A 59681-nucleotide genomic window follows, 5' to 3' on the forward strand; every position below is an offset into this window, starting at 1 on the left:
CACATCCAGAACCCTGCCGTGAGAGGGCTGGTGGGCGTCTCTCTGCTCCCCGGGATGCTGCAGGGTGCTCAGAGCACCCAGAGCCGCTGCGTTCCCCCGGCTTGCAATGACATCTAGTGGAGCTGCCTCGGGAGACGGCTCAGTCCCAGCTGGCTGATGGGCTCCTTCAGCATTCCCCGTGCTCAACTTTCCCCTCCGACCTCCTCCTCCCGGAGCCAGCACCGATTTCCAAACCCTGGCCCGGCTTTCCATGAGCCAGAGCCATCGCCTCTTCCCCAGCACCACCAAGTCCCCTCCAGCCTGTGCTGAGATTGAGGCAAGGATGAAGAGCTGGGGGTTCTCATCAGCATCCTCTACATCAGGCTCCAGCCCCGGAGCATCACAAAGGAGTTGTTTCAGGGTGTCAAATGGTGACAAATAAACCACCCCAAGACACAGCCACACAAGTGCTGGGGCTTCCTTTGAAGGAAGAACACCGATAGATGGGGACCAGAACAAAGGCAAAGGTGGTTACTGGTACCAGGCACCCAGGTGTCTGACAGTGGCCTCAATGCCTCTGCAAGAGCAGAGGTGATGCCCCAGGGCTGAGTCCAGCTTTGGGGATGGAGGAGCCAGCACCAGGGAGAGGAGAGGACCACAACGGTGGTGGGAGATGAAAGCAGCACCCGAGAACGGTGTTGTCTGATAGAGAGGTTTATTTAGGGCACGTGAGCAGAGGCAGCAGAGCAGGGATGCAGCACACACACCGAGAGAGCAGCTTGGAGTTAAACCCACATCAAAATCCCATGAACAGACATCAATTCCCAAAGACAAGACCCCCTCCATGCCAAGGTCCCAGGGTACCATTAAGCCTCTTGGAAGAGGCTTCCACGAAGGAGAAAGTGCTTTAAAGGCAGCTCTGGCCAAACTGAACCATCCTGTAACACTTGAAAACAGAGCAGCCACAAGAGGGTGGCTTGGGCATCACATCACAGCACGGTCCAGAGGAGAGGACGCAGCCCTGCTCCCGTGACTCAAGGACAGGAGTGGCCCTGGGCCCCCCCGTCCTCTGGTTCTGCTCCCAGCCCGCAGGAGCAGGCAGGGAAATCCGTTGTGCAACCCCAAACCTCTCCTATTGCACCTGGATTTACCAGAGACAGGCCCTGGGGGGCTGCACAAGTTACCACCTCCATCCTCCCTCTCTGCCTACCCCTATAAGAAAGTTAAATTCTGAGCTTTCCCCACCTTTAGTGGGAGGAAGAAATATATATATATATATATATTAAAATACCTTTATTTCATCACTAAAAGCATGCGTAGTGTCTGGCATGCGGAGCATCCTCGGGCAGCCCAAGCACCCTCAGACACTCCAGGTTAAAGCTATAGAAGCTGCAGGAGCCGCATCCTTGCTGCAGGAGCTGCATCCTTGCTGCAGGAAGGATTGGTACCAGCTCTCATCACTGTGACCCAAAGGACTGGGGGGGCCCAGGGCAGGGAAACCTCAGTGCAAGCAGCAGCTTCCCCCCCCACGGGGACATGATGCCCCAGGACCATTGATCCTGAGGCTTCTCTTTGGCATCTTTGACCCCCCACTCAAGCACTCCCCCCAACCCACCCCATTACTTCTTGAAGAACTTCTTGTTGAGGAGGAAGATGAGCAGGTTCACGTTGACCTTGGCCTTATTGAACATCTTCATGACTGCTACACCCTCGTATTGCAGCTGCAGCAGGTCCTGGGGCGGAGGGGACTGTCAGCACCACCACCAGCCCTGCACATCCCACCCGCAGCATCCAGGTCCAGCATCACCCAGGGCCACGGGGACCAGCACGGAGCTGGGTTTGCCCCATGGAAGTGCACGGTGGTGTTGTCCCCATGGGCTCCAAGTCCTCCCCCAGCCCCAGCTGGACGTGGGGACACCATCAAGCAGCGTGAGGTGCTCCCTACCTGGTAGTGCAGCTGGAACCTCTCCATGTCGATCCCCATGAACTTGGCTTTCACCTGGAACCGGCCCGATTCCTCGCAGGGGATGATGTCAAAAACCACGTTCTTGAACCTAAAGGGGCAGAGGCACCGGCTACCGAAAGGGGCTTCGTGGCTTTAACACAAGCAAGGAGCAGGTCACCCACCCAGCACAACCCCTAGGGGCCAGACCCACAGCCCAAACCCCTTCCACCTCCCGCCTCATGCGGTCACGGAACGGTTTGGGTTGGAAGGGACCTTAAAGCTCACCCAGTTCCAACCCCCCTGCCATGGGGCAGGGAAACCTTCCAGGCTATTTTCCTCTCCCTGCCCCCTGCCATGGCATGGAGCAGGGGCTACGTACTGGCTGTGGGGCAGGTCCTCAATCTCCAGCAGCACTCCCTTCTCAAAGAGCCGGGCCGCAGTGTAGCGCAGTGATTGCAGCTTCTTGTTCTTCCCACTGACCCTTGAAGAGAAGAGCCCATGGAGCTGCTCTCCAGGCACGCAGGACCCCCGGGACCCCCAACAGCACCCTCCAGGGCTCACAGCATCCCGAGAGCAGTTAGAAACAGAGGGGAGGTTGGCAAGGAAACGTACCTGGTGCTGGCTGCCAGGTTGTCAAGGCAGGTCTTGATGTACTGGTTGTAATAATCAATCTGCTCCTCGTAAAACAAGGTCTTGGCATCGAGGCCCTGCAGGGTCTGCCTCAGCTTCAGGAGCTCCCCTTTGCGGTGCTGCCGGTAGCGCCTCCGGTTCCGGATGTCCTGGGAGGGGGAAAAACGACGCCAACAGAACTCATTTGGAGCTTTATGGAAGCACCAAGACGCTCAGAGGAGCCAGCCCCATTGCTGGCACTGCTCAACGGGGCCTGGAGCAACCTGCTCTAGTGGCAGGTGCCCATGCTCATCATTGGAGCTGGACGAGGGTCTTTAAGCTCCCTTCCAACCCAACCCATTGCAGCGATTCCATGCCCAGAGCAGGAGCTCAGGTGGCTTTAGAGGCGACCTCCTTGTCCCCCCACCCACCTTGGCCAGGTCATTGATGAGCTCCTGGTACTGATGGGCCGAGTCCAGCAGCCCCAGGCTCTGCAGGCACCGCAGGTTGCGGATGATCTTGCGCTTCTTCTCCTCCAGGGACAGTTGGCTGTTGGCAGCCAGGGACCGGCTGCGCTGCAGCGTGGCCGGGCTCTGCGCATCCCGCAGCGCTCTCCGGTGCATGAGCTGCGCATGGGAGGCTTCCTAGGGATGAGGAGATGGAGAGCGTGGAGCGTGGCTGGAATGGGAGGGGAGGAGATGGAGCAATCACCCCCCCTCCACACACACACACACAGAGGAGTCTCTCCTGGCCCATCTGCTGTCTCTGCAGAGCAGAGCCCAACCAGAGCTGGAGCTTGGACGCCTTTGTGCCGTCTTTGCTCTTGCTCCAGGCACTGTGTTAGCACATCCCACCTCATGCTCCGAGGCCTGTGTCCACAGGATCCCCGGGAGGGAATCTCCTGGCTGGGACTGGATCACATCCACCAGCATCTGCTTGGTGCTGGAGACCAGAGGAAGACGTGAGGCACCCAGCTCCTGACCGCCGTTCTGCTCCACCAGAGCAGCATCCCGAGGGTTTCCTGGCCTCCTCGAGCATCCCAACCCCATGGTGCCCGCAGAGCCCATCCTCACCTCAGCAATAAGCTCCTGGTGTCGCTCTCCTCACTGCTGGCCGCCGGCACCAGCTTCCCGGTGAGGGTGAGGGACATCTCCACCTTGCTGAGCTGGGAGAGCATCTGCTCGGTGCTGGCGTCCATGGGGCTGGCAACGCTCTCCCCTGTGGGGGCAGAGAGAGCCCGAGCTGGCCTCCGAGGAGTGGGCTCCCCCCACGGCCAAAGCAACCCAAGGAGAGCCTGGAGCAGGAAGAAGCCTGGAGGAGGCTCCATCCTCCTTGGCGCTGCACCCACCGAGCAGGACCTGGAGCGTGGGGAGCTCCCCGAGGTCCTCCAGCAGCGCGTGCAGGGGGTCCCCGTGCTGCGGCGCGATGGAGTCCTGGTGCTCGAGCAGGAGCTGGCGGGGAGGGAGCCGAGTCAGCGGGGAACAACTGCACCCCAGGGGGAAGCACCGAGCCGGGAGGTTCAGGGAAGGACAAGGAGAAGCAGCAGAGAAGCTGCAGGACGGGGTTTATTTGCTTGCTTAAAAAGGGGGGGGGGGAAAGGGCCAGGAGGAGCCGCGCTGGTGATGATGGAGCAGAAGACACAGAAGCCTGCATGAAGCAGAGCACTGTGTGCCCTCCTGGTGTCCCAACACACAGAGGACATGGAGCTGTTGGAGCAAGACCAGAGGAGGCCGTGAGGATGAGCAGGGGCTGGAGCAGTTGAGTTCAGGCTGGAGATAAGGCCCCATGGCAGGGGCTTGGGGCTGGAGGAGCTTTGAGGTCTTTTCCGACCCAAACCAGTCTGGGATTCTGTGGTGGAGGATGGGTTTGATGCCCTCACCTTGTGCGTGTTGATGAGCTCCCCCGCTGTGATGTAGATGACGGGTTTGGCCACTGCCACCATCTCCGAGTACTCGTCCATGTTAAACCTCTCCTCCGGCTCCGGGACGCTGCAGGCAGCAGAGATGAACCTTCTGCAGAGAGGGGGACAAGAGGAACCGGCCTCAAGCTGCGCCAGGGCAGGTTTAGATGGAGCAGAGGAACAACTCCTGCCCCAAAGGCTGCTCAGGCACTGGAACAGGCTGCCCCGGGCAGGGCTGGAGGAAGCGATCACCCATTGCCGTGGGGTCGTGGTGGGCAGCGATTGCACCGGATGCGACCTTCAAGGCCGTTTCCAACCCTGGTTGATGCTCTGGTTCTACGATCCCGAGGAGGCTCAGCCCCAGCCCGCCCGCGCCGTGGCGATGCCCACCTGAACCGGTGGTGGGTCTCCTCCAGGTAGCGGTTGAGGCCGCGGAGGTGCGCGCTGTCCCCGCCGAAGGGCTTGCGGGCGGCCGCGTGCTGCAGCACCCTGGCGATGGAGCCCAGGCTGCGGCGCTGCTCGGGCTGCAGGCTCGCCCCGGCGCACAGCTCCACCACGTCGAAGGCGTCGGGGGCCACCACGGCCGGGTTCATGTAGCGGTAATAGAGCAGGTTCCCCACCACCTAAGGGGCAAGGGGAGGGCGGGTGATGGGGAGCAGGCTCATGGCCAAGGCAGGGGTAAGCTGGGCAGGGAAGGGGGCTCCATCCTGGCTCCTGGAGGGAAAGCAGGGCAGGCAAGAGCCCACCATTGGCATGCCCTACTTGGCTCGAGGAAGACGGTGGCTTGAAGGGGTTTTTAAGTCAAGAGGACTTGATCGTTGGCACATTCAATGGGATGCCCCCATGCCGTGCAGACCCCCCCCCAGCCCCGGAGTACCTTGTCAATGTCCTCTGCTGAAGCCTCGGGGAACTTCTCAGCCAAGGATGTCCTCAGGATTTTGGCCATGTAGCGCATGCCATAGCTGAGGAGAGGGCAGGCGGCGTGTGGGGCAGCACCAGCTCGGCCCCCCCTGCCCCATCCCTGCTGCCCATCACCCCCCTTTCGGGTGATGGAGGAGCCCATAGCAGGGCCTGGTGGCTGCAGCATCCCTCAAGCCAGGAGGATGGAGCCAGCACCTACAGGGCCAGGAAGCCCTCCCATCACCCAACGTCCCTTCCCAAGGCCTTCCAGCCAACAGCGCTGCAGGGATGTGCCCAAAGACCCTCGAGGTACATACGGGATCTGGTCTACAGAAGAGGTGATGGCAGAGACAAACTTGTCCGTCATCATGAGGAGGTTGTGGATGGAGACATCCAACCGCCTTTGGACCTCGGGGTAGCTGAGAGCCTGCTCGGGGCTGACCTCATATGGGAGCTTGCTGTGAAGAGAAGCCAAGGTCCCCATCACCATCCCGACACCCATCCTCACCCCATGGGCTGGGCTAGGGACAGAGCCCTCCTTGCCCTGACCTTCTCTGCCCGCTCTGCGACTCGCTCTGGTTGACCCAAGCCTTGTAGATGTCCACAGGGTCGGTGCGGATGCTGAGGGCCTTGTCCTGCAGGACCTGCTGCACCGGGCCCCCCAGGATGTGCCGCAGGGCGTTCTGCCCGCGGGCGTTGCGGTAGAAGCTGACCAGCATCCGGATGACCGCGGCGTTCCCCAGCAGGATGTCGTGGACCTGCTCCACCTTGGAGCTGGGGAGAGGCAGGAGGGATGGGGCGAAGAGGATGGGCTTGGCGGAGCGCACCCACCGGGGGTGTTCTCCAATGCAGGAGGCAGCAGCCAAAGGACATCGCTGCATCCCAACTGCTGCCTCTGGGTCAGCCTTTTCCCGGTCCTGAACCCGGGAGGGGGTATCCCTATGGGCTGCACCCACCTGATCTCCTCCTGCAGCGCCGCCTTGAAGAGCTGGAGCAGCAGGAAAGCCTCCCGGGGGGTGGAGGCGTAGTTGTAGAGCGTGAAGATCACCGACTCCATGAACTTGGTGGACTTGGTCTGGGGCATCTGGAAGAGGAGCCTGGCCAGGTACAGGGGCTGCGTCTGCAGGGATGAGGAACAGCAGCATCACCCCGAAGGCCACGGGCTGCCCGCGCCCCTGGCTCCCATGGGCACCGCAGAGCCCCACCTGCAGCAGGTAGAAGAGGTGCTGATAGGCCTCCAGCTTCTGCCGCTTCTCCTTGCTGAGCGACTTGAGCCCCTTCTGCTTGTCCATGGACATCAGCTCCGAGAGCTGCTCCTTGTTCTTCTTGGTCAGCTTCTTGCAGTGGCAAACGACCTCCTGGAGCCACACGGGAGAGGAGCGGTGGTGACTGCCAAGCTCTCCAGCAAGGAGCCTCAACGCTCCCCATCCCTTTCCCCACCCCGAGCTGGGATGCTAAGGAGGGGAGGACCAGCTCTGGAGCATCAGGTGGCCGAGGTCCTCCCCAACCTGCAGCGTGATCCTGTTCTTGACCAGCAGCCCAATCTTGATGTCCATGAGGTCCAGGTCGCTCTCCAGCTGCCGGTTGGCGCGGATCCTCCTCACCACCTCCTCCTGCAGCCGCAGCACCTCCGCCTCTTCCCAAAAGTCCTGCTGGCTCTGCTCCAGCAAGTGGATGAAGCGCCGGAGGATGCTCAGCGGGGGGCTCCTGGCGTGCACTGGCACAAGGCACAGCACCACCAATGGGTGGGACTGAGCGGGTGGACCCTCAGACCCCCCCCACCCTGCCCAAAGCAGCATCTTCTGGCACAGGCCAAGGTGATGCCACCAAGCCTTTGGGAGCAAAGGCGCTGCAAGAACAGCCCCAGCGCTGCTCTACCTGATGCCAAGGGCTCACCAAGGCTCTGCTTGCCATAGGGACACCGGTGGCCAACTTGCCCCCACCTCCCCTGGCCAACAAGGGGGGAGGCAGAGCCCCCTTCCCAGTTAATTCCCAGAGCAGAGGTGCACAGGAACATACCCAGCATCCTGTAATCCCCGCGGGCCTTGTGGGCTCGCACAAAAGCCTGGATCTTGATCACAGCTTCAACCTGCCAGGACAAACAAGGGGGTGAGGGATGTTCCTCGATGGGGAGCACCCAGCTCCCTGCTCCCAGCCCCAGGAATCTGCTTTCCCCAGCACACCCAGCCCTTCCCCTCTAAAGAACACCTTGATCTCCTTTAGGTTAGCGATGGAACTGGGGCCATCTTTGCCCTCCTCACACATGCAAACCCGCTTGGGCACCTTTCCCTTCCCATCTCTCCCCCGGCAAGGAGGCACCACTTTCCCTCAGCATCATCCCCCTCCATCCATCCCCTGCTCTTATTTGACTCCATCCCATCCCTCACGTTGTGCCTGAAGTAGCGCAGCCGCTCCTGGTACCTCCTCCGAGCCTGCCACATCCTCACGCCCGCCTGGATCTGGGAAAGACACCCCAGCAGTTGGAGCCAGCCCAAGGGGGAGGTCTCATGGAAGGTGTCCCTGCCCGAGGATTTAAGGCTGTTTCCAACCCAAACCACTCCAGGGTTCTTCCAAACCTTTATTGCAGCATCCGCGTTGGCCCGCAGGTAGCGCAGCCGCTCCAGGTAAGCTCTGCGCTGCTTGTACCCTCTCCAGCAGGCCTGGGCATAGACAAGACAAGACAAGCAGTTATGGAGATGGGCGCAAGGCCACCGTGACACCGTCCTCTGCAGCACCTTGGGTGAGCCCTGGCTTTGAAAGCTACGGAGCAGCAACCATCAGAGCAGCTCCCAGTGTCTGCAGGGGGCTATAGGGATGCTGGAGAGGGACCTCCATCAGGGGCTGGAGCCATAGGACAAGGGGTGATGGGTTCAGACCGAACCAGGGGAGGTTTAGGTTGGATCTAAGGCAGAAGCTCTTCCCTGTGAGGGTGGTGGGGAACTGGAATGGGTTGAATGGAGAAGCTGTGGCCGCCCCATCCCTGGCAGTGCTCAAGGCCAGGTTGGACACAGGGGCTTGGAGCATCCTGCTCCAGTGGAAGGGCTGGAACTGGGCGAGCTTTAAGGCCCTTCCCCATGCAAACCATCCTACGGCGCACCAGAGGATGCTGCAAGCAGGCACCCCCACGCGCAGAGCGGGGACACATCCTGGCTCCATCACCTGGATCCTGACGGCAGCCGGATGCTGCTCCCGCAGGATGCTCCGGCGCGCCGCCAGCTCCCGGCGCACCAGGAAGCCGCGGAGCCGAGCCTGCAGCCTCACCACGAAGGCCACGTTGGCTGCCCACAGCCGCTCCCGGGCGCGCTCTGCCGTCACTCGGCTCACCACCGCCTGCGGGGACGCAACGCAGGAGCGTCAGCGCCGGCAGCGCCGCCGGCACCCGCTGAGCCCCAGCCGCCCCGGACCTGGATCTCCTCCCGGCTCAGGTGCGTGGTGTTGATGGCACCGTGGGGCGGGCGCTGCCAACTGCCCTCGAAGCTCTGCAGGCTCAGGTAGAACTCGGCACCATCAGCCAGCCGGTGCTGGATCCAGCACGGCTTCGCGCTCCCTGCACGGCGAGATGGATGGGTGCTGATGGAGGAGCTCCCCACCACGGATGGGTGCTGATGGAGGAGCTCCCCACCACGGATGGGTGCTGATGGAGGAGCTGCTCCCCACCACGGATGGGTGCTGATGGAGGAGCTGCTCCCCACCACGGATGGGTGCTGATGGAGGAGCTCCCCACCACGGATGGGTGCTGATGGAGGAGCTCCCCACCACGGATGGGTGCTGATGGAGGAGCTCCCCACCACGGATGGGTGCTGATGGAGGAGCTCCCCACCACGGATGGGGTCCCCACCACGGATGGGCTGATGGATGGGTGCTGATGGAGGAGCTGCTCCCCACCACGGATGGGTGCTGATGGAGGAGCTGCTCCCCACCACGGATGGGTGCTGATGGAGGCGCTGCTCCCCACCACGGATGGGTGCTGATGGAGGAGCTCCCCCCCACGGATGGGTGCTGATGGAGGAGCTCCCCACCACGGATGGGTGATGCTCCCCACCACGGATGGGTGCTGATGGAGGAGCTCCCCACCATGGATGGGTGCTGATGGAGGAGCTGCTCCCCACCACGGATGGGTGCTGATGGAGGAGCTGCTCCCCACCACGGATGGGTGCTGATGGAGGCGCTGCTCCCCACCACGGATGGGTGCTGATGGAGGAGCTGCTCCCCCCCACGGATGGGTGCTGATGGAGGCGCTGCTCCCCCCCACAGATGGGTGCACCCCAGGGTGATGGATGGGGCTGGTACAATCGCATCTTTTACCTGCTTGCCTCTTGGTGGCCATCAGAGCCGCGAGCTGCTCCTGGTACCCAGCGGCGCAGGCGCCCACCACCCCGCACAGGGCCACGGTGGGGTTGAGCAGCACCCGCAGGGTCTGGGTCGCCTTCCCCTCCTTGATGGCCTGGTTGATGGCAGCGATGCCCAGAGCCACTGCAGGGACAGAGGGGTCCATGTGAGACTCTCCTTCCTTCCTCCTACGGCTGCAGGGGCGCAGCGCCGGGCAGGGCACTCAACTCTTCCTGGCTGCCACCGTGTCCTCGTTGGCCTTGCAGACTCCATCCTGGATCTCTTCCCACCAGAGCTCAGCTCCATCATCCCCTGTGGCCTGCAAGACAGCGAGGGGACCACAGGTGGGCACCCTGGGCCAGCGCCTCAGCAGCCTCACAGGGAAGAGCTTCTGCCCAAGAGCTCATCTCCATCTCCCCTCTATCAAGGTAAAGCCATTCCCTTGTCCTGCCCCTCCATCCCTTGCCTCTGCAGCCCCTTCAGGCACTGGAGCTGCTCAAGGTCTCCCCTTAAGGAGCCTCCTCTTCTCCAGGCTGACCCAGCCCAGCTCTCATCATCAGCAATACGGGCTCCAGTGAGCCCCGGTCCGCACATCAGCACCCATCCAGCACCTTCTGCTCTCCCTATGCTACAGGAGGAGGCTGCTGCTTGGGGGGTACCGCATGGCAAAGGGGATCCCCCTCCCACCTGGGCTTTCATCCTGCGTGCGTGGGCCAGGACGCTGTGGTAGCGTCGGGCAATGGGGAGGCTGATGTGGGGCAGGGCAGCCGCCTGCAGCAGCAGCGCCGACAGCGTCTTCTCGGGGTCCTCCTGCAGCAGCGCCTCGTTGATGAGCTTCACAGCCCTGAGTCCTGCACGGCAGGGATGGATCAGCCCCCCCCCAGCCCGCAGGGTGAGACTCTCTGCTGTCTCATTAGGGCTGGGCTCCCCGTGCAAACCCCCTGCTCGCCCCAACGCGGGCAGCGCTCACGGTCGTTCTCATCCTGCACTGAGGAATTGGTGCTGGTCACGCTGTCCTGGATGCTGGTCCAGCTCAAGAACTCCCCTCCTGCTGCCCGGTGTTGCCTTTTGAGCTGCGCTAAGTCCTCAAAATACCTGCAGGAGACACATAGGGCACCGGCTCGGCGCGTCCCAAGCGGGAATGGTGCCGGGCAGAGCCAGCACCCTGCTTTCCAAAGGGGAGAAGGCAAGGTCTGGGGCAGGGTGGGTGCTGAAACCAGCCCACACCAGCTGCCCATCGCTTCCCGAGGCTCTGCCCCACAGCTCCCACCCCACACACAGCCCTCACCGCTGCGCGTTCGCATCCTCGACACCCGCGAGCCCCAGGGCAGAGCTGACCAGGCTGCTCCAGAGCGCATCGGGGTCCCCAGCATCCAAGGCTCTGTTAACCAATGCCACGGCCGAGAGCATCTCCACAGCCACAAACAGCTCCTCCTGCACCAGCTCACCCTGCACGGGGCAAGGCAGAGATGCTGAGACCCCCATATCCCGGCCTATCAGCGGTACTGATCCCCCCCCACAGCACCAAAGAACGGATGGGACCCGGACACGGATCCATGGGGAGCTCACCCGCGGGTGCTGGCTCTGCAGCAGGGCCAGTTGGTGCTGGTACAGGGGGGCAGCGAGCGGGTACACGTGGGGCAGCTGGGCTGCGGGGTCCATCAGCGCTCCCAAGGTTTCGGCTGGGTTTCCACGACGGATGGCAGCGTTCACCCGGCTGATGGCCCCCAGCACTGCAGGAAGGCACCGGCTCCAAAGGGATGCACCCAGGCAGCGGAACCCCCCCCTCCTCTCCCAAAAAAAGCACCACATCCACCCCAGGCACTCACTGGCTCGCTCCTCCTCGCCCTTCCTGTTTGCTGCCAGGATCCCAGCTTCCAGCTCTTCCCGCTCCAAGAGATCCACGTAGCCCAGCTCCTGCAACAACAGCTTCTGTGTCCCACAGCCCCTGCTGATGGAGCTGCCCCGCTCAGACCCCCTGCAGGAGATGCTCATCCCCATTGCTCCCCCTCCGCCCCACTCCAGGGTACCAGCACCCAAACAGCGCCCCACAGGGCTCCTCCAGCCCCTACCAGCGCCTTCTGCTCCCGGTCCGTGCTGAGCTGCTCCAAGTAGCGCTGGAGGTTGTGGCGCTGGAGGCAGCGCAGGGCCAGGAGCGGGTCCTGCAGCGCACGGTGCAGCGCCAGCGCATCCTGCTGCTCCAGGGCATCGTCCACCTCCTCCAGAGCTCCGTGCACTAGGACGGGACATGGGCACCCGGAGCGAGTCAATCGCCCTCATCCCCCTTGCGCTGCACGCTCTGCAGCCTTCTCTGGCCCCTCTCCAGCACCTCCATGTCCCTCTTGCAGTGAGGGGCCCAGAGCTGAGCACAGCATTGTTAGCAGTGGGTATTAAGAACGCGAATTTCCCCTTGGGAAAGCACCAAAAGACCCAACCCAGGCCCCCAAGACATCTGAAACCTGAGCAGATGGCCTCTTTCTGCTGTGCCCCCCCCCAGCCCAGGCAGGCTCTCCCTGCAGCCCCGGGTACCACAGGTAGGGAAGGCCCAAGCTTTGCTCTCACCATTCACTTTGTTGATGTTCCCTTGGATCTCAGCCTGGGTCAGGTAATGGTCGTAGATGTCCTCTCCCTCGGGGATCACCTGCAGGAGCTGCAGGATGCTCCCCCTGAGCACGCACCCTCCCAATAGCACCCAGAGGCTTCCAACCTGGCCTCGAACGCTGCCAGGGATGGGGCGGCCACAGCAGCTCAGCGCCAACACAAGACGTGCACGGGGACCCCTCCAGCCCATCCCCACCAGCCCTGGCCTCCCCTCCTCACCCTGTTCCTGGCGTTGCTGCCCTTCTCCAGCTTCGCCCGGTGCAGCATCTCCTGGTAGGCGCCCGCCAGCTCCGGGCGCAGGCCGAGCAGCATCGCGCTGGGGTTGCAAAGGGCCCCCATGGTCTGGGCCACCACCCCCTGCTCCACGGCTTGGTTGATGGCCAGCACGGCGGCGTGCACTGGAGAGGGAGGGGGGCAGTGGGACGGTGAGGCAGGGACCATCCCCTGTGGTCCTGAGTGCGTGGGATGAGCTGCGCCACGCGGGATGCTGGGAACCAGCCCCATCCCCAAAGAGCAATCCATGCTCTCCAGTGCCCACAAAGCCTCCACGTCTCAGCACGTGAACCCTTGGGTCCTGTGCCAGCCCATGCATGGGTCAAGGGGAGAGCAATGAGGAGCCTCCACCGTCTCAGGGCACCCCTGTGTTTGCTGCCTGGCCCCGGGCGTGACGTTTGGGGGTCCCCATCACCTGCTGCTTCATCCCCAGAGAGCTCGTTGGCCAGGATGCCCCCGATCTTGCTGAAGGCAGGGAGCTGCAGCCCGTACTTCTCCAGCTCCCGCTTCATGTGGTTGATCTCCTCCTCTGGAACACAGCACAGAGGCATAGGAGAGAGCAGCTTGGCTTGGGGAAGGAGCTCGAGGCTCATCCAAACCAGAGGGGTGCAAAAGAACCCCACGCTGCGGTAGCATCACCGAGGCTGAAGCCCAAGGTCTTCGCTCCCCACATCCCTCCCAGTGCAGGGCCCCAGAGCATCCCTGCAGCGATGCCGTACCTGTGAAGTCCACCTTCCCATACAAATCCTGGATCTGAGGAGCCAGCCCCAGCTTGAAGAGGTACAAGCTGAAAGGCAAAGCACATGCACACTATGACCACTTCCCTCCCTGTGCTTCTGCAGCACCCAAAGGCTCTTTCCCTCATTTTGGGGATGTCACCAAAGGGCTTTTGAACACCAGCATGACCAGTGTGGGGCCAGGGGCACCCACCTGAGCGCATGGATGCAATAGACCACCCGGGGCATGTTCTTCTTGTCATAGATGTCCGTGGTCTCCGGGTGGAACATCTGCCAACAAGACAAGAGGTCGCTCAGGAGGAGATGGCACCGACATGGTCCATGGGGAGGATGGTGACCAAGAGTGGAGGGGCAGAGATGAACCCCCCCCAACAGCAACACGGGCAATGGGGGCCGTTACCGTGGGGAGCCCCACGTGGCTCATCGCATCCCTCCAGTAGTTGATGTTATCCGTGTGCCGGAAGTGGAGCCCGGCTGCCTGGAGGACAGGAAACACAGGATGAGGCTCAGCCCCCCCCCCGTTCTCCCAACCTTGGGGTCCCCGCTCCCCCAAACCCATGAGGTTAAAGCCCAAGGCAAAGCCTGTGGACCCCCCCCAGGAATGAACCCTGCAGCGCCCGGGATGCACCCTAAGGGATGCACCCCCCCAGCCTCACCTTGTAGCGGGTCTGCTCGGGGTCGTAGATCTTCTTCAGAGGGACCACGGTGGGGGCAAAGCAATGGCCCAGCTTGGCCAGGACCACCCCATTGCGCAGGGTCTCTTCGAGCTCCATTGGAGGGGGCAGCTCCTCGCGCAGACAGGCCTCCAGCCAGCTGCAGGGCAGAGATGGGGCACGTCACGGACCCCCTCCAGACCCATTCCAGGCAGGAAAAGCAGCTCCCAAAGGCGACACCCCCACCCCATCCGCATCAACCCCCCCTCCACGGCAGGGAGGGGTCAGCACCCATCTCTTTGCTTGGCTGCTCCCCCTTTGGAGAGCCAGGAAGCACCAGGAGCTGGCAGGATCCTGCAGGATCCCAGACCACCCCCCCCATTCCTTATCTCCCAAGCTCCATCCCAGCCTTCCCCCCCCGCCCCATCGAAACGGGGGGGTCCCCACATCCAGCCCCACCGCTTGGCCTCCTCCAGGTGACACAGGTACTGGTAGGCGATGTTCTGCCTCCTCTTCTCATCCATCTCCTCTGCCGTGAGCCGCTCGCCTGCATGGGGGGCAGACCCCGTTATCCCGGGGGGGGGGGTTGGTCCTTAACCCCCATCCCACCCCAATGAAGATCCCCACAAGGAATTCCACCAAGGCCTCCCCCGCACCCCCCGAGCGGCCCCGCATCCCCACCGGGACCCCCCCTTTGCAGCCCCACAACCGGCCGCTCACATCGCCCCGAGCCCGCTCCCTCCATGGCTACGGCTGCGGAGGCTCCACCCCGCGATTTGAATCTCCCGCCGCTCACGTGACACCGCGCGGGGGACGCCGGGAGTTGGAGTTCAGTAGCGGGTAGCGAGGACCGGGTGTAGTGCGGTAATGGGGACCGGGTGTAGTGCGGTAATGGGGACCGGGTGTAGTGCGGTACCGGTACCAGGGACCGGTTGATGTGTGGTAATGGGGACCGGGTGTAGTGCGGTACCGGTACCAGGGACCGGTTGATGTGTGGTAATGGGGACCGGCTGTAGTGCGGTACTGGTACCAGGGACCGGTTGTAGCGCGGTAATGGGGACCGGGTGTAGTGCGGTACCCGGGACCGGTTGTAGTGCGAATGGGGACCGGCTGTAGTGCAGTATCAGTACCAGGGACTGGTTGTAGTGCGGTAATGGGGACCGGGTGTAGTGCAGTAATGGGGACCAGCTGTAGTGCGGTACCGGTACCAGGGACCGGTTGTAGTGCGGTAATGGGGACCGGTTGTAGTGCGGTAATCGGGACCGGCTGTAGTGCGGTACCAGGGACCGGTTGTAGTGCGGTACTGGGGAGCAAGGATTATGGACACGATGGGGTGGTTGTGCAATCAGTCATCCAGCTCCCAGCATCACCCGCTCACAGCATCACCCTACTCACAGCATCACCCCGCTCACAGCATCACCCAGCTCCAATGACCGTGTTGCCATGGCACTGCACACCGGTGCTAGGGATGAAACCGGAGCCACTGGGGCCATCTCAGAACGTTCCTTCCCCGGGAGAAGCCCAGCTTTGTCCCGGTCCGCCTGTGCCACGCACACCCCTGCTGCTTTCCTGGTGCTCCAAAGCGGCTTTCCAGGCATCCCAGTGGGACCCAGCAGCCCTCGGACCCCCCCATCCATGACTGGAAGGCAGCAGCGAGCGCTGGTGATGCCCCGTGTCCTTCTCCCCTCTCTCGGCGCCTAAAGAGCAAACAGTAAGTGCCTGCCTCCCATAAGGACACCCTGGGAATACCCACCCCGTGCTGCTCTTCCCCAGACATCCCGCTGCATCCCTCCCTTGCAGGCAGGTCTCACTCAGCCCATGGCTTCAGAGGAGGCAGCAAACCCCGAACCACATCCCACAGCCCCTGTGACCCCCAAAAAGAGCCGGAAGAAAGGGAAGGAGAAGCCGGAGGCCGGGGCAGATGCTCAGGAAGGAGGGGAGGAGGTGGTGGAGCCGGAGGCCAGGATCCAGGTGCTGACACGAGCCGGGCACCGGGCGCTGGTGCTGGGCGCTGGGCAGGAGGCAATTGGGTGCTTCAGGAAGGCGTTCGTCCTCTCCAGGAGCATGGGGAGCCCCCAGCTCCGCAGCGCTTGTGCCTTCAACCTGGGGGCTGCCTACGTGGAGACCGGGAAACCCAAAAAGGGCCTCAGGTTCCTCCTCCGGTCCCAGTCCTCACTGGGGGGCCATGGGGAGCCCTCGCCGGACCTTTATTTCAGCATCGAGGCGGCTCGCGAGGGGCTCCAGGACTTCCCAAAGGCTCTGGAGCACTTTGGTCTCGCCGCTGGTGCTGCTGATGGTGATGATGGTGATGATGGTGCGGCCCGGGCCGGCAGCAGAGCCGGGACCCACGTGCGGATGGGCTGCTGCTACCTGGGGATGCGGGAGCCGGCGCTGGCGGCGCGGTGCTTCCTGGATGCTGCGCGGTGCTTTGCGGCGGCCGCCAGCCCCGAGGCCGCGGCCGTGGCTCTGAGCAGGGCCAGCGGCTCCATGCTGCAGAGCCGGGGCTTCGGGGTGGCCGAGATCGCCGCGGTCCTCGCCCAGTGCCGCTCGCTCTGCAGCAGCATCCGTGATGCAGCCCTGCGAGGTAAACGCCACGCTCCATCCCTCGCTCCCGGTGCCCGGAGCAGCACCCGCACCCGGCCTTTCCCCTCTGCTCCGCAGGGAAACTCTACAGCGACATCGGGCTCGGCTATTCCCAGCTCCACATCTTCCCCCTGGCTGCTGAGAGCTTCCAGAGGGCTCTGGCATCCGGACCGGAGCAGGACAGGGCGGCCGCGCTGCTGCAGAACATGGGTGCTGCCCACAACGCGCTGGGCAGCTTCGGCACGGCGCTGGGCTGGCACCGGCAAGCGGCAGCGCTGCACGGTTGGTGGCACCGGGATGCTTTGCTCTTGGCTTTGCTGGATGTGCCCCATTCCAATGGGGTTCCCAATTCCAGGTGTTCTCGGGAACCGGAAGGCGCAGGGGCAGTGCTTTGGGAACCTGGCTTATGCCTGCAGCCGGCTCGGGAACCATGAGGCTGCTGCAGAGAGCTACCTGCACGCCCTGCAAGCCTTCCGGGACTCGGGTAAGGGGGATGCAGGCGAATCATCCCTGCGCTGGTGGCTCGGCAGCATCCCCACGCCGGGTGCGTGCCGGATCCAAAGGGCATCAGTGATGCTCACGCTGCAGGACCACGCTGGACCAGCGCTGATGCTGCTCCTCACCTCCCAGGGGATGTACCGGGGCAGTGGCAAGCGTGCGAGGGGCTGGGAGCTGCCTACTTCCACCTGGGAGACCCCTCCAGAGCCATCGGGCACTACAAGGAGGCCCTGACGTTGCTTTCCCGTTGCCAGGTTAGGACCATGGGGCGGGCTGGATGCTCTCCTGCATCCCGGGGTGACCACCCCAGCCCTGGGTGCTGATCGGGGGGTGCCTCCTCTGCAGGACACCCCCAGAGCCGCCCGTGAGCGGGTCGTGCACAGGCTCACCGATGCCATCCAGCACCGGCTCTGCCTCCACGGCCGCCTCTCCCATAGGGTGAGCATCGCCCCATGGCGCAGGGAGGGTTGGGGCACTGGAGCATCGCAGCCCAGGCAGGGCTTGGTGGACGCACCAGGGGTCGGGGGGCAGAGATGTGAACCCCGCAGGGTCCCCCCCATCCCAGCAGGATGTGTCCCCCCATCCCAGCAGGACCCGGGTCAGCTGCAGCTTCCCCCCAACCGGCCCCACGCCACCAGGACACAGCTTTGGGGGAGCAGGATGTGAGTCAGAAACCTGCTGCATCCCCACATCCCGGGATGTAGCCATGACCCCGGGGCGGGCTCGAGTACCCCATACACCCCGTTAATGCCTCGGTCGCCTCGCTGCCCTCCCCAGCCCCATGGACCAGCGGCCCCATGGATGCCGGGAGCCCTGCACCGGGAGGATGGAGCCCAGCACCGAGAGGATGGAGCCCCGCAGCGGGAGGATGGAGCCCAGCACCAGGAGCAGGGAGCACCGCACCGGGAGCAGGAAGCCCCACAAGGGGAGGATGGAGCCCAGCACCGGGAGGATGGAGCCCCGCACCGGGAGGATGGAGCCCAGCATCAGGAGGATGGAGTCCAGCACCGGGAGGATGGAGCCCAGCACCGGGAGGATGGAGTCCAGCACCGGGAGGATGGAGCCCAGCACCGGCAGCAGGGAGCCCCGCACCGAGAGGATGGAGCCCAGCATCAGGAGGATGGAGCCCAGCACCGGGAGGATGGAGCCCAGCACCGGGAGGATGGAGTCCAGCACCGGGAGGATGGAGCCCAGCACCGGGAGGATGGAGTCCAGCACAGGGAGGATGGAGCCCAGCACCAGCAGCAGGGAGCTCCGCAACGAGAGGATGGAGCCCAGTATCAGGAGGATGGAGCCCTGCACCGGGAGGATGGAGCCCAGCACTGACAGCAGGGAGCTCCGCAATGAGAGGACGGAGTCCAGCACTGGGAGGACGGAGCCCAGCACCAGGAGCAGGGAGCCCAGCACCGGGAGCAGAGAACCCCGCACGGGGAGGATGGAGCCCAGCACCGGGAGGATGGAGTACAGCACCGGGAGGATGGAGTCCAGCACCGGGAGGGTGGAGCCCAGCACCGGGAGGATGGAGCCCAGCACCAGGAGGATGGAGTCCAGCACCGGGAGGATGGAGCCCCGCACCGGCAGCAGGGAGCCCCGCACCGGGAGGATGGAGCCCCGCACCGGGAGGATGGAGCCCCGCACCGGGAGGAAGACGCTGTCGCTCTTCTGCATCCTCTTGTGACGGCGGCAGCACCGGGAGCTCGCACCGGGACCCGGCGCGGTTTCGAACCCGCATCTCCGCTGTCCCCCTTCGGGCACCCGACGGGGCGGGTACGGGGGGACCCGGCTCCGCCCCGGGGCCGTCCCTGCGCCTGCTCCTTGCGGAGCGGAGCCGCTCGGAGCCCTCCGCATGCCGGGCCCGAGGGCGCTGCTGGGGCTGGGGCTGCTGGTGGCGGCCGGGGGGGTCCGGGCGGGCGGGCGCTGCTTGAACCGGGGCTGGGGCTGGGGCTGGAGCCGGGAGCGGGCTCCGTGGTGCGGCTCCCACCGCGCCATGCACGGCCCCAGCGCCGGGCCCGGCCCGCGGGGGCTCCGCTTCCTCGGGTACGGCCGCAGGGATGCGCTGTGGGGAGGGAGGGAAAGGGGGTAAGAGGGCGGTTGGGGGTCCGCAGGGGGGTAACGCCATGGGGGGCTCGGGCAGAGCCATTGGGGTGCATGGGGGGGGGCAGATGGGCGCTGTGGTGCTCGTCCCCTTTGGGGCTCTTCACAAAGCCGAGGGCATCTGAGCCTCCAGAACCGGGGTGCAGGCGGGTTTTGGGGTCCCCATAGGAGCTATAATCCGCTCCCCCCCCCCCCCCCCCCCCCTCCCCGTGCAGGCAGGATGAGGCCCAGGCCATTGACCAGGAGCTGTTCACCGAGTACAAGTTCAGTGTGGACCAGTTGATGGAGTTGGCGGGGCTGAGCTGCGCCACGGCCATCGCCAAGGTGGGTGCACAGGAGCACGGGGATGGGAGGGGGGTCCCTGCATCCTCAGCATCACCCTCCCAGCACCTCCTGCCCCGCTCCAGGTTTATCCCCCCAGCTCCTTCACCACGAGCCGCCCCGCGGTGCTGGTTGTGTGCGGGCCGGGCAACAACGGCGGCGACGGCTTGGTCTGCGCCCGGCACCTGAAGCTGTTTGTGAGTCTCTTGTGCCCTCCCACCCCCCGAACCCATCAGCTTTGGGGTTCCTGCTCCTGGGGCTGTGCCCGGCGCTGGAATTCTGCTCAGATCCCTGTTGTTCCTGCAGGGCTACGAGCCCACCGTCTATTACCCCAAGCGCTCCAGCAAACCCCTCTTTGAGGGCTTGACCACGCAGTGCCAGAAGATGGACATCCCCTTCCTGCCCGAATTCCCGGCCGAGGTGAGGATATGGAATCATGGAAGCAGCCATGGAAAAGCCCTTTCAGCTCATCCCATCCCGACTGCCAAGGCCACCGCTAACCCATGGCACTGAGAGCCTCAGCTACTCCAGCCCTGCCCTGGGCAGCCTGGTCCAAAGCCTGAGCATCCTTTGGGGCAGGAATTGGTCCTCAGCTCCATCTAAACCTGCCCTGGTGCAGCTTGAGGCCGGTTCCTCTTGTCCCACCCCTTGGGAGCAGAGCCCAGCCCCATCCTGGCTCCATCCCCCTGAGCCTTCTTTTCCCCATCTGAACCCCTCAGCCGTTCCCCATCACTTGTGCTCCAGCCCCATAGCCTTCCTATGGCCCCACTCCAGCCCCTCAATGTGTGGTACCCACTGGGCTGCTTTCCACCCTCCCCTCCGCAGCCTGCACTCATCGATGAGCTCTATGGGCTGGTGGTGGACGCGATCTTTGGGTTCAGCTTCAAGGGAGCCGTGCGGGAGCCCTTCGGCAGCATCCTCAGCACCCTGGGGCACATCACGGTGCCCATCGCCAGCATCGACATCCCCTCGGGTGAGTACCCCCCCCCCTCCCCGGAGGGCCCCATTTAGGGTCCTCCTGGCTCCAGCTTGTCCCGGGGGGGGGGGTTCCTCCTTGCAGGCTGGGATGTGGAGAAGGGGAAGGCGGACGGGCTCCGGCCGGACATGCTCATCTCACTCACGGCGCCCAAGAAGGCAGCGCTGCACTTCGAGGGGCGCTTCCACTTCCTCGGGGGCAGGTTCGTGCCCCCAGCGCTGCAGGAGAAATACGCCTTAAACCTGCCCCCGTACCCCGGCACAGAATGCGTCCTGCAGCTCACCTAGAGCGGGGGCTCAGGATGCTCAGCACCCTCAGCGCGTCGCTGGGCTGCAGGCCCTACGCAGCGCCATGGAAGCTCAGTGCAGCTCCGACCTAATCCCGGTGTTGGGAGGGGTAAATGGGATCCCGGATCCCTCCGCACTCTGGGATAGTTTCATGGCAATAAAAGCTTTATTCGTGTGCCCTCGACGGAACGTTTCGGTGCTCTCTGGGGTCTGTCCCCTTGCGTCCCTCGGGGACAGCCCCACGGCAAAGGGGTCCCTGCTTGGAAGTGGGGTGCTCCCTGATGGAAGTCAAGCTCAATCCAGCTCCAAACCAGGCAGTCCCAGCCCAGCATCCCCAGGCAGGGATGAACGCTTGGCCAGGCCGCAAAGAGCCCAGAGCATCCTTGGGCACCAAGGACAGGAATTGGGACCCTTGCAGCCAGATGGAACCAGCCATGGGGCCCTTGTTCACTCCGGGTCCTTCTTCCTCCTCCTCTTCTTCTTCTTCCTGGGGCTGTGGCTGGCCTGGTCTGGCCCATCTGTGTCTTCCAGAGGCATCTCTGCCTCAGCTGGCTCTTCTTTGTCCTGCTGCTGCTGCCGCTTCTTCTTCCCCATCACAACTGGTTCTTCTTCGTTCTCCTTCTTCCTTTTCTTCTTCTCCATCACAATTGGCTTTTCCTTGTTCTCCTTCTGCTGCTTCTTCTCCATCACAATTGATTCTTCTTCATTCTCCTTCTCCTGCTTCTTCCTTTTCTTCTTCTCCACCACAACTGGCTCTTCCTTGTTCTCCTTCTGCTTCTTCTTCTGCATCACAACTGATTCTTCTTCGTTCTCCTTCTCCTGCCTCTTCCTTTTCTTCTTCTCCATCACAATTGGCTCTTCCTTGTTCTCCTGCTTCTTCCTTTTCTCCATCACAATTGGCTCTTCTTTGTCCTCCTGCTGCTGCTGCTTCTTCTTCCTCCTTGCAGCCTTCCCTTCCTCTCCCGCCACCTCCTCTTCTCCGTTTGGCTCCTGGTGCTTCTTCTTCTTCCTCTTTGCAGCCTTTCCTTCGTCTCCCTCCTCCTCCTCGCTCGGCCCCTGCCTCTGCAGCGCCTCGGCACTGGCTCCATCCCTGCACTCTTCCCTTTGCCTCTTCTTTCCCTGCCTCTCGGGGGGCTCCTCGTGTCCGAGCGTGGCCAGGAAGGCTCGTTCCTGCTCCTCCAGGCGCGCCAGCTTGGCGCTCATCGTCAGGCCGTGCCGGGCACCCCTACAACGACCAATGGCACCGGGCTCTGGCACCTCCCTGCCAGTGCCCCCCCACCCCACCCCAAGAGGAGAGGGGTACCCCCAGGACCCACTCACTTGTGTGCTGTGCGCCCCCCGCACACCCGCATCAGCTCCTCATCCGTCAGCCTGTGGGACACAGACAGGGCTCAGGACCCGGGGTCCCCCTCGCAGCATCACCCCCCAGAGCCCCGCAGGGTGGGGATGGAGCCTTGCCTCCTGGCTGAGGACAGGTCCAGCTCTTCCTCCTCCTCCTCCTCCTCCTCGCTGCTCGCGGAGCCTGCGGGCTCCTCGCCGTGCGCTGTGAGCGTGGCCGACTGCAGAGAAGGGGGCACAAGGAAAAGGGGGGTCCTGGAGGAGAGGGGGTGCGCTGGGAAAGGGGGGTGCAGAGCTTGGGCTGCCCCCAAAGCCGTTTACCTTCACGAAGCGGCCGTACAACAAGCTGGGGGTGCCGCTGGCCTTGTGGGGCTTCCTATTGCTGATCCTGACTCCCTGCTTGGAAAGCGCCTTCAGGGAGATGCTGTCCTGCAGGGATAAGAGAGGGAAAGGGCTTGGGAAGGCTTTAACCCGAGGGGTTTCATCCTTAAACCGCATCACCGGGCCTCCCACCTGCCCGGCCTCCACCGCGATGTTGGCGGCCGCCTGGTTGAAGACGTGGTCCCACCAGTGGAAGGAGAAGGGCTCGGATGCGTCGTGTCCCACCTGCGGGAGCGCAGGAGCCGCTGGGGATGCTGCCACCAGCCGGAGCCCCACCGGGGATGGGGGGGGGTGTAAGGGGGGACAGGGACCCGTGACTCACCCCGGCTGTGCCGCACTTCACCTTCACCCGGATGGGCTCGGCAATGCCGTGCTCCTGCCGGCCCAGCCCCTGCCCTGCGGACAACGGCTCATTCACAGAGTGCACTGGATCCATCATGGACCGCACTGGATCCATCACGGACCGCATTGGATCCATCATGGACCGCACTGGATCCATCACGGACCGCACTGGTTCCATCACGGACCACACTGGATCCATCACGGACCGCACTGGACCCATCATGGACCGCATTGGATCCATCATGGACCGCACTGGATCCATCATGGACCACACTGGATCCATCACGGACCGCACTGGATCCAACACGGACCGCACTGGATCCATCACAGACTGCATTGGATCTATCACGGGCCGCACTGGATCCATTATGGATCACACTGGGTCCATCACGGACCACACCGGTTCCATCATGGACCAAATGGGTTCCATCATGGACTGCATGGATCCCATCCCGGACCGCACCAGCTCCATCATGGATCAAATGAGTCCCATCCCGGACCGCACAGGTTCCCTCATGGACCACATGGGTTCCATCCCGGACCGCACCGGTTCCCTCATGGACCACATGGGTTCCATCCCGGACCGCACCGGTTCCCTCATGAACCAAATGGGTTCCATCCCGGACTGCGTGGATCCCATCCCGGACCGCACCAGTTCCATCCCGGACCGCACCGGCTCCCTCATGGACCACATGGGTCCCGTCCCGGACCGCACCGGTTCCCTCATGGACCACATGGGTTCCATCCCGGACCGCACCGGTTCCCTCATGGACCACATGGGTTCCATCCCGGACCGCACCGGTTCCCTCATGGACCACATGGGTTCCATCCCGGACCGCACCGGCTCCATCCCGGACCGCACCGGCTCCGCGGTGGAGACACCGGGTCCGGGGTCCGGGGTTGGCCCCGGCGCTCGGGGCACACGCGCGGTGCCGATGCGGTGGGAGCCGCACCTCGCCTCCAGCCGTGCCGCCGGAGCTGGCGCTCCGCGAACACCAACCCGCGGCCCGGCGGCCCCGGAGCGCTCATGGCGGCGGCACCGGCACCGGGATCGGGATCGGAAACAGGAACCGGGATCGGGATCGGAAACAGGAACCGGGATCGGGCCCCCCACGCTGCCTCCCGCAGGAAGCGCAAACTGCGCATGCGCGGTGGGCGGGACCACGATGGAGGGCGCGGACACGTTACACACATGTACATGCATGTACAAGGCATGTAGAGACATGAACACGCGTATTCACACGTGTACACACATCTACGTGCACATACAGATATAGCACCTTGTACACACGTATTCGCACATGTACACACGTGTATACACACATCTACATGCACATACAGGTATAGCACACATATACACACATGTATACACACATCTACATGCACATACCGATATAGCACACGTACACACGTATTCGTACATGTACACATATGTATACACACATCTACATGCACATACCGGTATAGCACACATGTACACATGTATTCGCACATGTACACACATGTATACACACATCTACATGCACATACCTGTATAGCACACATGTACACATGTATTCGCACATGTACACACATGTATACACACATCTACATGCACATACCTGTATAGCACACATGTACACACATATTCGCACATGTACACACGTGCATACACACATCTACATGCACATACAGGTATAGCACACATATACACACATGTATACACACATCTACATGCACATACAGGTATAGCACACGTACACATGTATTCGCACATGTACACACATGTATACACACCTCTACATGCACATACTGGTATAGCACACATGTACACACGTATTCGTACATGTACACACATGTATACACACATCTACATGCACATACCTGTATAGCACACATGTACACATGTATTCGAACATGTACACACATGTATACACACATCTACATGCACATACCGGTATAGCACACATGTACACACATATACACACATCTACATGCACATACCGATATAGCACACATGTACACATGTATTCGCACATGTACACACGTGTATACACACATCTACAAGCACATACAGGTATAGCACATATATACACACATGTATACACACATCTACATGCACATACAGGTATAGCACACATGTACACATGTATTCGCACATGTACACACGTGTATACACACATCAACATGCACATACCGGTATGGCACACATGTACACATGTATTCGCAGATGAACATACATGTATGCACACATCTACATGCACATACCGGTATAGGAACATGTACACATGTATTTGCACATGTACACACGTGTATGCACACATCTACATGCGCATACTGGTATAGCACACATGTACACATGCATTTGCAAATGTACACACGTGTATACACACATCAACCTGCACATACAGGTAGAGCACACATGTACACATGTGTATACACAAATCTACAAGCATATACAGGTATAGCACACATGTACACACGTATTTGTACATGTACACACATGTATACACACATCTACATGCACATACCGGTATAGCACACATGTACACATGTATTCGCAGATGAAAATACATGAGTACACACATCAACATGCACATACCGGTATAGGACACATGTACACATGTATTCGCACATGTACACACGTGTATACACACCTCTACATGCACATACAGGTATAGCACACATGTACACATGTATTCGCACATGTACACACATGTATACACACATCTACATGCACATACCAGTATAGCACACATGTACACACGTATTCGCACATGTACACACGTGCATACACACATCTACATGCACATACAGGTAGAGCACAAATGCATACACGTGAATACACACATCTACATGCATATACAGGTATAGCACACATGTACACATGTATTCGTACATGTACACACATATATACACACATCTACATGCCCATGCAGGTATAGCACACATGTACACATGTATTTGCACATGTACACACATGTAGACACACATCTACATGCACATACCAGTATAGCACACATGTACACATGTATTTGCACATGTACACACATGTATACACACATCTACATGCACATACCGGTATAGCACACATGTACACATGTATTCGCACATGTACACACATGTATACACACATCTACATGCACATACCGGTATAGCACACTTGTACACACATGTATACACACATCTACATGCACATACCGGTATAGCACACATGTACACATGTATTCGCACATGTACACACATGTATACACACATCAACATGCACATACAGGTAGAGCACAAATGTACACACATGTATACACACATCTACATGCACATACAGGTATAGCACACATGTACACACGTGAATACACACATCTACATGCATATACAGGTATAGCACACATGTACACATGTATTCGTACATGTACACACATGTACACACACATCTACATGCACATACAGGTATAGCACACATGTGTACACACATCTACATGCACGTACAGGTAGAGCACACATGTACACACATGTATACACACATCTACATGCCCATACAGGTATAGCACACATGTACACACATGTACACACATGTATACATACATCTACATGCACATACAGGTATAGCACACATGCACACTCATGTATACACATATGTACATGCACATACATGTACAGCACACATGTACACACGTATTCGCACATGTACACACGTGTATACACACATCTACATGCACATACAGGTATAGCACACATGTACACACGTATTTGCACATGTACACACGTGTATACACACATCTACATGCACTTACTGGTATAGCACACATGTACACATGTATTCGCACATGTACATACACGTATACGCACACCTACATGCACATACAGGTATAGCACACATGTACACACGTATACGCACATGTACACACGTGTATACACACATCAACATGCACATACACGTAGAGCACATATGTACACACATGTATACACACATCTACATGCATATACAGGTATAGCACACATGTACACACGTATTTGTACATGTACACACATGTATACACACATCTACATGCCCATACAGGTATAGCACACACGTACACACATATTCGCACATGTACACACGGGTATACACCATCTACATGCACATACAGGTACAGCACACATATACACACATGTATACACACATCTACATGCACATACAGGTATAGCACACACGTACACACATGCACATGTACACATGTGCATACACCATCTACATGCACATACAGGTACAGCACACATATACACACATGTATACACACATCTACATGCACATACAGGTATAGCACACACGTACACACATATTCGCACATGTACACATGTGCATACACCATCTACATGCACATACAGGTATAGCACACATGTACACACATGTATACACACATCTACATGCACATAAAGGTATAGCACACATGTACACACATGTATACACACATCTACATGCACATACTGGTATAGCACACATGTACACACACATCTACATGCACATACAGGTATAGCACACATGTACACACATGTATACACACATCTACATGCACATACAGGTATAGCACACATGTACACACATGTATACACACATCTACATGCACATAAAGGTTTAGCACACATGTACACACATGTATACACACATCGACATGCACATACAGGTATAGCACACATGTACACACATGTACACACACATCTACATGCACATACAGGTATAGCACACATGTACACACATGTATACACACATCTACATGCACATACCGGTATAGCACACATGTACACATGTATTCGCACATGTACACACATGTATACACGCATCTACATGCACATACCGGTATAGCACACATGCACACACATGTATACACACATCTACATGCACATACCAGTATAGCACACATGTACACATGTATTTGCACATGTACACACATGTATACACACATCTACACGCACATACCTGTATAGCACACGTACACGTGTATTCGCACATGTACATACATGTATACACACATCTACATGCACATACAGGTATAGCACACATGTACACACGTGTATACACACATCTACATGCACATACACGTAGAGCACACTTGTACACACATGTATACACACATCTACATGCACATACAGGTACAGCACACATGTACATATGTATTCACACATGTACACGCACATCTACATGTACATACATGTATAGCACACGTACACACATATGTACGCACACACCTACGTGCACACACACATCTACATGCACATACATGTATGGGCACACATGTACATATCTACATGCACATACATGTATGGGCACACGTACATATATACATCTACATGGACATACATGTATGGGCACACATGTACATATATACATCTACATGCACATACATGTATGGGCACATATGTATATATATACAGCTACATGCACATACATGTATGGGCACACATGTACATATATACATATACATGCACATACATGTATGGGCACACATGTACATAACTACATGCCCGTACATGTATGGGCACACATGTACATATATACATACATCTACATGCCTATACATGTATGGGCACACATGTACATATATACATGCACATACATGTATGGGCACACATGTACATATATACATCTACATGCCCATACATGTATGGGCACACACGTACATATATACATCTACATGCACATACATGTATGGGCACACATGTACATATATACATACATCTACATGCCCATACATGTATGGGCACACACGTACATATATACATCTACATGCCCATACATGTATGGGCACACACGTACATATATACATGCACATACATGTATGGGCACACATGTACATATATACATGCACATACATGTATGGGCACACATGTACATATATACATCTACATGCCCATACATGTATGGGCACACACGTACATATATACATCTACATGCACATACATGTATGGGCACACATGTACATATATATACATATATACATCTACATGCCCATACATGTATGGGCACACACGTACATATATACATCTACATGCCCATACATGTATCGGCACACATGTACATATATACATCTACATGCACATACATGTATGGGCACACATGTACATATATACATACATCTACATGCCCATACATGTATGGGCACACACGTACATATATACATCTACATGCACTTACATGTATGGGCACACAGGTACATATATAGGCACACAGGTACATATATACATCTACATGCACATACATGTATGGGCACACATGTACATATATACATGCACATACATGTATGGGCACACATGTACATATATACATCTACATGCCCATACATGTATGGGCACACACGTACATATATACATCTACATGCACATACATGTATGGGCACACAGGTACATATATAGGCACACACGTACATATATACATCTACATGCACATACATGTATGGGCACACATGTACATATATACATCTACATGCCCATACATGTATGGGCACACATGTACATATATACATCTACATGCACGTACATGTATGGGCACACAGGTACATATATACATACATCTACATGCCCATACATGTATGGGCACACACGTACATATATACATCTACATGCCCATACATGTATGGGCACACACGTACATATATACATCTACATGCACGTACATGTATGGGCACACAGGTACATATATACATACATCTACATGCCCATACATGTATGGGCACACATGCACACATACATTTACACACATGTACAGATGTGTACGCACATATACAAGCATACAGACTCATTTACACAATAACCCCATGGGGAGATGGACCCGGCTGGGACACGGTCACATCCATGGCAGCCGGGGAGCTGGAGGTGGCCCAAGCCCTCTTGGAAGCATGGGTTTCATTGGGAAGCATGGGGTTGGGTTGAAGCTCACCCATCTCCAACCCCTGCCATGGGGCAGGGACCCCTTCCACTAGAGCAGGGTGCTCCAAGCCCCATCCAGCCTGGCCTTGGGACACTGCCGAGGGATGGGGCAGCCGCAGCTCCTCTTAAAGCCATTCCCCCTTCCCGAATTCCCCATTGGAGAAGATGCAGACAGGACCCCCCGCACTGCCTGTGCCACCCTCAGGAGGTTAAAGCCGGGTGCTCACCGGTCTCACTGTGATGCAGACACAGGCAGGAGCATTTCCAGCCCCCAGGCACAGCCCTGCTCTATGGAGCAATGGCTGTTCCACCTACACCAAGCACTGCTAGATCCCATCTCCAGCTGGGGAGCAAGCAGGTTTTACAGGGTTCCTCCTGCTCCTTCTCACTGCCCAATCCTCCCTCCCCACCAGGAACACCCAGGCGAGAGCAAGTATGGCAAAGCAGGGATCAAATCCATCGTGAACAGGGGCATTGGCACCAGCCAGCTGCAAGCAAACACCTCTGCAGGCAGCAGAACCCACTGGCCCCAATGGCCAGGTCACCCATACAGAGCAGAACCACCTTCACCTTGTCCTACACACACTTAATCCAAAGGGAGTTTTCCCAATGGAAAATGGGAAGCTTTGGGCAAAGCTTCTGCAGCATTTCCTAAGCCCTTCAGTGGCCATAAGGTTTCCTGTCCCAGCAGGAAGGGAGCCTGAGGTGGGGAGGCTGCAAGAGAGGGGGGGGACACAAGAAAGTCCTCCGAGTTCCCATGGGGAAGCCCATCAGCTCCAGCTGGCAAGCAAGGAAGATACATGGAGTGCAGGGAGACGGATGGTTGTGCGCATTTATTTGTCTTTGATAAAAATGGGATGTCAATTACACAGCCATGGAGGCTCGGGGGGGGACAGGGACAGGACCACGTCACCCTGCTGCTCCTCGGGCACATTCAAACACACCAAAGTGAGGAGGAGGGGGGGGGAAAGGGAGAGATGGAGGATGGAGCTGAACCGGGCAGAAGGGGAACTTCAGCCGTTTCCCAACGAGGTGCAAAGATTCTGCTCTTTGCCTTTTGGGTTCGGTGGCAAAGAGGTCCAGAAAGGAGCCCATGGAGCACGAGAGCCAAGCTGTGCAAGACCTGACCCCCCTCCGTCACTGTTCTGCTGCGCAGCACTTGCAGCTCGAGCTCAAGACCAGCAAAGCCTGATCCCTGAAGGCGTTTAAGCTCCTTTACACCACCCCACGAGTGGAAAGAGGCCGCATTTCCATGCTGGTGTCCCATCCATTAACCCTTTAGCAGGTCACCTGTGTGCAAGGGCCACGGGCTCAGTGCATCCAATGGAACATTAAGACAAAGAACAGCAGAAACTTGCAGGTAACCTCTTATTTTTTTCCTCTTTTCTTTTGATCCAGGGTGAACGAAACCAAACCCCAAACTTGGCTCAAGATTTAAATATCTGCCTGAAAGGAGGGCTAAGGGCAAGGCAAATCATGTACAGTTAAAATCAAGCTACTCCAAACACAATCATTCCGGTAAGTAACTAGAATATCGCCTCTACCATCTAGAGAAAGAGAGAAGAGTGTCTGAGACAGGGCATATTTAGGAAAAAATACACATCTGAAGTCTCTGTGGCCACGATGAGAACTGGAATCCACATACAAGCCAGTTAAAGAGCATTTCAACATGAAATCTTAACTTAGTAGGAAGGTCAGGGTTAAGCTGTATCTTTTTGTGTTTTAAATACATGGACAGCTGTCAGATATGAAAATGATGGTGGGCTTTCCTGAAAGATCCCCTTGCGCATGTGTATGGATGCATGTGCTGACGCCTGTGGGGCAGCATGGCAAGAGTTTAGGAGGGCTGGGAGCCCAGCAGTCTCTCAATAGCTGCATTGATGTCTCCACCAGTGGCAATAAGAGCCTGGAGGTTGGCCTCACGGTTAATGAAGCCCATGGCATTCAGCTGCTCCAGCTGCTGTTGGAATCGCACTTCAGGGCTCTGCGCCTGCAGAGGGAAAGGACAAAGACCTTCAGACTCAGAGAGCAAAGAGCAGCACCCAGAACGGGCAGCGACGGCCAGGCAGGGAGCACGGGCTCAGCTTCAGGTGCACTGAAATACTTCAGGCTCACTCATAGAATCTCACACTGGTTTGGGTTGGAAGGGACCTTGAATCGCATCCAGTGCCACGGGCAGGGACCCCTTCCACTGGAGCAGCGTGCTCCGAGCCCCTGGGTCCAAGCTGGCCTTGAACACTGCCAGGGATGGGGCAGCCACAGCTTCTCTGGGCACCCTGTACCTCAGCACCCTCACAGGGAAGAGCTTCTGCCTTAGATCCAACCTAAATCTCCCATGTTTCAGTCTGAACCCATCACCCCTTGTCCTGCTGCTACCATCCCTGATGAAGGCCCCTCTCCAGCATCCTTCAGACCCTCGAAGCTGCTCTGAGGTCTCCGTGGAGCTTTTCTCCAGGCTGAACAACGTTCTCAAGCTGTCTCCATACAGGAGCTGCTCCAGCCCCTGCTCATCCTCATGGCCTCCCCTGTATGCTCCAACCATGTCCTTCTGATGGTGGGGACACCAGAATTGCACAGTTCACTGATGTTACCCAGTCTGGCAACACTGGAGGAGGAGGATCCCTGCAACTCTTGGCTCCAAACCTCTCTAAAGGGTTACTGCACCCTGAGCCACCTCGGCACAAAGCACCAGAGAAACCTGCTGGGGACCACATCCCTGGAATGGGGTGGGATGGGGCCAACCTCTACCTCCCCCTGGAGATGGCCACCCCCCAGCAGTGCGTGGCCATGTAGCTGAGCATTACATACTTGAGAGCTTCCTCCGGCCAGCAGCTGGATCATCTGCTGCATGAGCTGCTGCTGGGGGTTCCCAGCCCCGGCTGGAGAGGCACTGGCCGGCGTCGAAGCGGAGGGAACGGGGTTCTCCGGGATTGTGCTTCCTCCTGTGGAGGACGGGGGCATTCGAGGCATGCCGAAGGAGCCGAGGCTGCAGAGGAAGGCAAGGGGCTGCTCAGAAGCAGGCTGGCACTTGGGGGTGTCCCCTGAGGGCTGGGAACAGCCCCCCTCTCTCCAGGCTCTGCCAGGCTGTCCCTTAGGGAGATTTGTTTGTAAGCTGCTCACACGTGGTGCTGGGAGGGAGCAATGGGCCTGAAGGGAGCTACAGAGCCTGAAGAGCCCCATGCTGCCAGGGAGCAGAAGGGCTGCTCACACACCACCCTGCCCCAACCCACCCACCCACCCTCTGCATCTCCTGCTGTACACAGGGAGGAAACTCGTGAGCGCAGCTGCTACCAACTACAGCAAGCAAGAGATGGGAAGTGGTTTCCAAAAGAAAGAATTCCAGAGTGATGTGGGGTGAAGGGACCTTAAAGCTCATCCAGTTCCAACCCCCTGCCACAGGCAGGGACACTTTCCACTAGAGCAGCTTGCTCCAAGGCCCTGTGTCCAACCTGGCCTTGAACACTGCACCCAAACCTTCTCCATTCAAGCCATCCCAGTGTCCCACCACCCTCACAGGGAAGAGCCTCCCCCTAACAGCTCATCTCAGTCTCCCCTCTGGCAGGTTAAAGCCATTCCCCTTGTCCTATCACGACATGCTCCTTGCCAAAAGCCCTTCTCCAGCTTTATCACAGGGTCAAAGACTTGCCACGTGTAGGACAAACAAGCAGGAAGCGCTCATCAGCTGCAACTCAGAGCTCTGCACCCACCATGACAGTGCCCCAGGCAGATCTCCATCAATCAGCAGCTATTCTGCCTGCTGGCAGGGAGCTCTGCCTGCAGAAACCCACTCAGAAGCACTTGTTACCTTGGCACTAGTCCTGGGGCCTCCGTTTGCAGCGTCTGGAGTCCCTGCTGGATCTGGAGGAGCGCCTGCATGGCGCGGGGGTTGGTGAGAATGGAAAGGGAGTCTGGGTTCTGCATCTGGGAACAAAGGCACAAAGACACAGAGGTACCAAACAGCGAGAGCTCGGGCAGCCAGGGAGCCTCCAGCTTCACACCTGAGCAGCAAAGAGCAGAGCTGTGCCTCTCGCCCTGCAGCCAACAGTCAACCTGCGAGCCTGGTTCCTCCTCCAAGTCTCCAGGCTGCAGGGCTCACCTAGAGAGCTCCTTCAGGGTTTAGAGCCAACTTCCTAAAGGAACTGGGTGAAATCAGATTAGAACTGGGGGCACAGGCCTTGGGAATGCAAGGGATTTTGTCTCATTTACCGGAATGAAGCAGCTGCTGGAGCACAATTTGCTGTTTTCCTTTCTGTAACCTCGTTACAGTGAGAGGCTGTCCCCAGGGGGGTTTCATGGAGCTCAACTACCCTCAAGTCCACCTTTAGGTAATGTACACGACTTACTGCAGGCTGCCTTCTCTAAACAAGCTTTTCCTGTGCAAACCCCTTTCCTTCACAGCCCAAGCCACCCCAGCCCACATGCTTCCTAGTGCACTTGACTGAGCAGCCCAGACTCCCCCTTTCCTACAGAGGATGGAGAAGCTCTGGAGCCCTGGGGCTGAGAGCAGCACAGGGCCAGACAGAGGCCTTTACCTGCTGCAGGAAGACAGGGAGCTGAAGGCGGAGCTGTTCTTGAAGCTGTGGATTCCCAGCAAAGAGGGGGACATTTACCATGATCTAGCAAGAGACAGCACACGTAGGTAGGGTCAGAGGGTTGCTGCCACTGGCTGTTAAGCCCTATGTAACTAAGCCACGAAGAACAAGTCAGTCATGCCCCTGACTCCCTCCCTGGGCTTTCAACATGTTCCCCTGCTAAAGGGGACTGAAACAGGGCCAGCTCAGTTCCTGGCAGCTGTGCTGAACAGTGGCCATGGGCAAAGAGAAGGGCCATTCCCATGTCCCTTCGAAAGCCACCTTTTTTGTTAGGGGCTCTGCTAAGACACCAGGGTCAGTACTGTGGAAGCCTTCAAGCAACTGAGAAATACATCAAAACTGTCTGTACTCCCTGAGCTCTCTGCTTGAGGAACCACTCCAACTAGAGAAGCAAGCACAAGCACCGCGAGCACAGCCTGGCTCATGACAGAAGACAACTGCAGTGCTTTTACCTGTGCTGCAAAGTCTGGGTTCTGGGCAAGAGTCTGCATCATGCTCCTCATGTAAGGGGCAGAGATCATGTTCTGCATCAGCTGAGGGTTTTCCGAAATCTGCTGCAGGAGTCCTTGCATCTCTGGGCTGTTAAACATCCCTGCAAGGGGAAAGGGAAGAGAAGACAAAGGAAAACCTCTTATACAAGCTTGAGCACTGCTGCAACGCACACAACAGCAATGTTTTCACTTCATCCCCATGCCAACAGGGACTATGGCTGTGGACAGCCACGGCAGTGCTTTGCTTGCCACTCTCCCATGCTCCTGCGGGCTGCAGGGACATTGGAATTCCCAAAGCAACTTCCTAACAGGGCACAGCAGAAATAACCCAGTTGTGCTTGAAGCTGGGCTGGAATCAGTCATCTGGAGAGCAGCCACAGACAGGCACCTGAATGCCACAGGGAGCTGCCCCCAGCCCGGGAAGCCTGGCTGACTTGCTCAGGCAGTAGCATCCCCTGGCTCCTCTCTTGCCTACGTACCAGCCCCAATGCTAGCAGCATTCAGCCCAAAGGGGTTGGATACAGTCGGTGTGCTCTGGGTGCCTGCTGAGCCAGTGCTGCCTTCGCTGCTGGGCGCCTGGCTCTGGGAAGCAGGAGGTGTAGGGCTCCAGGGGTTAGGTAATGGTTCTCTGTTCTCCGTCCGCAAAGGCTGCGAGCTGGAGCTCTCAGAATTCCCCGTCAAGGAAGAGAAAGGATTGTTGCCAAACTAGGGAAAAAGAAGAAAAGGAGAACCACGATCAGTTAGTCCCAGCAGAGAACGTCAGACTAAACCCACCCGTGCAGGAGCTGGGGAACAGAGCAGCACATTCATCCAGGGCCAGAACTTGCTGAGCTCATGCTGTAATTTGCCTCCTGAGAAATGTGTATCTACAACACACCTCCCTCAGAAAAAGACCAGGCTCAAGGAGTGGCCACAGCCCCCGATTTGGCTCCCAAATGCAAGGCTTCCAAAGACCCCTGTCAAGCCAGCACCGGGCCATACCAGTAGGTAATGTTAGACTGGAGTACATCTGCAGAGCCTTTTGCAGACAGACCTGTGCTCCCTCCTCCTGTGCTTCAAGCCAGCTGGAGCTCAGCCAGCTCCAATCCAAAGGCATCAGGCCTGAGCTAATAAGTAAGCCAGGCTGAGAGCAGAGGGCTGTGCTAACGAAGCTTCCCAGAGGTGATGGCTGGCATCCAGCCTGCCTGCAGACCAAAGGAGCCAGGGCAGGGCTCTGCTCACATACACCAAAGCAGATGACAGGCACTGCACAACGTCCTGCAGTTAGTGGCTGCCTTTATCATGCAGAGCAGCCACAGAATCCCAGATGGGTTGAGGCTGGAAGGGACCTTAAAGCTCACCCAGCCCCAGCCCCCTGCCACGAGCAGGGACACCTTCCATTAGATCAGGTTGCTCCAAGCCATGCCCAGCCTGGCCTTGAACACTGCCAGGGATGGAGCATTTACCACTGCCAACAACCTGTGCCAGGGCCTCAGCAGCCTCACAGTAAAGAACTTCTTCCTTGTATCTAAACCCCACAGCCCATACCTGCTCCCTGGCTGCACTGAACATGGGCTCCTGGATGTCCGTGTACATCCGGCGCAGGGCGTTGTATCCTCCTGGAATGCTCTCGAGGTTGCTCAAAGCACGGTCCTGGTTCCGCATCATCTCCTGCATCATGGCAGGGTTACGAGCCAATTCCATTGTCTGGGAGAAGGAGGAAAATGTGGAAAGCTCAGGCCCAAGTGCAGTGGGGAAGGCTGGAATGGATTAAGAGACTGGGGAGCAGCCCAGGGGTATTCTACTGATCCAGCAACCAAGTGCTGAAAGAGTTAAAGCTGGGCTCCCAGGAGAAAGAGTATAATTAAACCCATTTCACAGCCAGGGAGCAGAGAGATCATTTATCCAAGCAAAGAGAGCCCCGGATCCTGGCTCCTCCCATCCCTGCTCAGCTCTTCCTTCCCAGCCTCAGCTCAGCTGGAGGAGATTGTTTTGTTTCTAAGCACTATCGGAACATCCAAACATTTAACACCCATATGCTCCCACTCAAAGGAGAAGGACTGCATTCAACAGCTGAGAAGGTGGAAGAGACTGGATCCTTCCCGTTACAAGAAACCCAAGACATTCACCCTCTCCAAAGTTCTGATGGGTCTCCCCTGCAGCAGAAACCTCCAGACCCCATCTGAGGTGCTGCTCAGGCAGTTTGGTCCTGCACCTCTGGACCTTCATGTGTGGCTGACACAGTTGAAAGATAACTGAGAAGCAGATGGAAGCCAGGCTCATTGAGCAACAACCCAGAAAGACCTTCTGACAAGGCTTCCTGGGGACAGCAGAGTCCTGTCAGGGGCTGTTTAACACTCAGGCTCTCACACTCATCCCTTACGCTCCCTTTCCGATGAACCTTCCATCTTCCACTCCTCCAGGGAATGGGTTCCCTTTGTTCTGGGACTGTATGGAAACCTTTAGGATTCCAGCCTACAACCAGTGCTCCCTGCTCTGCTACAGGTAGTAAAATACTGACTGTGCAGCTCTGTAGTCTATAGTTTATCCAGAGAAACAGAGAGAAACAAAAAGCTTTTGCAGTAGCTTCACTTGTTCGTGCCTGCTTTTCCTCCCATTCCTGACTGAGAACACAACACTTTCTATGCAGCACATTAGGATGATCCCAATATCCTTATTCTGCCCAACACATGATGGATTCAATAGCCCTGAAAGGAAGATGAGAGTTGCAAGTATGTGGGCTGAGTACTCAGTATTCACATAACTCAAGACCACCATCTGTTTGTGGGGAGCTTACAGCAGGAAGGAAGAGATCTCGAAAATCACTGATCTGGCATCACACACTCCCTTTGGAAGCTGGTCCACAAAGATGCTCTTGAACATGCTTTCCACAGGCCCTGGCACGTGCCTCACCTGCCTCATGAGCTCTGGGTTATTCAACATGTGGCTTATCTCTGGATTCCGCTCCATGAGCTGCTGCATCTGGGGATTGGCCATGATCATCTGCCTCATGAGGTCGGGGTTAGACATCATGTTCTGCACCAAGGGATTCTCCATTATCTGAGAAAGCATCTCCGGGTTGGACATCAGCTGCCGCTGCATCTGCTGCTGAAGCTCCATGAAGTTGGCAGAGCCCATCCCAAGGTTGCCCAAGCCAGTGATGCCACCAAAGCCAGCTGGAGAGGGAACAACACACGGTGAGAAGGGTGAGTCAGTAACTGTCAGCAGCTGCAAGAGGACAAGCACCCACACTGATCTAGAGGTAGTCTATATCCCTGTGGCAGCCAGCTCTGAGGGAGAACACCCCCTAAACATGATTCACGAAGGGCTTTGGCATCACCCATAGCAGGGCAACTGAGGCACGCTGCTGGAAGCAACTCCCGCGACACCTACAGCAAGCAGAGACAGCTACAGGGCTCAAGAACCCCAAGTCCCTGGGGCAGTCCTAGGAACCTCTTCTTTGGTGCCACACCTCACAGCCATCACTTACACAGGATGGATGGAGCACTATTAGGGCCTCCATCTCCAGGACCTCCCATGGTCCCTGAGCCACTGCTCCGCCTGCTGCCACTGCCGCCGTCGGAACCGGCGCTGCTGGATGTGGAAGGCTGAGACGGGGCAGCAGGAGAAGAAGGGGTTGCACTGGGGGCAGAAGCAGCATTGGGGGCAGAAGCAGCAGATGTTGAATCTTGGACCCTGCAAAGAAACCAGAAAGGCAGCATTAAACTCCAGAGATGCAGGAAGGGGGAGCGGAGTCCTCTGTGCATGGCCCCAGTCAATCAGCCCCACATTCCCACCTGCACCGATGGATCCACAGCTGTGCTCCCAGATGCCTTCCATCTAGCTGGAATCTGCCTCCCATCCTGCTGCAGAACAGCCCCTGACATCTTTATCCTGCCCCACACAAAGTGGTTTGACTGGTCTTACCCCCAGTTATATCCAACTCTTCCTTGAATCCCACTGAACTCTTTACCTCAGCTATATCCCTGAGCAATGAATTTGCTCCAAACAGGAAAATCTTCCTGCTGCTCCCACAGAAACCACAGGAGGTTACAGCAGGGCTAGTGCATGGGGGAAACAAGGATCTGGTGCTCTGCAAACCCTCCCATGCACTGAATATTCCCATCAGTGCTCCTGAGGGCAAAAATAAGCATCAGCATTACTCAAACCCCAAATTCACTTTACTCACCCCAAGTGATGCTATTATGCCACTGACAAGTTGGGGTTCCCCCCCCCCCGAAAAACCCACCTTTCTCAAACTCCTTTTCCTTTTTCACTCTTATTCCAGGGCTTTAAACATCAAACCTGAAGGGCCCTGTCCACGTTCCAGCCTCAGCCCAAAACCAGGAGGCAGAGAATGGGGAAACAAAGCAAATAGGAAGCTGAACAAAAGAGGAAGAAGGAAGCTAGAGAAAGGTCACTTGGTTTCACTGAGCCAGGAAGAGGCTGTGATGCTCTCAGTCAGCACTTGCCTATGACTACCAGAAGGGGAAAACAAGAACGAGCAGCCCAGGAAAGCTCTTGTTTCCCCTTTGAAACAGCCAGCAGCAAACAGCATCAGGCTACCTGGAGATGCTGAATCCAGAGAGAGGCCTCCTGCAGAAGCTGACAATACACACGGCTTTGTAAAGAAGAGGGGGGAAAGAAAAGAAGGCTCTAATCTTCAGGAAGCCAATAAGAACCACACAAAGAGCCACAGCCCCCAGGGAGCCTGATGAGGCTGCAGCAGGGAGCCCCAGAAATGGTTGTGAAGGGGGGGTTGAGATCAATAAGATGTGGCTGCACATCACTGTGAGGCACAGCGACTGTTCCCTAGAACCTTCTGGGCTCCCTTGGATAGCACTGCGAAGAGCCCAGCTCTGCAGGGATCAATCCTGTGTCCCTTTCTCAGATGGCCATGAGGGAGCTCAACCTGGGAGCGCCAAGGGGGGAGCCTGCTGCATGCACGTGGCCTGAGCCTCCCCCCCAAGGTGCAGCACCCACCTCTCTGCCCCTGCAGACATGGCTCTGGGTACCACACCGAGGCACTGCTCTGCCTCACAGAGTGCTCTGCACACACGGTGTGCCTCCCACAGCACCTGAGAGAGCCCGAGCACAGGCTCAGAGCAGAGGACACGAGAGGAAGGGTAAGAAAAACTGGGTGTTAGTTTCCATTTCAACAGAAAGCCACTGAGAAAGCAACTTCTGTCAGCAGCATCTTCTCTTGGCTGGAACTGGCATCAAGTTCTGTGGGGTTCTTTCAAGATTCCCAAGTTATAAAGGCTCAAAATACAGGAGTTGGGTTAACAAAGAGGCAACCCCCTCAGGCACTTGCCACCAACTTACCCAGCTGTGTAACCTAGCAGAAAGAGAGACCTAGGGATAAACCCACTGCAGGGAGAGAGCTGGGATCCATCTCCTCATGGATGACCACCACCAAACAAGTACTTCAGCCACCAATGGGGCAGAAACGTGTGTGTCCCCCCCCACATGATTTCCCTGCATCATCCATTTACCCTCAGCCCCCAACCCAAAGCAGTTCCTTACTTCTGGGGAGTCTTGATGACCAAGTGCACAGTCAGCCCATCTTTGATCCCATGTTGATTCAAAGTGTCTCCATCCTTCAGGATCTTCCCGGCGAAGATCAGAACCAGCTGATCCTGTTTGGCTTTAAACCGCCTGGAAATCTCTTCTTTGAACTGAAAGCAAACCCCAAAGACAGCATCGCTCAGGCAAAAGGAGCAGCGAGGGGACACTCATCCTCCAGGTAGTGCATCCACGAAGGAAACAGTGGGAGGAACCACCAGGCCTTCAGCACCTCACCCAAAAGGAGCCCATGCAGGTACCAAGCAAGCTGCTGAGGATGTTTGCTGCAGGGTTCCAAGCGTGTATCTCAGACCTAATCCAAATACCCCCCCTTCCAGCTTCCCAATCACTGAACTGTTTCTGCCTCTGCTTGAGGTTTTTCCTAAGGAAAGCCCAACTCGGCTTTAATACAGGCCAGGGCTCTATGGAAAAGGGAACAATCCTTTATCAGCCAATGGAAATAAACTAGGTCTTCTCCAGTTCCTATTCCTGCAACCGAATTCCTGGTGAGCACGCTACGCCACACGGACACCTCTTCTTTCCTGCGGGATGGGGTGGAACGAAGCCTGCCCTTGCTAACCCAGCTGGGGCATTGCCCAGGTTGATTTCCCCTCAAGGAAAGCCTTGCATTGGGAAGCCACAAACTGCAGGGGATTCACAGCAAAAGGCAGGAAAGGAAAAGGAAAGGAAAAGGAAAGGAAAAGGAAAGGAAAAGGAAAGGAAAAGGAAAGGAAAAGGAAAGGAAAAGGAAAGGAAAAGGAAAGGAAAAGGAAAGGAAAAGGAAAGGAAAAGGAAAGGAAAAGGAAAGGAAAAGGAAAGGAAAAGGAAAGGAAAAGGAAAGGAAAAGGAAAGGAAAAGGAAAGGAAAAGGAAAAGGAAAAGGAAAGAAAAGGAAAGGAAAGGAAAGGAAAGGAAAGGAAAGGAAAAGGAAAGCAATGGAGGAGCTCACAGCCTTCCCAGCACAACGCCAGCCCTGGCCTCATCCTGCTCTCCCGGAGCTGATGGGGCAGGAGCAGGAGGCCTCCAGCCCCTGCCTACACCAGGGCTCTGCTCTCTTCCAGGCCTTTCACGCCGTCACCTCGTGCCCTCCCTCTAGCCCAGAGCAAGCCAAGAGCCGTGCCCATGACACCGTGGCCCAGTGGGCACAGGCACCGGGCAGCGCTGGAGCCAGGCACTATGAAGCTCACCCCTATGAAGCTCACCCCCTGTGAAGCTCACCCCCTGTGAAGCTCACCCCTATGAAGCTCACCCCCTATGAAGCTCACCCCTATGAAGCTCACCCCTATGAAGCTCACCCCCTATGAAGCTCACCCCTATGAAGCTCACCCCCAAGCCCACACAGGGGCGGCTGCTCCCTTCCTTCTGCTCCCTTCAGCCAAAGCCTTGCCGAGCTCCTCTCCTCTGCCCCCCCCACCCCACGCAGCCCCACACGGCCTCACCCAGCTCTGCCCCACAGCCCCCTTCCGCTCCCCCCCCAGCCCCCTTCCCTCCCAACCCTCCCCTCCCTCTGCAGACCCCCCCAGACCTCACCCCCTCCCCAACCCTGCCCCACAGCCACCACCCACCGCCCCCCCCACACCCAAGGCCTGCTCCCCCCCAGACCCCATCCCTCACCCACCCCTCCCCGCCCCTCCAAGCCGGCCTCGCACAAGGCCCCGAAGGCCGGGGGTGCCCCACACCCCCCCGGCTCCCCCCTCCGCCCTAAACCCACGTCCCCCCCACTTCCCATCCCCGCCGGCTCCTTCACCCCCCCCTCCCCGTCCCCATGTCCCGCTCCCGACCCCCCCCCCCCAACCCAACCCCGCAGCCCCGGCCCGGCCCAGGCCCCCACCTCGCGCACGGAGGCGCCGTCCGCGATGACGATCTCCTCCTTGTCCTTAGGGGTCTTCACGGTGACGCGGATGAGAGCCCCACCGGGGCCCGCCTCGCTCTCCCCACCGGGGCCGGGCCCTCCTCCTCCGCCGCCGCCGCCGCCGCTCGGCTCCGCCATCTTCGCCGCCCGCCCCGCCAGACCGGGCCGCCGACACAGAGACGTGGAGAGAGAGCGGCGCCACGGTCCGTCCGTCCGCCCCCCCCTCCTCTGCCGCGATGGCAACACTGCCCCCTGGCGGAGCGGCGGGAACCTGCAGTGCGGCGGCGGCTGCAACGGCAGGAACGGGGCGGAGGGAGGTCGTGATCCGGATCCCTCCTGCACCCCCACGACCGGATCCCTCCTGCACCCCCATTACGGATCCCTCCTGCACCCCCATTACAGATCCCTCCTGCACCCCCATTACGGATCCCTCCTGCACCCCCATTACAGATCCCTCCTGCACCCCCATTACTGGATCCCTCCTGCGCCCCCATTACCGGATCCATCCTGAACCCCCATGACCGGATCCATCCTGAACCCCCCATGAGCTGGATCCACCCTGAACCCCCATTACGGATCCCTCCTGCACCCCCATTACAGATCCCTCCTGCACCCCCATTACCGGATCCATCCTGAACCCCCATTACGGATCCATCCTGAACCCCCATGACCGGATCCATCCTGAACCCCCCATGAGCTGGATCCACCCTGAACCCCCATTACGGATCCCTCCTGCACCTCCATTACGGATCCCTCCTGCACCCCCACGACCGGATCCCTCCTGCACCCCCATTACGGATCCCTCTGCAGTTCCATGACCGGATCCATCCTGAACCTCCATTACGGATCCATCCTGCACCCCCATTACGGATCCATCCTGCACCACCATTACTGGATCCCTCCTGCACCCCCATTACGGATCCCTCCTGCACCCCCATTACCGGATCCATCCTGAACCCCCGTTACCGGATCCATCCTGCACCACCATTATGGATCCCTCCTGCACCACCATTACGGATCCCTCCTGCACCCCCATTACGGATCCCTCCTGCACCCCTATTACGGATCCCTCCTGCACCTCCATGAGCTGGATCCATCCCGCACCCCCATTACCAGATCCTTGTTGAACCCCCATCACCGGATCCCTGTTGACCCCCCATGACTGGGTCCATCCTGCACCCCCATTACCAGATCCTTGTTGAACCCCCATCACCGGATCCCTGTTGACCCCCCATGACTGGATCCATCCTGCACCCCCATGACTGGATCCATCCTGCACCCCCATTACTGGATCCCTGTTGACCCCCATTGCCTGCCCCCTTCCATGGGGGCTGCACCCCCCCAAGCTGCCTCCATCCCGCACCCCCTTTTCCAGCTCCCCCCCTTCCCTGACGCCTCTCCCAGCGCTCCCACTCCCGGCCGGGGCTGGACCCCGCTCCTGGGGGCTCCGCCGCCCTCCACCGTGACCCCCGGGGTGTCCGGGCGCGTTCCCCCCGCCCTGGGGACCCAGGCTCCGGGCTCCGGGGCACCGGGAACTACGAATCCCGGCGTGCTCCGAGGCGAGCCCGGCTCCGCCCTGCCCCGGCCCCGCTGCTCTCGGGGAGCGGAACGGAACGGAACGGAACGGAGCGGAGCGGGCGCGGCCATGCTGCGCCCCAAGGCCCTCACGCAGGTGCTGAGCCAGGCCAACACCGGCGGCGTCCAGAGCACGCTGTGAGCGGGGAACCGGCGCTGACCGGGACCGGGAGGGGCTGCGGGGGGAGCCGTGCGGGGCCCGGGGGGGGGGCGGTGCGGGGCGATGGGGAGGTGCGGGGTGCACAGGGCGGGGTGATGGGGAGGTGCGGGGTGCTGGGAGGTGCGGGGTGCACAGGGCGGGGTGATGGGGAGGTGCGGGGTGCTGGGAGATGCAGGATGTGCAGTGCGGGGTGATGGGGAGGTGTGGGGTGCTGTGAGATGCAGGGAGCGCAGTGCGGGGTGATGGGGAGATGTGGGGTGCTGGGAGATGCAGGGAGCACAGTGCGGGGTGATGGGGAGATGTGGGGTGCTGGGGAGGTGCAGGGAGCACAGTTTGGGGTGATGGGGAGATGTGGGGTGCACAGTGTGGGGTGATGGGGAGATGTGGGGTGCTGGAAGATGCAGGGAGCACAGTGTGGGGTGCTGGGGAGCTGCAGAGCACTGGGAGATGCAGGGAGCACAGTTTGGGGTGTTGGGGAGATGCGGGGTGCTGGGAGATGCAGGGAGCACAGTTTGGGGTGATGGGGAGATGTGGGGTGCACAGTGTGGGGTGATGGGGAGATGTGGGGTGCTGGAAGATGTAGGGAGCACAGTGTGGGGTGCTGGGGAGCTGCAGAGCACTGGGAGATGCAGGGAGCACAGTTTGGGGTGTTGGGGAGGTGTGGGGTGCTGGGGAGGTGCAGGGAGCACAGTGTGGGGTGATGGGGACATGCGGGGTGCTGGGAGATGCAGGGACCAAAATGCAGGGTGATGGGGAGATGCAGGATGTGCAGTGCATGCTGCACAGTGACAGAACCATGCATGGTACATGATGCACGGTTGCACCAGGACCATGCATGGTACTTGCCCACCAGGCTCGTGCCTGCTCCGCAGCAATGCTGGGCCTGGGAGGGGGGGGGCTGTGATGGGGTCTGGTGCCCCGCTGGGTTTAGAGGCACCAATCCACCCCCCACACACACCCCCCACATCTCATTTACAGGCTCCTGAACAACGAGGGGTCCCTGCTCGCCTACTCAGGCTATGGGGACACCGATGCCAGGGTCACCGCGGCCATCGCCAGCAACATCTGGGTGGCCTATGACAAGAACGGGCACCAGGCGTTCAATGAGGACAACCTCAAATTCATCCTCATGGACTGCATGGTACGTGGGGCTGGGGACTGCTGTCGTGTCCCCACACCGAGGGGGTGACTCTGGGATCCCGCGGGATCAAGCTTTGGGTGCGATGGGTGCTGTTTCTCCCTGGGCAGGAGGGGCGAGTGGCCATCACGCGGGTGGCGAACCTGCTGCTCTGCATGTATGCGAAGGAGACAGTTGGATTTGGGATGCTGAAGGCCAAGGTAATGCGGGCAGGGAGGGGGCCAGAGGGGCACAGGGCTGTGTCCGTGCTGTGGGGTGAGAAAGAGCGGATTAGGGTGAGGATGGGAGTGGTGAAGGAGCCACCATAGAATGGAATCACAGAACGGGGTGGGTTGAAGGGACCCTAAAGCTCATCTGAGGCCACGGGCAGGGACACTTTCTGCTGGAGCAGGGTGCTCCAAGCCCCTGTGTCCAACCTGGCCTTGAGCACTGCCAGGGATGGGGCATCCAAACCTTCTCCATCCAACCCATCCCAGTGTCCCACCGCCCTCCCAGGGAAGAGCTTCTGCCTAAGACCCCATCTCCATCTCCCTTCTGGCAGGTTAAAGCCATTCCCCTTGTCCTGTCCCTGCATCCCTGCATCCCAAGCCCCTCTTCCTGTACCCCCATACAATGATATGAACTAACAGAAGCACATGGGGTGTGGGGGTGTGGGTTGTGACCCCCTCCTTCCCCCCCGGCCCTCTTCATGCCACCCACAGGCTCAGGCGCTGGTCCAGTACCTGGAGGAGCCGCTCACGCAAGTGGCCGCATCCTGAGCGCAGGAGCAGCGCTTGGAGGTGCCACCCCGTGCAGGCCGGTGCTGATCAGCGACCCCGGAGCTCGGGGTGCCTTTGCAAAAGGAAGGTGTGGGTGGGGAGGAATAAAAAGTGTCTCTGATGCTGGCGGCCTTTGTGTCTTCTTGCGAACGAAGGGAGCTGGAGTGGGGGGGGGCTTTGGGGCGAGAAGGGATGCGATGGGCCCGTGGCAAGGGTCTAGCGGAGCCCCCCTGCCCAGCCGCACTGGGGCGATGGGGGGCAGCGGGGGCCCTTCCCCTTCGCGTTCTCGCCGTCTTTCACACGATGGCAGCAGAGACAAGGAAACGCGCTCGGAACCCGGTGGAGCTCGGGGAGAGGGGGGGGGGTCTCGTCCTGCCCTGCTTGCCCCACGCTGGTTCCACAGCCCGGCCCCAGCTCCTCCTCCGGCCGCCCCGTGCCGTGTCCCATGGGTGCCATTACCTGCCCGACGTGCGCTGCGACACCCGGTCCCACCCCTCGAGCGAGGGCGGTTGCGTTGCGCTGCTCCGCGCTGCTCCGCTCCGCTCCGCTCCGCCGGCCCCGCAGCGCAAAGGAAACTTTGCTCCCTCCTCCCTGCTCCCATCGGTGCCTCCGGGAGCCGCCGGCTTTGGGAAGCAGGAAACGGAGCGGCCGGGGCGCCATGGGCGGCGCCGAGGAGGATTATAACTTCGTCTTCAAGGGTGAGCCCCTCGGTGGCCGCAGAAGGGATGGAGCAGGGATGGGGACCGGGGGCTTCATTGGGTGCCCCCCGCACTGTGGTGCTGAGCAGCTCGGCTGATACCGTGTGCCCCGGGAGCTGTGAAGGGGCTGGAGGTCAGCGAGCAGGATCCGGCCTCCGGTGTGTCCCCAGTGAGGTCAGGGCTGGGGAGGAGGGCTCCAGGGTCCGTGGGGGCACGGGGAGCACCCCACACTGCGGCCCTATGGCGGGGGGAGGCACCGCATGAACCCATTGACCTGGGTGCCTGAAAGTCACTTGGGTGCGGGTGGTGGCACGTGGAGGACACGGGGGTCAGACCTGGGCTGGAGAAGCAGGGGCCCAGCCTCGTGTCCCCCCCTCAGCTTGTGCTCCTCAAGCACAGGTCCTGGTGTCCTGGGTGCCACCAGCTGCACCTTGGGGCTCCCCTGGGGCAAGGAGGGATGGAGAAGGGGTGACCCTCATCCTGCTGCTGCCAACAGGTCCTGGTGGCTGTGACCCACCTCGAACAGCATTGGGAGCACAGGAGCAGGATGCTCCAAACCCCTGCGTCCAACGTGGCCTTGAGCACAGGGATGGGGCAGCCACAGCTTCTCTGGGCACCCTGTGCCAGCGCCTCAGCACCCTCACATCCCTGCCCACATTATACATACCCAGCAGGATATGTTCCATGTCATCACTGCCCAGGCAATGAGGGATGCCCGTGCACCCTGTGGCGGTGCAGATGCCACCCTGCCGAGGCATCAAGCCTCTGGCTGGCCCGGCTCAGGTTAGCGGGATTCCTCGGAGCAGCCTTTTCCCCTCCTCAGCAGCTCCAGCAGGATTCCTCCTTTCCTCCCTCAGTCGTCCTGATCGGGGAGTCTGGGGTGGGCAAAACCAACCTGCTGTCCCGCTTCACCCGCAACGAGTTCAACCACGACAGCCGCACCACCATCGGCGTGGAGTTCTCCACGCGCAGCATCCTGGTGGGAGACTCCGTGGTGAAGGCGCAGATCTGGGATACAGCCGGGCTGGAGCGGTACCGCGCCATCACCTCCGCGTAAGGATGCGAGACCCAAAAGCAGGGCTGCCCGTGGTACCCGGGTGATGAAGATGCTGGGGGGGGTGTGTGTGTGTGTGTGTTAGATGGGTGATGCTGAGGTTCTGCCACAGGTATTACCGGGGGGCTGTGGGTGCCCTGGTTGTCTTTGACATCACCAAGCACCAGACGTACGATGTGGTGGAGCGGTGGCTGAAGGAGCTCTATGACCACGCTGAGCCCAGCATCGTCGTCATGCTGGTGGGGAACAAGACTGACCTGGCCCAGGCTCGGGAGGTGCCCATGGAGGAGGCAAGGATGTTTGCAGGTACAGGCTGGCACCTTGCTCTAAGGACTGGGGGGCTTGGGGACCCAGGGACCTGCGCCAACGTGGGCACCTGGACATCTCCAAAGGGGCTCCAGGGCAGAGCTGTGCCCTGGCCCGGCTCTGTATCAGCTCCTCTCATTGCAGACAACAACGGGCTCTTGTTTGTGGAGACCTCAGCGCTGGATTCCACCAACGTCGAGCAGGCGTTTGAGACCATCCTGACGGGTACATGCACCAGCACCGTGCTGCAGGGGGGTCCTGGGGGCCAGCAGGACGTTGGGGGACCCTCACTGGGTCTCTGTACGGTGCTTCTGCTCGGCCCTGCCCCACGGCAGCCCTTTGGGGATGGTTTCTGGTCTTTCTGGCTGGTTTGGTTCCATGCTCTCCTGTTGGGCGTTCCACTTGGAGCTCCCTTGGCTTTGTTCTCCCGGCCCCTTGGGCATTCCCCATTTCCGGGGGGGAGTTGGAGCTCCTTCCCCTGTAATCTCTGGTTTCCCTTCCTGTTGTCCTGGGCTCCTGACTCAACGTCTCCAGCACGTTGTGGAACCGGCCGTGGGGAGATGGGGGGCACAGGGATGGAGCTGGGGCGATGATCCTGCAGGAGCAGCTCTGGGTGCACTGGGGCAGGAGGGCAGGGAGATGGGGGCACGGGGATGGAGCTGGGGCAGCTCTGGGTGCACTGGGGCAGGAGGGCAGGGAGATGGGGGCACGGGGATGGAGCTGGAGCAGCTCTGGGTGTACTGGGGCAGGAGGGCAGGGAGATGGGGGCACAGGGATGGAGCTGGAGCAGCTCTGGTTGTACTGGGGCAGGAGGGCAGGGAGATGGGGGCACGGGGATGGAGCTGGGGCAGCTCTGGGTGCACTGGGGCAGGAGGGCAGGGAGATGGGGGCACGGGGATGGAGCTGGGGCAGCTCTGGGTGCACTGGGGCAGGAGGGCAGGGAGATGGGGGCACGGGGATGGAGCTGGGGTGATGCTCCTGCAGGAGCAGCTCTGGGTGCACTGGGGCAGGAGGGCAGGGAGATGGGGGCACAGGGATGGAGCTGGGGCAGCTCTGGGTGCACTGGGGCAGGAGGGCAGGGACATGGGCTGTGCCGTGCCATGCCCCAGCCCGGGGTGAAGCACTCCTCCAGGTTGGGCAAGAGGAAGTTGCCACAGCTCAGGGTGTTCCCGTGGGGCCGCAAGGATGCGCCTGGGAGGGAGCTGCTTCCTTGTAACCCCTCAGCTCGCAGAGGGGAAGCAGCGGCACCGGTCCGAGGGTGAGCAACGAGCAACGGCCCCTCTGCCCCCCCCCGGCACCCCTTCTTTTGCAGAGATCTTCCGCAAGGTGCAGCAGCAGAAGCAGAGGAGCGGCCAAGCCACCACGGTGGCACTGGGCAGCGGGAGCGCCGGCAGCGCGGCCGCGGCGCAGGAGAAGCGCCCGTGTTGCGTGGCCATCTGAGGGGTGCAGCCCCCCCCCGGGGACCCCCAGGATGCAGAGCTGGGCCTGCCAGGACCCCCTGCCCAGCCATGGGAGCCTCTGCGACCCTCATCCGGCCCCTGGGGCTGCTCCCGTGGGGCCGCGTCGCGAGGATGTGGGTGTCCGAGCGCGTCTCCATCCCAAGCCCTACGGAGCCAAGTGGCAGCGCTCAGCCCTTGGCACAGCTCTGGCCCCATCCTGTGTGTGGGGCAAGCGTGATGGCAGGACCCAGGGAAGGTGCCTCCTGGCTGTGCGGTGCAGAGCTGGGTGCTGGGGCCCGGGAGCAGCTCCGTGTCCAGTGTGATGGTGACACCATCATTAAAGGACTTGTGAAAGGCAGGCTTGCTGAGCTGGAATTCCTGCGGGACTGTGGTCCCCACCTCTGGGATGCGCTTCAGGATATGGGCACCCAATGCCATGGTCCTCCTGTGTCCCCTTTCCCATGCAGCCTTTCCGTATCCCCACATCCTTGGTGGCTTAGAGCATCAACCAGGTTGGAAATGACCTGCAAGCTCGAGTCCAACCTTTATCCAAGCACTGCCAAGGGCACCACTAACCCATGGCACCAAACCACATCTTGGCCTCAGGCAGGTATCCGAAACTGCTCGGAAATGGGAGAATTGCTGCTGGATTCCCCCAGTTCTGGGCTCTTGCTTTCCCTTTGCATTGGGCAAGGCAAGGCAGCCCAGCTCCCATCTCACGTCTGTGGCTCTGCACGGAGAGCATGGCCCTGGCTGTCGCTGGTGGTGGTGGCACACAGCCACACTGGTGTTCTTTCCCTGCTGCCATAGGACCATGGGATGGGTGGGTTTGGAAGGGAGCTTAAAGCTCATCCAGTTCCAACCCCTGCCATGGGCAGGGCCCCTTTGCTCCAAACCCCTGTGTCCAACCTGGCCTTGAGCACTGCCAGGGATGGGGCATCCAAACCTTCTCCATTCAACCATCCCAGTGTCCCCAAACCCTCATAAGGAAGAACTTCTGCCTAAGATCCCATCTCCATCCCCCCTCTGGCAGGTTAAAGCCATTCCCCTTGCCCTGTCCCTGCATCCCAAGCCCCTCTCCAGCTTTCCTGCAGCCCCTTCAGGCACTGGAGCTGCTCTCAGGTCTCCCCTTGAGGACCCTTCTCTTCCCCAGCCCAGCTCTCCCGGCCTGGCTCCAGAGCAGGGATGCTCCAGCCCTCGCAGCAGCTCCGTGGTCCCTCTTGTGCTGTTGCTCCAGAGCTGGATGCAGGATGCAGGGCCGGAGGGGGGAGGTCTCACAGGGCCGTGGAGCAGCCCCATACCTGCCCCTTTACCTGGCCCAGGTGAAGGCACCTTCCCGGTGATGGGCAGCCCCGGCAGCCAATGGTTTGGGAGGAGGAAGGGCTGTGGCTACCTCCGAGTGCGCAGGGAACAGCCCCGGCCAGGGCTGGATCAGGCCCGGAAATCCCAGCCTGCCCCCAGTGGGATCGGGGCTGCGGCGCTGGGCAGGATGCGGGGCAAGGACGATGAGTACGATTTCCTCTTCAAAGGTGGGTCTCCTGCGCTGGCCATGCCTGCCATGAGCTGAGCCCGGTCTCAGCCTCCCTGCGGTGCCCTTGGGATGGAGCTGGAGTAGACTGGGATATAACACAGAGCATCCCGTTGATGGGGACCGGGAGGGAGGGGGGGATTGCTGGGGAGATGGGCACAGGGAAGGTGGGTGATGGCGTTGTTGGCATGGAGGTTGCTGCTGTGGTTTGGGATGGTTGATGCCATGGTTGTGGCTGCTGGGGGGGGGGGAGTTTGTGGTCCTTGTGCTGCTGGAGGGGGCTCAGATCAGAGTAAGTGAGTCCAGGGCATGGCTGCTCATTGGAACCTCCCGTGGGGGTCCTGCCTGGAGCTCCAGGCTGTTCCCGTCCCCACCTCCGGGCTGGGATGCGATGTGTCAGGGATGTGATGCTCGCAGAGGCAGCAAGACCCGAGCCCACCGACCGCTTTAGTGCGCGGGGTGGAGGATGCTGCTCGAGTCCTCCTTGTCCTTTCTTTCTCTGTAAGACCCCCCCCGCCCCGGCATCCTGTCCCCAGGCTGGGTCCCGCGGGGGATGTCCCTGCACCCGGGAATGCTCGGAATCGTCAGCGAGGGCATTGAGAAATAACTAAATAGCATCAAAATCCAACCCCTTTGAGTCATAAACTCAACAAACTCGATGGGGGAGCTGCGAGATAAAGCGTCCCGGAGCCTGTCCCACCGGGCTCCATAGGGACCGGCCAGGGAGGAGGAGGAGAAAGAGGAGGAGGAGGAGGAAAATGCTTCTTTTCAGACCAGGTCTCTTGTGCACCTTCAGGGCTGCAAAGAGGAGACCCGGTTGTGCTTGGCCTCTCTGGCCCGGCTGCCTCCTCATGGGTCCTGCCTCTGCTTTCCCCCCTCCCTGTTTTATGTGCATGGAGCTTTCCCATCCCTGGAGCTGGGCAGGGAACTCCTGGCAAGGTCCAGGAACGCTCTCGAGGGGTGTTCTCAGGTGGCTGTGGGTGTCCAGCGGGGCTGACCCTGTGCTTGTGTCCCCCCCCCCCCAAAGTTGTGCTCATTGGGGACTCTGGGGTGGGGAAGAGCAACCTCCTCTCGCGCTTCACCCGCAACGAGTTCAACCTGGAGAGCAAGAGCACCATCGGCGTGGAGTTTGCCACCAGGAGCATCCAAGTGGAGAACAAGACGGTGAAGGCTCAGATCTGGGATACGGCCGGGCAGGAGCGGTACCGCGCCATCACCTCCGCGTGAGTCCCCCTCGCCTCCCCGTGGGGTGTTCCCCACCGCAGGGCCCTGCTGTGACCCGTCCCCTCGCTGTGCCCCAGCTATTACCGTGGGGCCGTGGGGGCTCTGCTCGTCTACGACATCGCCAAGTACCTGACGTACGAGAACGCCGAGCGGTGGCTGAAGGAGCTGCAGGACCACGCCGATGCCAACATCGTCATCATGCTGGTGGGCAACAAGAGCGACCTGCGGCACCTCCGCGCCGTGCCCACCGATGAGGCCAAGAGCTTTGCAGGTACCCGCTCCCCATCCTGCCCTGTCCCCGTCTCCATCCCGGAGCTGTGGATCTTGGCACCGGTATGAGCTCGCCTTCGTCCTTGCAGAGAAGAATGGGTTGTCCTTCCTGGAGACGTCTGCTCTGGACTCCACCAACGTGGAGACGGCGTTCCATACCATCCTCGCGGGTAAGGGGGATGGCTTTGGACACCGTGTTCTCCCAGGACCCTGCTGCAGTGGGATCCTGCTCCCCACGGCAGGGGGGAGATGAGGGCGTTTGCCCCCTTGGAGCTGTGTGTTTTGGGGGTCCCCCACTCAAACCCTCCCTTCAAGCTCCTGTTTCTCCCCTTTGCTGGCAGAGATTTACCGCATCGTGTCCCAGCGGCAGATCCCGGGGCAACCAGAGCCCGAGTTCGGCCCCAGCACCAGCATCGAGCCCATCCGGGTGCTGCCCACGCAGCAGGAGGGCAGGCAAGGACCCTGCTGCCAGAACATCTGAGCACCCCCAAGAGCACCCACCAAGCGATGGCATCACCTTTATCACCCTCTACCTCTGCTCGCTGCAGCTCCCTCCGGACGCAGCGGCTGCTTCTGCATCGCTGCCCTCGTGTGCACCATCGCGCTCGCCCTGTGTTTATGTAGGACCTCCACAAATAGCAGGGGGAAAACCCCACCAGGGTCTCTCCCTTCTCTCCCTCGTTGTTTGGGACCTGGCATCTCTTTGTGTCCCTGCTTCCTCTAGCCCTGAAGGCACTGCCATGGGGTGACTCAGGGTGGCACTGAGTAAGCGCAAGCATCCATGGGTGCAGCCCTTCAGGGCAGGGTGGGGAGGGGGACATTGGGTGCACCCTTCTTTGGGTTGCACCCAGCCCTGCCCCTTCCGCGTCAAGGGCTGGGTGAGCCTCTGGGTGCTGGTGGGGCAGCCGTGGGGCACCCCGGTGCGGGCAGGTAAGGACAGGACAAGGGGAATGGCTTGAACCTGCCAGAGGGGAGATGGAGATGAGCTCGGAGGTGGTTCCATGATTCTAGGATCCCTTCCGCTGGGGACATCTCCTTTGGGGGAGCCCTAAGGGGGGTGCCAAGGGGATGCTGTGGGTGGGCAGGGGTCCCCCTGCATGGCCAGAGCCAGCACATGGGACCCCTCAGCTCTGCCTGCCCGGAGGCACGATCCTGCCCCACTCAAAGTGCCATCAGTGGTGGGGCTGGTGACAACCGGGCTGCCACTAGATGGAGCGGGTGCTGCACCCATGGGTGCCGATGGCCCCAGCCCCTGCCTGCCGTGGCCCCAGCTTCACTCCCTATTCCCCATAGTGCTGGGTGCGTGTCCCCATCCCAGCGCAGGGTCCGGGGGTCTCTGTCTCTCTGTGGCTGCCCCCCACCCCACCCCAGCACTCAATTGGCTGGGATTCATCCCTGCAATGGGAATCTGGGAATGGGAAACTCCCCCTGTGGCGTTGCTGCTGGAGGCTCCATCACTGCACGGTCCCGCCAGCATCCCCACCTCCAGCACCCCACCTCTGCATCCCCATCAGGAAGAGGGAGAGGCGAGAAGGGGCAGCACGAAGGGGGCTTGCTGGAGGGCTTGGGGGTCAGATCCTGCTCCCATAGCACAGGATGAGCCGGGGGGTGACCAGACCCCTCCTTGGCCACGTCTCGTGGCTGTCCCCAAGGGAGTGACTGGCATTAAACCCACCCCAGGCCCGCACCGAGCCGCGGTGCCAAGGGCTGATGTCAGCCCTGGCACCGGTACCCAGAAGCTGTGGCTGCCCCATCCCTGCCGTGTTCCGTGCCGAAAGGGCTCCCTGCCCACGGAGCTGCAGGAGCATCAAGCTCCCTTCATCCCACCCCATCCCATGGTTCAAGGATTGCCCCGAGCAGCCGGAAAGCAAGCGCAGAGCCCGAGTTTCTTAAGTAATAATACTTTAATAAAATTAAGTTCTTAATGTAATTTAGCACATTTAATACATTAACCCTTTCCCTTCTTTGTTTTCTACAAGTTGTGCAACATCATCATTTTAAGTTTTTCTTCTCTTTTCACCTTATTTCTTTTTTCACCATTCCTTCTCCCCTTACCCTATATATGCCTCAAAACTCAGACGACGAGCCTAACTCTACTCTAGCTTCGGTTATGTCCCTCTCAGGCCTTTCCCTTTGCGTCACGCCGGAGAGATGGGAATACCGGGATGGAACATGTGATCGGTTTCCAATAGTAACAATCCCTACTACAGGTTTCCTATTGATGTTCAAAGAAAAGAGGAAGGGAGGGGGGGGGGAAGAAGAATCCATCAAAGCAAACACAACGGGAGAGGGAATGGACTTGGAAGGGCCACACAGGGCTGGCTCAGCACGAGGTTGGGAGTACCGTGGAGTAGGACTATGGGATATAGCACCCGGATCCAGCGGGAAAGCGGATACACGCAGACACTTGTACAGCTTGGAGCGAGGATGAAGGGATGCTGGGGCAAGCCATAAGCCATGAAGGGCTTGGAGGGGGTACCACTGAGCTCGGCGCTGGTGGATCCAGTTGGGGTTTAGCTCATGGCAAATCCCACTGGGAGCTCTTTGGTACCAGGGCAGAGCCAGAGGGAATCCTCTGCAGGTCCCAGTGGGTGCCCCGGGGGCTGCTCTGGGCATCCCAGGGGATCGATTCCCCCGGAGCTGGGATCAGAGCTGCTCCGCGGCACGGCTCCGCGTGCCCTTCGCGGTTGCTTAACGCTGCTTGGAACCCCGCAGCAAAGCCTCAGCTGCAGAGCAGGACCTGGCCCCTCATTTGTGGTGTTTTCCCCTTTTCCTTCCCATTCTCTTGCGCAGAAACCGAAAGGAAAAGGGGAAAACCCCACCCTGCAGAGGAGCAGAGCATCCCATGAGCGCATCCCTTCATCCCGGCGCCCAGGAGCTGCGGGAACGCTTGGGAAGCATCGTCTCAAGCCCAGCGAACCCCTTCTGCCATCAGCAGTGCCACGGGTGGAAGGAGGCTCCATTGACTCCGGCTTTCCCACCAGTGTCACCTCCCTGGGGAGCGGGGGGACACTTCCCATTGGCTGCATTAGCAGCCCTGAAGTGATGCTGGAGCGCATCCAGCGGGAACGCCGCCGCCTGCCAGGGCTGAAGCCCCTTCAGATTCCAATTGAGTAACCCCATTGAGTTACACAGGAGGAAAGGCAAGAGCTGCCCCGCGTTCCCTAACTGAGGGCGAACCCAGCGGGATCATGGCCGAGTTTTCCACCAGCTCAGCAAAGAGCAGAACGGGATCGGGAGCCTCTATAGGATGTGAAGCCCCACAGCAAAACACAGGGATTGCTCCCCAACACCCTAGAAAGGGCTTTGGAAGAACCAGCCCGTCCTGGCTCTGCCCCTGCCGGCGCTGACACCGAGGGAACCTTGCAGAGGCAGGATGGGACCCCGCGCTCGGTGTACAAGTATAAAGTGCATCCGCTCTCCAGCCCAGGGCATCACCCACGGCCCAATGTCAATCACTGCCTCTTCTTCAAGTATCAAACCAAAACACATGAGGTAAAACGAAAAGGAAAGAGCAAACGAGGGCCCCTCGGTCACCCTGCGCGACCAGGAGCTTGGTACCACCAAGCACAACCCCCTTCTGTGCTGTGCCCGGCGCTCCCAACCCGCTCGGATTCACAGTGCTATGTGCAGAATGAGAACTGTCTTCGCTTCCTGTCCTAACCTATTGCATGGCTTTGCTGAAGGAATGCTGGTTACGTGGTAAGACGAGCGTGTCTCCAAGGCTTTTATAGGATCCTTAGGGATGCTCCCGGCTCAGGGGCATCACCAATGGGTGAGCCACGGCACGGAGGAGAGGAGCAAAAGCCGGCCCCGGAGGTAAGCCCCTTTCAAGAGTGGTTTTCTTCTGCTTCTCTAATGACAACGGCCTTGATGCTGGGTCCTTTGGAACGTGGAAACAGAGTGGGGAGGGGGGGGGTTGGTGCAGCCCTGATGCTTGGGAGCAAAGTGGTGACCCACAAGGACCAGGGTTTAACCAGCTGGGGCTGTGGGGCACATCCTGCCCCTCTCCGCTGGTGCGCAGGGACGCCCTGGACCCCACAAAGAGGAGGGTTTGAGGCTCGAGGCTTCCTCCGGCTCAAAGAGAATCCCAAAGGGAAAAGGAAAGAGGCGAGAGAGGGAAGGAGCCAAGCGGGTGCCCCCTGCTCCCCTGGTCCAGCGCTGCCCATCACATCACACAGGGGGCTTCCTCCCCTGCTCCTTCCCACCCGCCCCGCGCCAGGAGACCTTCAAACAGCAGGAAAAGGAGCAGGAATCGGCCCCTTTCTCCTTTTCCCCTCGGCAATTCCCTGCTCCCAACCCGGAGGTTGGGATAAGGCAAAACCCCAAGAGCCTGAGCCGTGATTTACTCGGTGACAAGCCACATCTCCCTCGTTTTAGTGACAAAAAAAAGCAACCCAAAACCCCCCAAATGTCTTTTTTTTTTGCTTAAAAAACCCCACCCATTATTCCATCCCTTTTTTGGTTGGGTTTTTTTTTTTCTTTGCAAGAAAAGATGGGAATTTGCTGGGAAGTTACAAATGATTCCTTGATCTTGCTTCGGAGTTTCGTTTACATTCTGCTCTGTCTGGGATCACTTGGCTCTACTATAGATTAAACAATATGGATAGCATCTACTATTTGAGCTAGTTAATCTTTTCATCTTTACTCTAGGATTATAGGAAATAAATTTGAACGTTTATTATTATTATTATTATTATTTTTTTTTTTAATACCCATCAACATTTTTTCTTTTTTTTTCCTTTTTTTTTTAATCTCCTTTTTGGTTAAAAAAAAACGACACCACCAAAAAAAAAAAACCAAAACAAACCCAAAAATCTGCTTTTCAAAACGCTTCTCTGAAAGGCAACAGAGCAGAAGCATCCCCCAAAGCTTCCTGCTCGGAAGGGAGTGGGACACGGGCTGGCTTCGTATGGAAGTGTGTGAGACCCTCCATGCTCCGGAGCTCTTCAACCCATCCCAACTCGGGTCACAAGGAGTGACCCCACAGGGATGAGGCTGAAGAGCTGCCCCTGCAAGCACAAAGCCTCCCATGGGGATGCTGGCCCCACGATGGCTTTTCCATCGCTTGTCTTGGCCATTGGGTGCCCTCTCCGCCTTGGGGGGAGCAGAAAGGGTGACATTCCCCTCTCCAGGATGGCTTGGAGCTGGCCGGGAGCAGTTGGGTCCTGCACAAGCCCTTAGCTCCATAAGGAGGAGGATGGATGGGGGGGATAAAGCCCTCCTGTCCTGGGAGACGCACATGGAAGCAACGCCTGAAGGGAGGCAATGGATGTGCAGAGCATCCCTGCCAGCGCGCTCCCATCCTGGGAAGGACCCGGAATCCTCTGGCCTCCTCCTGCGAACTGAACCAAGGGCAACACTGGTCCCTGGCTCCCCGGGGCAGGATGGGGCCCGTGGTGCTGGCTGGAAGGACGCAAGCTTTGCTTCCCAGTGCCCAAGGAGTGACCTTTCCCTAAGGAAACCCAGCGGGAGCAACCCATCCGCACGCAGCACCGGGTCGAAGCCGGACCCTGGGCTGTGAGTGATGCTCTCAGCGAGGCCGGGGCTGGATGGGGCTCACTGGGAGCAAACTGGGGCTCACTGGGCCCACGCTGCCCCTGAGCCCCCCAAAGCTTCATCCGAGCCCACAAAGCCCCTTGAGCCCTCCGCAAAAGGCGGAGCAAGCCCAAGGCTGGGGCTCCGCGATTCCGATTCTTCCTTTTTTTCACCTATTTCTGGTGGGGTTTAATCACCATTTTTTGCTTGTTTTCTCCTTTCAATTTGTTACCTTCTGCTTAAAAAGTCTCGTTTCTGGAAAGGGCTGATCTGCACCATGACTACCACCTTGTACAGACACACACGCACACACAAAAAAGAGGAAACATATATTAAAAACACTTTGTAAGCAATACTCTGGATACAAATGTATTTTTTTTTTAACCTACATATATTCTAAACCTTCTAAACTTTTAAGGATCACTTTATCATAAAATAAAATATCCTTTTGTTTTGCTTTTTTTTCTTTTTTTTTTTCTCCTTATAATAAATTACCTAATAAAAAGTATTTTTATTAGCCCAGTTCCTTGCTACATTTACACGTAATAAATGCATTTATTAAAATAGAATATTAAATTATAAAGAAATGTTCTAATTTTAAAATCTTTTTTTTTTTCTTTTTTTTTTACTTTTTTTTCCACTTTTTTTTTCCCTCCTCTCTCTCTTTCTCTTTAAAAAACACCAGTAAAATGCATCAAAATAAACCCTTCAGCGCGCAAAGGAACAGGGTGGAGCAGTGATTTCCGAGGTTCGCAGTATTAACAGTCTGAGCCTTGGTATGGATGGAGATTATTCCTTAGGTTTCTTCTTTTTTTTTTATATAAGAAAGAAAGAAAAGAGAAAAAAAAAATAATAATAGCTATTCCCTCCAGCTGAAAAATACTTTTGCAAACGGGAGTTAGGACAAGATATTTTTATAGGATCTCCTCATTAAATATAAATCCAATTTTGGTTCTTTATTTCCTTCTCTTTTGTTCTGCATTATAATACACGCTATTCTCTACATAATTTCTGTCCAGGAGGATGGCATCGCAGCACGAGCATCCTCTCTCCCTCGCCTTTCCCTTTGTTCCCTGTTGTCACCCATCCCTTGGCCACGCATCCCTGGCCCCACCGTGGTGCCCTGCCAACAGCAGCCTAGGCCACAGCGGGTTTTGGCATCACCTCCCCAGCCCAGCACCTTGGGACCAGGGATGCTCCCGCATCGGCTCTGCCTCCACAAGGAAAAGGCTGCAGGATGAGTCCCCCATGGAGCAAAGCACCGGAGCCCCAGCTCCTTGCTTTTGGTGCAGGCATCCCAGCGGCATCCGGCACCGACTCAGCCCCATTCCCTAGGTCCACTCCATCCCCCCTGGGTGAGTCTGATCCTGCCTGCACCTGGAAGCCTCCTGCTAACAGCTCAGCACCTTCCAATGCCGCTATCCCCTGGGTTTCTGGGGACCTGACGCAGGATGAGTGCGCAGAGCATCCCTCCGCGCACGGCGAGTCCCAGTCAGGTCCTCATCCCCGCCCTGGCTCCATCATTCCCACTGGATGGAAGCACTCCATTCCTGGCTCTCCCAAGGGGAAACCAGCAGCAGCCACTTGCATTGGGCCACCTGTGAGGTCCCATCCTGCACACGCTTGGCTTTACCACTGCCAGGAGCCCCCCACTTTGGTGGGCTCCTCGCTAGCCATAAAGCGAAGCCTTAAGGATGGGGGTCCTGAGGACCAGGCTCCCTGCAAGAGCTTTGCTGCCCCTAAACCCAAGGGAGGAAGAGTTGGGTTGGCTTGGGAAGACCTGGACAGCGTTCCTCTGCCTCGCTGGGCACAGGGATGGTGCCACACCAGCACCCCAAAGGGGTTACTCAGCACCCTGGGAGGGATGCTGAGCGCAGGTGAAGCTAGCAT

The 59681-nt window shown here is 58.7% G+C and overlaps 8 protein-coding genes across 9 annotated transcripts; 5 read left to right on the plus strand and 3 right to left on the minus strand.

Moving 5' to 3' along the window:
- Positions 1 to 1530: 1530 nt before the first annotated feature.
- Positions 1531 to 14709, minus strand: IQGAP3 (IQ motif containing GTPase activating protein 3). Its single transcript, XM_057409999.1, has 38 exons — positions 14647 to 14709; positions 14386 to 14473; positions 13930 to 14086; positions 13674 to 13751; positions 13467 to 13543; positions 13256 to 13323; positions 12952 to 13065; positions 12483 to 12661; positions 12225 to 12312; positions 11735 to 11898; positions 11492 to 11579; positions 11232 to 11395; positions 10951 to 11111; positions 10633 to 10757; positions 10350 to 10513; positions 9891 to 9981; positions 9639 to 9806; positions 8738 to 8880; positions 8493 to 8663; positions 7910 to 7993; positions 7721 to 7792; positions 7353 to 7422; positions 6842 to 7050; positions 6539 to 6691; positions 6290 to 6453; positions 5883 to 6107; positions 5651 to 5791; positions 5311 to 5395; positions 4824 to 5056; positions 4413 to 4545; positions 3882 to 3984; positions 3607 to 3751; positions 3388 to 3475; positions 2965 to 3177; positions 2537 to 2703; positions 2304 to 2405; positions 1925 to 2033; positions 1531 to 1712 (listed from the first exon to the last, which is right to left on the minus strand). Exons 1-38 carry the CDS (start codon positions 14669 to 14671, stop codon positions 1599 to 1601), a joined length of 4923 nt encoding a protein of 1640 aa, XP_057265982.1. The 5' UTR covers positions 14672 to 14709; the 3' UTR covers positions 1531 to 1598.
- Positions 14710 to 15520: 811 nt separating this feature from the next.
- TTC24 (tetratricopeptide repeat domain 24) lies at positions 15521 to 17673 on the plus strand. Its single transcript, XM_057409962.1, has 6 exons — positions 15521 to 15637; positions 15727 to 16510; positions 16588 to 16791; positions 16865 to 16993; positions 17140 to 17261; positions 17353 to 17673. Exons 2-6 carry the CDS (start codon positions 15745 to 15747, stop codon positions 17671 to 17673), a joined length of 1542 nt encoding a protein of 513 aa, XP_057265945.1. The 5' UTR covers positions 15521 to 15637; positions 15727 to 15744.
- Positions 17674 to 18836: 1163 nt separating this feature from the next.
- NAXE (NAD(P)HX epimerase) lies at positions 18837 to 20700 on the plus strand. The gene is made up of 6 exons (XM_057409969.1): positions 18837 to 19044; positions 19317 to 19425; positions 19509 to 19619; positions 19729 to 19842; positions 20248 to 20395; positions 20483 to 20700. The coding sequence occupies exons 1-6, from the start codon at positions 18854 to 18856 to the stop codon at positions 20683 to 20685; spliced, it is 876 nt and encodes a 291-aa protein (XP_057265952.1). The 5' UTR covers positions 18837 to 18853; the 3' UTR covers positions 20686 to 20700.
- Positions 20701 to 20931: 231 nt separating this feature from the next.
- On the minus strand, positions 20932 to 23816 carry LOC130599481 (G patch domain-containing protein 4). The gene is made up of 9 exons (XM_057409970.1): positions 23700 to 23816; positions 22727 to 22800; positions 22537 to 22629; positions 22345 to 22452; positions 22144 to 22244; positions 22006 to 22056; positions 21580 to 21910; positions 21331 to 21450; positions 20932 to 21270 (listed from the first exon to the last, which is right to left on the minus strand). The coding sequence occupies exons 1-9, from the start codon at positions 23773 to 23775 to the stop codon at positions 21133 to 21135; spliced, it is 1092 nt and encodes a 363-aa protein (XP_057265953.1). The 5' UTR covers positions 23776 to 23816; the 3' UTR covers positions 20932 to 21132.
- A 7163-nt stretch (positions 23817 to 30979) lies between these two features.
- On the minus strand, positions 30980 to 42287 carry UBQLN4 (ubiquilin 4). 2 transcript variants are annotated; one of them, XM_057410000.1, is made up of 11 exons: positions 42083 to 42287; positions 40214 to 40365; positions 38178 to 38383; positions 37601 to 37863; positions 36236 to 36394; positions 35188 to 35413; positions 34670 to 34809; positions 34158 to 34241; positions 33431 to 33546; positions 32434 to 32611; positions 30980 to 31615 (listed from the first exon to the last, which is right to left on the minus strand). In XM_057410000.1, the coding sequence occupies exons 1-11, from the start codon at positions 42239 to 42241 to the stop codon at positions 31463 to 31465; spliced, it is 1836 nt and encodes a 611-aa protein (XP_057265983.1). In that variant the 5' UTR covers positions 42242 to 42287; the 3' UTR covers positions 30980 to 31462. The 2 variants fall into 2 exon arrangements, with proteins under 2 accessions (XP_057265983.1, XP_057265984.1); XM_057410001.1 differs by lacking the exon at positions 34158 to 34241.
- Positions 42288 to 43719: 1432 nt separating this feature from the next.
- LAMTOR2 (late endosomal/lysosomal adaptor, MAPK and MTOR activator 2) lies at positions 43720 to 45779 on the plus strand. Its single transcript, XM_057409971.1, has 4 exons — positions 43720 to 43816; positions 44817 to 44979; positions 45087 to 45176; positions 45678 to 45779. The coding sequence occupies exons 1-4, from the start codon at positions 43749 to 43751 to the stop codon at positions 45732 to 45734; spliced, it is 378 nt and encodes a 125-aa protein (XP_057265954.1). The 5' UTR covers positions 43720 to 43748; the 3' UTR covers positions 45735 to 45779.
- A 522-nt stretch (positions 45780 to 46301) lies between these two features.
- Positions 46302 to 49232, plus strand: RAB25 (RAB25, member RAS oncogene family). The gene is made up of 5 exons (XM_057409972.1): positions 46302 to 46432; positions 47290 to 47485; positions 47599 to 47792; positions 47937 to 48017; positions 49105 to 49232. The coding sequence occupies exons 1-5, from the start codon at positions 46393 to 46395 to the stop codon at positions 49230 to 49232; spliced, it is 639 nt and encodes a 212-aa protein (XP_057265955.1). The 5' UTR covers positions 46302 to 46392.
- A 1393-nt stretch (positions 49233 to 50625) lies between these two features.
- On the plus strand, positions 50626 to 52848 carry LOC130599484 (ras-related protein Rab-11A-like). Its single transcript, XM_057409973.1, has 5 exons — positions 50626 to 50760; positions 51787 to 51982; positions 52061 to 52254; positions 52343 to 52423; positions 52595 to 52848. The coding sequence occupies exons 1-5, from the start codon at positions 50721 to 50723 to the stop codon at positions 52732 to 52734; spliced, it is 651 nt and encodes a 216-aa protein (XP_057265956.1). The 5' UTR covers positions 50626 to 50720; the 3' UTR covers positions 52735 to 52848.
- Positions 52849 to 59681: the final 6833 nt, after the last annotated feature.

The sequence above is a fragment of the Pezoporus wallicus genome, unplaced genomic scaffold (genome assembly GCF_028554395.1).
Source record: "Pezoporus wallicus isolate ANWC-B61680 ecotype Strahan unplaced genomic scaffold, APGP_CSIRO_Pwel_v1 contig_12477, whole genome shotgun sequence".
Taxonomy (NCBI): Eukaryota; Metazoa; Chordata; class Aves; order Psittaciformes; family Psittacidae; genus Pezoporus; species Pezoporus wallicus.

Coding starts and splice junctions, on each gene's coding strand:
- TTC24 (XM_057409962.1), top strand. CDS start 15,745: ATGGCTTCAGAGGAGGCAGCAAACCCCGAACCACATCCCACAGCCCCT. Junction 16,792..16,864: donor GCAAGCGGCAGCGCTGCACG/GTTGGTGGCACC, acceptor TCCCAATTCCAG/GTGTTCTCGGGAACCGGAAG. Junction 17,262..17,352: donor CGTTGCTTTCCCGTTGCCAG/GTTAGGACCATG, acceptor CCTCCTCTGCAG/GACACCCCCAGAGCCGCCCG.
- LOC130599481 (XM_057409970.1), bottom strand. CDS start 23,775: ATGAGCGCTCCGGGGCCGCCGGGCCGCGGGTTGGTGTTCGCGGAGCGC. Junction 22,245..22,344: donor TGTACGGCCGCTTCGTGAAG/GTAAACGGCTTT, acceptor CCTTCTCTGCAG/TCGGCCACGCTCACAGCGCA. Junction 21,271..21,330: donor AGAACAAGGAAAAGCCAATT/GTGATGGAGAAG, acceptor GTGATGGGGAAG/AAGAAGCGGCAGCAGCAGCA.
- NAXE (XM_057409969.1), top strand. CDS start 18,854: ATGCCGGGCCCGAGGGCGCTGCTGGGGCTGGGGCTGCTGGTGGCGGCC. Junction 19,045..19,316: donor CGGGGGCTCCGCTTCCTCGG/GTACGGCCGCAG, acceptor CTCCCCGTGCAG/GCAGGATGAGGCCCAGGCCA. Junction 19,843..20,247: donor TGCCCGAATTCCCGGCCGAG/GTGAGGATATGG, acceptor TCCCCTCCGCAG/CCTGCACTCATCGATGAGCT.
- RAB25 (XM_057409972.1), top strand. CDS start 46,393: ATGGGCGGCGCCGAGGAGGATTATAACTTCGTCTTCAAGG. Junction 46,433..47,289: donor TTATAACTTCGTCTTCAAGG/GTGAGCCCCTCG, acceptor TTCCTCCCTCAG/TCGTCCTGATCGGGGAGTCT. Junction 48,018..49,104: donor GTTTGAGACCATCCTGACGG/GTACATGCACCA, acceptor CTTCTTTTGCAG/AGATCTTCCGCAAGGTGCAG.
- UBQLN4 (XM_057410000.1), bottom strand. CDS start 42,241: ATGGCGGAGCCGAGCGGCGGCGGCGGCGGCGGAGGAGGAGGGCCCGGC. Junction 34,810..35,187: donor TGCTGCTAGCATTGGGGCTG/GTACGTAGGCAA, acceptor TTCCCCTTGCAG/GGATGTTTAACAGCCCAGAG. Junction 32,612..33,430: donor GCCCCAGGACTAGTGCCAAG/GTAACAAGTGCT, acceptor CTTCCTCTGCAG/CCTCGGCTCCTTCGGCATGC.
- LAMTOR2 (XM_057409971.1), top strand. CDS start 43,749: ATGCTGCGCCCCAAGGCCCTCACGCAGGTGCTGAGCCAGGCCAACACC. Junction 44,980..45,086: donor TCATCCTCATGGACTGCATG/GTACGTGGGGCT, acceptor CTCCCTGGGCAG/GAGGGGCGAGTGGCCATCAC. Junction 45,177..45,677: donor TTGGGATGCTGAAGGCCAAG/GTAATGCGGGCA, acceptor TGCCACCCACAG/GCTCAGGCGCTGGTCCAGTA.
- IQGAP3 (XM_057409999.1), bottom strand. CDS start 14,671: ATGGAGGGAGCGGGCTCGGGGCGAT. Junction 7,051..7,352: donor CGGGGATTACAGGATGCTGG/GTATGTTCCTGT, acceptor GCCTTGTGCCAG/TGCACGCCAGGAGCCCCCCG. Junction 2,704..2,964: donor TCATCAATGACCTGGCCAAG/GTGGGTGGGGGG, acceptor TCCCCCTCCCAG/GACATCCGGAACCGGAGGCG.
- LOC130599484 (XM_057409973.1), top strand. CDS start 50,721: ATGCGGGGCAAGGACGATGAGTACGATTTCCTCTTCAAAG. Junction 50,761..51,786: donor GTACGATTTCCTCTTCAAAG/GTGGGTCTCCTG, acceptor CCCCCCCCAAAG/TTGTGCTCATTGGGGACTCT. Junction 51,983..52,060: donor TACCGCGCCATCACCTCCGC/GTGAGTCCCCCT, acceptor GCTGTGCCCCAG/CTATTACCGTGGGGCCGTGG.